This window comes from Herpailurus yagouaroundi, unplaced genomic scaffold (assembly GCF_014898765.1).
Source record: "Herpailurus yagouaroundi ecotype Mexico unplaced genomic scaffold, PumYag 77, whole genome shotgun sequence".
Lineage (NCBI taxonomy): Eukaryota > Metazoa > Chordata > Mammalia > Carnivora > Felidae > Herpailurus > Herpailurus yagouaroundi.
The window spans coordinates 86,280,858-86,352,946 of NW_024412388.1; the positions used below are offsets into that span (position 1 = coordinate 86,280,858).

At 38.2% G+C, this 72,089-nt stretch overlaps 3 protein-coding genes and 1 pseudogene across 4 annotated transcripts in view; 3 read left to right on the plus strand and 1 right to left on the minus strand.

The window, feature by feature from the left end:
- Positions 1-1,502: 1,502 nt before the first annotated feature.
- DBT (dihydrolipoamide branched chain transacylase E2) lies at positions 1,503-54,290 on the minus strand. Its single transcript, XM_040471095.1, has 11 exons — positions 54,167-54,290; positions 48,650-48,773; positions 44,561-44,636; positions 28,831-29,012; positions 19,211-19,332; positions 13,978-14,194; positions 13,174-13,340; positions 9,175-9,252; positions 7,748-7,939; positions 7,525-7,596; positions 1,503-3,205 (listed from the first exon to the last, which is right to left on the minus strand). The coding sequence occupies exons 1-11, from the start codon at positions 54,215-54,217 to the stop codon at positions 3,038-3,040; spliced, it is 1,449 nt and encodes a 482-aa protein (XP_040327029.1). The 5' UTR covers positions 54,218-54,290; the 3' UTR covers positions 1,503-3,037.
- LOC121027557 (39S ribosomal protein L35, mitochondrial-like) lies at positions 31,661-32,228 on the plus strand (annotated as a pseudogene).
- A 5,344-nt stretch (positions 54,291-59,634) lies between the features above and the next one.
- On the plus strand, positions 59,635-62,004 carry LOC121027558 (cytoskeleton-associated protein 2-like). The gene is given in 6 exon segments (XM_040471097.1): positions 59,635-59,823; positions 59,825-60,566; positions 60,569-60,874; positions 60,877-61,121; positions 61,368-61,736; positions 61,739-62,004. Coding segments are annotated over 6 exon segments (2,088 nt in total). The 5' UTR covers positions 59,635-59,649; the 3' UTR covers positions 61,991-62,004.
- Positions 62,005-69,102: 7,098 nt separating this feature from the next.
- Positions 69,103-72,089, plus strand: part of RTCA (RNA 3'-terminal phosphate cyclase) — a 26,780-nt gene continuing 23,793 nt past the window's right edge. Inside the window, exons 1-3 of one of the 2 annotated variants that reach the window (XM_040471098.1) lie at positions 69,103-69,368; positions 69,477-69,577; positions 71,594-71,737. In XM_040471098.1, the coding sequence (XP_040327032.1) occupies positions 69,324-69,368; positions 69,477-69,577; positions 71,594-71,737 (290 nt within the window). In that variant the 5' untranslated portion in view covers positions 69,103-69,323. Of the gene's footprint in view, positions 69,369-69,476; positions 69,578-71,578; positions 71,738-72,089 lie in introns of those variants that run through there. The other variant, XM_040471099.1, reaches the window with a different exon arrangement.

The following is a 72,089-nucleotide window of genomic DNA, read 5'->3' on the forward strand; positions in this document are numbered from 1 at the left end:
TTTTAATCTGCCTAGATGTTCTTCCAGATCTCCTTTCTTATTAGTCCATGTGCATTGGGGCTGACTGACTTCCAGGCTCCAAAGGTGACCGTTAAGATCCAAGCCTGGCCAATCAGGCCATTATACTCCTCTGCCCACATTAATGGGTGTGAACCAAGCCAGACCAATCTAAACTTCCCTTGAGATTTTAACTGGAAACAATGTGAGTTCTGAGGAATGTAAGTCTGGGTACTTGTAGGCATCTTTGTCAACACACTGGGACAGCTTGACCTGAGAATGAGGTCAACATGAGGCAAAAAAGATCCAATAGTTACAGAGTGACGAGACAGAGATACAGAGACAGAGGCAGACAGGGACAGCAAAACAGAGACAGTCTGGAATTTATTAAGTCCCTGGATCCAGCCATACCTGAAACCAATGCCCCTGAGGATTTCAGTTATATGAATCGAGTTCCCTTTGTAACATAACCTAGTAAGAATTAGGCTTTTGCTACTAATAGTGGAGAAAGTCCTGACAGTTAAGCTTTAAAAGTAAAGGTTCAGGCTGAAGAGGAGAGAAATTTGAACAATGGAATGCAACAAGTAGTCCCTGCATTTTTATCTCCCTCAAATCTTTGACCTTTTTGATAATGGTACTTTTGACATGTCCCAGGTGACAAGAGTAGAAAAGAAAACAAAAGAAATGAAACCGCTTTCTCAATTGCTGAGAAAGCTCAGAGAAGACCTGGAGAAAGATAATGTAAAATCTGGGCTTTGTCAGGCAATTCCCTTGATAGTGTCTCAACCCAATACTACTGCCTATTGGTCACTGGATTAAGTCAGACAAGTTGGTCAGAGTTGTGTTAAGACAGAAGGGGATTCACATGGGTTGAGCGTCAGTTTGCACATTAGTGGCTATGTGACATTAAAAAATTGTTATATATCTTATGGTCTTCTGTAACCAGAAATGGATAAAATATCTTCTGTGGCAGAGACAGCAATTATCCCCTAATATCCATTATCTCCTTCACCCATAGTAACAAAATATTTAGCTAAGCACATGCCTTCTCATTTCCCAGTCTCCTTTGCAGCTAGGTGTGGCCGGCCATATGACTAGGTTATAGTTATAATCATGGGATGCAAGGAGCACTGTCCACTGTAGATTTGGGGAATCTTCCTTAAGAGACAACTGATCATATGGTTAGTCATTTAAAAGTCTGCAAATGCCATTAATAGGGAATTGGTTAAATTATGGTACATCCTCCCATAACCCTCCCAGACAGGATTAGCAACATTTATTAGACACCCTGATAGCACCCTGTTTTTCTCCCCAGTTAGACATGTAATGATATTTTACTTTTTAGAATTATTTAATACCTGCCTCCTCTATTTGACTGTAAACTAATGAAGGCAGGGACCATGAGGACAGGCATTCTATGCCCAGTGCTTAGCACCATGCTGAGTATACAGTAGATGTTTAATATCAAATGTCTAACAAACACACACAGAATATTATGCAGCCACTTAAAAGTATGATAATGTAGAATTGTTTATTGACATGTCAAGTTACTTGTGATATAATGTTAAATTAAAAAATCAAATTATAAAATAGTAGATAAAGCATGATCTCATTTTTATAAAAAGAATAGCTATGTATACAGATACCTTGATCAAAATGTTAATAGTGGTATGATCATGGATTATTTTATTTTCGACTCTTTGTACTACCTAAATTTAAAAAATAATAACATTCATTTGATCCATTATTTTCTAATCTACAGGTCATTTTCATTTTGAAAAAAATCAAGCAGATTTAAAACAACTTTTTTTCTCACAAAATTTCACTTGAACATATAGTAATCAATTAGAAAACATTAGAAGCAAACTGGATTTCTGAATGCAAATCAAAACATTGGATTATATTCACCTTGATGCTATTTCTGATTAAAGTGGGCCTCTTACAAAATGATCATTATGATACTTTCATTTCTGTATGAGATTCATTATTTTAATGTCCATAATTACTCATTAGACTCTTCTCTCTCTTGTTATGCACATTCCATCTTAGGATATGGAGAATGGAATACATCTTAATTTCTTATTCTATTCTATGTTTTAGCTGAAGACAAGAAAGATAAAAAATAGTTAAAAGGCAATGGACTTCTAAATGTAAGACAATGTCAGCGGCTGCTACATTTAAATCACTTCTCTTACATGAGGCAAGTTTGCAGAGGTGGTTTTTTTCCTAACAACACACCAAAAAGTTACCAATTCTAAAAGAATATTCATTTTAAGCAAACACTTTTGATAGCCTTACTGGTTATAAAACTATAACTGGGATTTTTTTTTTTTTTTTTTTTTTTTTTAAATAAGCTCTATGCCCAAGGTGGGGCTTGAACTCATGACCTCAAGATCAGGAGTCACATGCTTTTCCGACTGAGCCAGCCAAGCACCCCTATAATTGGGCATTTTTAAGATTAGCTTATAATTTTCTCTTTTAGAAGATACTAGTTTATATAAACAAGACATTTACAGATAATCTCTACAAAGCAACATAACCGTGGATATCTTAAAAGTTTAAGTATAATTGCACTTTTTTATACAACAGTTAGCATTATTGTGGGGAAATGAAAGATACTTTTGTGTGTAAATTCCATTTCCCAACTAAGTGTAATTGAAAAGTTTCATTAAGGGGCAATCTAAAATTAAAAGAGGAAAAGAAAAAAAAATAGGGTAAATACCAGATATTGCAATCTGTCTTTTAGTAACGTTAATTTCGTTGTTCTTCCTAGTTTCAGTCCATGGACACAAAGACCTCAGCACCATAGTAAGAAGTCACACTATGACCTACAAAATGTGACAGCCCCGGGAGAACTATTATACCGTTATTCATTTTCTGTAAAATGTCTAACAGAACAGAGATAAATATTGTGCCTGGGAACCTGAATCACACAATACAAATCATTTATAATACAAATTGTGACGAAGAACGTGTGCTGTGCAGCAAGGCTCTACATGTTCTTTGGACGCTGAAAAAGTTCAATGACGCCTTATACTCTTCACTTCAGATCTAGGAGCATAAAAGCTGGGTTCTCTAAGTAGGATTTCCACAAATTAGAGAAGCGTGACATTGTAGCACCATCGATAATTCTGTGATCAGCTGACCAGCTCACGTTCATTATCTGTGCCTTAAACACTTCTCCTTTCTCGTTAAATCGGGGAAGGACCTAGAAATAAGGCAAAGAACAGAGTCAAACTTCACTTGCTCCAAGTACAAGCTTTAGCAACAGCAATGGTGAAAGATTAGGAAACCCCCCTTCCTGTGACAGAAAAGAAAGGGGCATCCCAACGACTTGAAAATTTTTCCCATCTCTGTACCTGCCTCAAGCTTTTCAGTTTCTCCAAGGCACTTCCTGTCTCCTGTATAATTTCCTTATATACAGTAAATCTCTTCTCAGATTTCAATTTGTTTTTAACAGTTATTTATTGAGCAGCTACTATGTGCCAGGTACTCTTCTTGACTCTGGGGCTAAACTAGTGAACAAAACAAATAACAATCCTTGCCTTCCTGGAGCTAACATTGTATGGAGAAAGAGAGAAAACTAAGATAAATAAGCAAAATATATAGCATGTTAGAGAAAAGTACAAAGGAAAAAATAAAGCCATGTGGAAAGGGGAGAGAGTGTAGGCAGTGGCTAGATGTAGGCAGCATTTTTTGTTTGACAGGGTGGGCAGGGAAAGCCTCACCATCGTTTCCTTACTGAAGGCAGCGAGGAAACAAGCCAGATGTATCTTCAAAGAGAGACAGAGGGGAAACATGACTTTGGAGTGTTTGAGGAACAGCAAAGTAGGCAGGGTGGCTGCAGTGGAGGGGCAGGGGTGAGAGGTGGGAGATGAGGTCATGGATGGAGCAGAAAGAAAGTGGGGCACACTGTCAAGGGCAATGCTTTTCAATCTGTTTTTGGTAAATGACTTATTGTTATTAAAAAATTTTTTTTAATACAGGGGCGCCTGGGTGGCTCAGTTAGTTGGGTGTCTAACTTTGGCTCAGGTCATGATTTTGTGGTTCATGGGTTCTAGCCCTGCATCGGGCTCTGTGCTGACAGCTCAGAGCCTGGAGCCTGCTTCGGATTCTGTGTCTCCCTCTTTCTCTGCCCTTCCCCGACTCATACTCTCTGTCTCTCTCTCAAAAATAAATAAATAAAATAAAATAAAATAAAATAAAATAAAATTTCTAATCCATTGCAAGCTATTTTTAAAAAATATATTAAAAGTAAATTACTAAAAGAAAAATTTAAAAGATATATAAAACGCAAGCCCTAACTTCTTGTATTAGATTCAATGCACCAAAAATCACCTGTCAAACTGCTGTGAAAGCATCTAAGCCCTACTCTCCCTTTCTGTACTGGTGTCCTCACAGTCTGGATACAACATTCATGGCCTCACATGGGTACCTGATCACACTGCGTAGCACCAGTGGAAGGCCATATAGGCCACTGCAGCTACTTTGGCTCTGACCTAAGTGAGGTGAGAAGTTATTGGAGGTTTCTGGGCAGAATGGTCATTTACTGAAAGGGGAAAACTTCAGGAGGAGTAAGTTTGAGGGTGGGAGGTGGTGAGGAAAGGAACAGGAAATTCAAGATGCCTAATTAGATATCCAACCAGGATATATGAATTTCCAGATCAAAGGAGAGATATAAACTTGAGTGTCATCAGTATATAAATGGCGCTTAAAGCCATAAGATGGGATCAGATAAAGAAAACGGCCAGAAGGGGGCCCAGGAATACCCCACAGCTTAAAGAGAGAATCAAAATCTTCCTTGGGAGATAAGGAAGTTTCAGCAAAGGAGCCTCAGAGGGAATCAGCAGTAGACAGAAGGAAAGCCACAATAGCAAGGTATTCTGCAAAGTCACAGTGAAAGAGGTTTTCCAAGGAAGTGGGATGGCTCAATTGACTCAGGTGCAGCCAATAGGTTAGGGAAGACAAGGACAGAGAACTGAGTTATGTGGGGGTTTTCGTAACTTAGACTTTTTGGCAACAAGACGTTCAAAATTTATAGTGAAAACAGAAAATGACAAAGGAGAGATGACACTATGAAAGAAAGGGATTGGAGACACACTATTTGTTCCCACCCAACAAATATTAGAAGACTTATACTCCAAGAACTATTCTTCATAGCTTTATGAAATCATGGGTAACAATGATTTGGTAAAAACACACCTATTGAACAGATATCTGCACACCAATGTTCATAGCCGCACTATTCACAATAGCCAAAAAAAGAAAACAACTCAAATACTCATTAGAGATGAACAGATAAACAAAAAGTGATGTACACAAGCAGAGTTTGTTGGGCCAAGGAAAAACTTCAGGAGATGGATGGTGGTGATGGTTGTAAACACATGAATGTACCTAATGCCACTGAACTGTACACATCAAAATGGTAAACTTATGTTTTGTAGATTTTACCATAATTATACACACACACACACACACACACACACACACACACACACACAATCCAGAAGAAAATACATCTTATCTTTAAGGAAAAAGAAAAACAAAACTTTCTCAGATAGGTATGATGGCTTGGAAACTGTAGGAAGTCAGAATTCTGTGAGATTCAAATGCTGGGTGGAGAATGGGTGACAGGGAAATTATATTCAGAGACACTCCTGATTTGTAAAGAACAGAGTCTCACTATGTGTTTCTGGATCTCTCTCCCTATCTCCTCTCTATGCTAGAAGGGAGAGTAGATGCTAGGAAAAAGGAGTAACGTAGTAGCTGAGGTATTATCTGTAAGAAAGCAAATCAAAGGCTGAATGAGGGACACCCGGGAGGCTCAGTAGGTTAAGCGTTCGACTCTTGATTTTGGCTCAGGTCAGGATCTCACAGTTTGTAGGATCCAGCCCCATGTCAGGCTCTGTGCTGGCAGGATGGAGCCTGCTTCGGATTCTCTCTCTCGCTCTCTCTCTCTCTCTCTCTTTCTTTGCCCCTCCTCTGCTCATGTGCTCTCTTGTTCTTTCTCTCAAAATAAATAAGTGAATGTTAAAAAAAAGTTTTAAAATATTGGAAGTGCAATTACAGAGGCTTTATATTCTGTTTTTGGAAGAGAATGCTTAACACTGAAAAATTATTGATCTGATGAGGGCAAGGTTCATATTTATGTTGCTTGGAACTCTAGTTACATGTTGTCTTTGCTTCAAAGCCTTCAATTCAGATAAGTAACATTTTGTTGTATTAAAAGACTCTATGGAGGGGTGCTTGGGTGGCTCAGTTGGTTACATGTCCAAATCTTGGTTTCAGCTCAGGTTCATCATCTCACAGTTCATGAGATCGAGCCCCACATTGGGCTCCGCACTGACAGTGCAGAATCTGCTTGGGATTCTCTCTCTACCCTTATCTCTCTCTCTCTCTCTCTCTCTTTCTCTCTCACACACACACACACACACACTCTCTCTCTCTCTCTCTCTCTCTCAAAATAAACAAACATTAAAAAAAAAAGGCTGAATGAAAGTATCTGTGGAGGCTTGGATGCCAACACAAAAGTAATAAACTCATGAAAGACAAGTCCCAGAGATACTCAGTATGGAAGCATCATAAACATAAAGAAAAAAGATTCTTCTGAAAGCATGAAGACCAAAATCATAGTCAATGTGGTGATGACATTTAATAATGGTGGTACTGATATGGAATCCAGGGGCTTACTTCTTTTAACTCTAGTGGTTCTCAACACTGAGTTAATAGGGATGCCCAAGCCCTATCTGCTACACCCCACAATTGTGATTCAGTTGGTATAGGGTGAGCTTGGGCATTTTTTCCCCAAGGTCCCCACACAGCCAAGGTTAAGAATCATTGCAACCCTTATTCTAGGTCAGTGTCTCCTAAAACATGGCCACAGGTCACTCAAGTTGGAACCACCTGGGTTCTTATTTAAAATGTTAAGTTCTGGAAGCTCGGTCCCCAAGGCTAAGAATACTGCAATTTTTTTTTTTTTTTGAAGTTTATTTATTTTGGGAGAGAGAGAGAGAGAGAGAGAGAGAGGGAGAGAGAATCCTGAGCCAAAACCAAGAGCCAAGACGCTTAACCGAGTCACCCAGGTGCCCCAAGAATACTGCATTTTTAACTAGTACTCTCAACGATTCTTGAACAGAGCGAAGTTTGAGAAAAATTCTCTAAATGGTGTCTCACTGTGCTATAAATAATAATTTGTACTGGCCTACTATTATCTTTGGTATTCGGAAATAAAAATTTTTGATAGAAGTAGATTGGCTAGATTTGTGGTTATCCATAATGACTCACATCAGTGCCTGGCATAAACCACAATGGTTGATCCATACAGAACAATCCAGATCACCACCATGTTATACACAGAGGCAGACACTAGAATTGCAGGCCTACCTCTTAGGAAGAAATAACTGGCCTACTGAGCCAAATGTTATACTCAAATCTACAAAGCAAGGGAAAAACCGCTGAAATGTCACTCTGTTGTGTTTACTCTCCCAATTTGCTAAGACTCTTTTGCCAGTTAGTTGATAAACATACCTTGATGGATCCGAGAGCCCCAATTGCTACTTCGGGTGGCAGTATCACTGGTTTGGCATAGGTCCCACCAATCTGAAAAAAAAAAAAAGAAAAGTAAAAAGGAAAAGTAGAAAAAGTAAGCTTTTGGGGAATAAATGGCAAATGCAATATTGTATTTTTCATTGAATATGTGATCAGAAACCTTAAGTTATGGTTTATAAATTTGAACATTCCTATTACTCACTGATCCGATGTTGGAAAGGGTAAATGTTCCTCCTGTAAGGTCAGTGGTACTGAGCTGACCTGCAGAGCCCAATTTCTGAAGGCGGTTCAACTCAGTGGCGATCTCAAATATAGAGCAGATCTGAACGTTTTTCACATTAGGGACAATCAACCCCTGCTCAGTATCCATTGCTATCCCAATGTTGTGAGAAGCCTAAAAAAAAATTATAGAGTAAGCCTTTTCATAAGTTAACAGAAAAGAAAAGAACAACCTTCACTATCTTATAAAAACAACTGCCAAAAACTGTTTCTACCAGATTGGTGATGATTTAAATAATTTTTAAAGGATTTTAAAAGGATTTTTTTGCAAAAGATACATTTTTATTGGTAATAATATAGGGCAACAGGCTATTTCTATACATTACTAGTGGATATATAAGCTGGGGGGTATATAAGATTTTCTCGGGAATATTTATCAATATGTACCAACATTTATAAAACTTTGTGTTTAGGAGATAAATATAGAAGTATATAGAGATACACAGGGATATTGAGTTCAGACTAAGTCTGAGAAACTGCAAACAATCAAAATGTTTATCAATAATAAGCCACTGGTTAAACAAATAACAAAATTATGTTTATTGACATGTAATGATGTCCATTATATATTAAATGAGAAAGCAATAAGTTTAAAACCTTTAAGTTAAAAACACAATATGTATAAATACGTATGATTTTTTTTAAGTATGTGAAAATAAAATCCTGGAAGGATGCACGTCTCCACACAAACAGTAAGTTATTTTAGGGTCATAGGATTGAAGGTAAAGATGGTTACCTTCTTGTCTGAATATTTTTTGCAACAAGTATATACTTAATCAGGAAATTGTATTAAACATATGTATGAATCATATTGTATGGGAACATTTTAAATCCGACCAGCTAAAATATCTAAGCTCACTTTCTAATAAGAAGTATAAATAAAGATCAGCATCCCAAAAAGTGTTCTCAGTTTCAATAAATCTTCAGTCCAAACAGAAGAGTTCACTCAAGTGGAATCCATACTTTCATTACTTTTCCTATTTCTGGTTAAATTATTCTGGTTTTAAAAACTGCAGGAACTCCATTTTGAGAGAGGTTATTCCTTTGAGGGGAGGATATGCACAATGGTTAACATAATCCATTGCTTGACAGCCATTCATTTCTATTATTTTAAGCGATCAACCAAAGGGGCTTAAAAATGGTACTCCATATATCTGAACAGTATCATTATTAACAAATAAAATCATTAACAACAGTAATAAATTATACTTCGGTTTAATATTTTATCTCCTACCTTTAATTCTAGTCTAAAAAAACCCCGCTGTTTGAGGTACAAAAGATTTTCTAACCTACAAGTTCATCTGCACTATTTTCTGTATTTGCAAGAACTTGCCAGAACACATAGCCAACCTTGTATGTTATGTTCTGGCAGTTTTCATCCACAGAAGCATTAAGGATAGGAAACTGTAGTAGTCCCAGGGAAGCAGCCTGTTTAACAGAAAGAGAATGCAACATTAGTACTTTTAACTCAGGAAACTGGAAGCAGTAAGAGGTGTGAGGGAGAGAGGGAGCTTCATTTAATGATGCTTAATTACGCTGAGCTTAATTTCAAGTCTATATGTACCTAGGTATATTACTCCCCATGTTACCTCCAAGCAGGCGCGCAACTAGGTCACCCTAATCACTTAAGAATAAAAGATAACATTGTCAAGCAGCTGTAAACATCAAGATTTTCAAAATGACTATACAGATCAACCAAAATACCATAGAAAATATCTAAATTCTATGTGGTTTCCTCACTTGCACATAGAATCTTACATGAGAAGTAAACTTGTAGTTCAAAACACTGAATTAAAACACAAGAAGGTAGTAAGCTGTTTCCCTGTGGAGAAAGAACAAGTGATAAGCATTTCCAAGGGCACCAACCATGCTCGTGTTCCAATAGGTGTCTTTGGCCTAGTGAAGGGCAGAGCTGGTGTGAACATTTACTTTAGAGTTCACCTTCCCAAACTCTCCCTCCTCTGCCTTCTTCTCCCTTAACCTTTTTTCCTTTTTTTCCTCTTCTTACTTTGTAACGTTCCTCTTCTGTCCATATTCAAGTTTTCCTAACTGTCCGCTAAATGTTTTCTGTATCTGTTTCTCTGCCCATCCAGGATCTAATCAAAGTTCACACATTGCATTTGGTTGGCATGCCGTGTATTCAATTTTAAAAATAGGAAAATAAAAAATGCTTAAAACTGTCCTTAAAATCCAGCCCTCTTTATCTAGTCCAATTAAGAGTCCTTTATATGTACTGTGTTAAGTGTTACTTTTGCCTGTAGGTCAGTAGTCATGTCAGGAAAAAAAAAAAAATCATTTCCTTGGGGCGCCTGGGTGGCTCAGTCGGTTGAGTGTCCGACTTCGGCTCAGGTCATGATCTCATGGCTCGTGAGTTCAAGCCCCGCATTGGGCTCTGTGCTGACCGCTCAGAGCCTGGAGCCTGCTTCGGATTCTGTGTCTCCCTCTCTCTCTGCCCCTCCCCCACTCATGCTCTGTCTCTATCAAAAATAAGTAAACATTCAAAAAAAAATTTTTTTAAATCATTTCCTTGAACTAGAGAGTTAAAGCAGGTTTTACTAAGCATTTGATTTGACAACTGTAACTTTAATCTGCTCTATATAAAAATCCATAACTAAGGTTAAAGTGTTACACATAAAAACACTATTTTGAATGTAATCCAAATTTTGTAAAAGAAAAACCAAAGTGTGTGTTCACAGATACGAGGTCATTTTTTCCTTCTACAATAGATTGTAGTATTTTCCAAATGTTCTCTAATTTACATAGGCAGAAAAAAATGTTGTTTGAAAACAAATAAAGCACACTAAATTTTATTTTCAAAATAAAGATATTTCATTCAGATTGGAACAATGAAGAAAAATAATAAAAGAAGTTCAATATATTAAAAAGTTGGTCTCTGCTTGCTTCAAAACAGACATCACCAGTGTCACTCACATTATTTTTAACTCTCTATTTTCCAGCTCTTTCCCTCGGCCTACAAATCTGTTCCAGTTTTTCTAGGAGGGGAGAGGGCAGATGGAATCTTTCTTCACCCCAAACAAGCACTATAATTGCCCTCTGTGCCTATGCTCTATCTGCTTTTTACCAGATATTTTTAGTGTTTTCCTCAATTTCTGTTCATTTACCAACTAACTGGAATCAAGCTTCTACCTCAACAATACTTTATTCAATCAGTTCTGGGTAAGGCTACTCATGACCTCTTCATTACTACTCCAATAGCCTGTTCCCATCCTAACTTTTTTTTTTTAAGGGCTTTATATTTATTTATTTTTTAAGTAATCTCCACAATTAACATGGGGCTTGAATTCATGACCCCAATATTAAGAGTCACATGCTCTACTGACTGAGGCAGCCAGGTGTTGCCCATCCCAACTTCCTTCTTGTCTCTTGGTATGAGAAGCTGAAGAAATGGCCTCGATGGTTCAAGCCCCTCTTGTATCCATGCCCTCTGGTACTGCTCTGAGATCAGTCATGTGACTTGCTTTGGCCAATGAAATAAGAACAAACTTGATGCAGCAAAGCTTAGAAACGTGCTTGACGTTTCTGCTTCCTCTCTTCATCCCTGACAGTACTATGAGACCACGTGCAGGCTAGCATGCTGAGGGGAAAAGAAACATGTGAGGGGAGAAATGAGTTATTTCTGCCAAGGCCATCCCACACCAGCCCACCCCTAGCCAACCTACTAGCTGTCTGTAGACAAAGAAATAAATCTACCAAGATCAGCAGACTGGTTCTGTGGACTCATGAGAAGTAATAAATGGATGTTATTTCAAAGTACTAAATTTGGGGGTGATCTGTTGATACACTGACTTCTAGGAGACTCTTTCCTGGTTGTCATAGCACTGACTCCACTCACTTTCTTCCACCGTCTCTGCCAACTCAACTTGTATCTACCCCTTAAATGCTGATGTAAAATCTGTAGCCTTCTTTTCTTCTCATTTGCACAAAATTTGGGTGATTTCATCCATCTGATTCAATTACTGTGTCTCTAAAAATGACTCTATAGCTAAAATATAACCCAGATGTCTCATTTATAGACGTCTATTACATTGCATGTTTATAGAGCATTCGCTTAGTTGTTTAGGGTAGTTGCTAAAACAATGGAGATTAACAGTTTCTGCCCCAAGAAGCTCAGCATCCAGTGAAGAGAAAACAGAGCAAACATGTGCAATACACTGAGATACACTGCAATGAGAAACAAGAGTATTTAACTCAAACTGTGACAGCTACAAAAGGCTTCTGGAGGAGGGTATTCCTGAACAAAATTTGGCATTTAGGATGTGCAGGCATTTGATCAAGGAGGAGGGGGCATTTCACGTGAAGTCTTAAGTCCAGCAGCCATGCAGGCTTAATCTGATTAGAACAGGAGTGACTGAGAGATAAGGCTGGAGAGGTAGGCAGTAGAGACTGCAATAATATTTGTATGCCAAACGAAGGAGTTTAGAAACTAACCTGAAAACAATGAAGGAGGCCACTGAAAAGAACTGGGGAATACTACAGTAATTTCATTTATGGAAGGTCAGTCTTGGTACAGTATGGAGAAAGGGCTAGAGGGAAGCCAGCCACACTAGAATTAGAGATACCAGTATGCATTTTTGAGTAAAACAGACCAGAACCCAAAACTTGGCTTCTCCACTTATAAGTTCCATATATCCTTGACAGGCTTCTCAATTTCTCTGAACCCTAATTTCCTTAACTAGAAAGTGAATATGGCCATATTTACACGTCAGGGGTATTCTGAGAATTAGGAGAGATAATGTATATAGCATGCTTAGTACATAGTCTGCCACATGGTACCTGCTTCATAAATGGTTGTTAATGTGAGCTAGACGTTGAGCTGCTTAAGGTCAGCTGACTGTCTTGGTTTTGTTTTGTTGTTGCTGTTTGTTTTGTTTTTGTTTTTGTTTTTTTGTTGTTTTGTTTTGCTTTGTTTTTGACTGTCTTGTTTTATAATGGTCCTAAGGCCTAGAAACAATTTCCAGGACGTTCAATATAAGTTTGTTGAGTAAATGAAAACGAACACATGTCAGTGATATGCAAGAATGATACCAAGTCTCATTTTTGTCCAAATCAGGATTTTGCTGGAGTGATCTTTTCAGAATTAAAGGCTTTACTTAACTGGCAAGACAATCCTTTAGCTAGCTCAAAGAGATGAGTTGATAAATTATGACATAAATTTCAATTTTATAAATTCCTATGAAACAAAGAAATAGTGCACTTGTACATTTTTCTAACCATATGATATGGTGAAAAGTAATATTTTTATCTAAATCCATGGTTAACACATTGTATATCTGCAAAACAAAATTTTAATGGCCTATTCAAGCCCTGTTTGAAATGAATGAATCTCACCTTTAAGAAAAAGGGCAAAAAGGACAGTTTAATTCCACGGGCAAAAGCAATGGGTTTTAATTCTTCTCGTAACTTAACCAGTTCAGTAAGGTCAACCTCATCACAATACCCAAAGTGAGGTATCTTCAGGGCTATAGACATGGTCTTGACCATTGCTTTATGAAAGCCTGGAAAACATTAAATACATATATTTTTTTGAATTCTTAAATCCTTTAAACCTTTTTACTAAAACTGAAGGTTCTCTAATGTCTTTTACTTTTCCAACTAAACTTTTCCTCTTGAGGCTACCATCTTTATTACGTGATTTGAAAGACACTAATTCCAATGCTGAAGCACTGATTACAGCATAGCACCCAAGGTCAAGTGTAATAACATTAGGAAGTAACTGCCTTCAATGCTGTGGTATATAGAAAAATATAAAAAGATGCAAGCCATGTATTTACCTAATGGATTTCTTGCAAAGCCACGCTTCTGGAAGTTAATTATCCTAAGAGTTTATAAATAACAAATCAGAGCTAGTTATTTGGAAGGTAACTAAAACTTATAACATCTTAAGTCTTCAAAAAGAGCAATTATCAGTATACATGTGTATAGTCCAAGAAACCTGCTAACCTATTACTCTTCAGAAATTAACAGAAATACACTGAATCTTTTCTGGAAAAACTATGTTATTTCACCGCTAAAAAAGGGGGAATTTGAACTTTCCCCTCAGTAAGAATTGAAAACACCATACTATACAGAACGATCTAGTGAAGTAAATGTCCCCAGATAACTTGTCCTAGTGCCTTACATTACTGTTATTACCTTTTATGGGTTCTGTTTTGTCTTTGCCTGTGAATACTGGAGGCTTTGATATTGGTACGGGAATAGTTCTGTCTTTTGGTTTGGGTGGAGGTGGCACGATTTCAGCTTTTGGTGAAGGAGGTAATATAGCTCCAGTCTGCTTTTCCAAATAGTTGAGAATATCTTCTTTAAGTATTCTGCCATCTTTTCCTGAGCCAACAACTTCACTCAGCTTAATCTAAAAAAATGACACATTTTAATGCTAAAAATAATACTATCTAAAAATAAATATGTCCATCATTTAAATCTCTAAATGGAATTTAACCAATTGAAAAAAAAAAAAGGCTTTCTGCCCAATAAATTAGTATAAGGAAAGAACATTTTTATAATCTTCATAGAATGCTAACAAACAATAGCTGCCCTTCATATGTAATCATTTGTTACTTTTTAAAATTCATTTGTTACTTTTTTTTAAGTTTATTTTTTAAGAGAGAGAAAGAGAACATGCTGTCTCACGTGAGCAGGGATGGGGCAGCGAGAGAGGGAGACAAAGGAACCAAAGCAGGCTCCTCACCGCAGCAGAGAGCCTGATTTGGGGCTTGAACTCAGGAACTGCGAGATCATGACCTGAGCCGAAGTTGGACACTTAACTGACTGAGCCAACCAGGCGCCCCACATTTGTTACTTTTGTATATACTGTTCATTTGCCAATGTTGTAACAATGCAGTATCTGCATTGCAGATAATCTGCACTGCACTGCATATAATCCATAGCTATGAAAACTTACATTTTTAAAGTCAACTATTTTTAAACTTCTTGCAGTTCTTACTAGATTTTTTTCTTTTTTGGAGACTATATAAGAAGAACTCAAAGTTTAAAGAGTTAAACACTGTAACAAATGTCAACCCATGTTTCTGACCTTAGAGAGCAAGATGGACTCACTCATGTCAAGCAGTGACTTAAGCAGCCAAAGGTATTGCAGCTAACAGCAGGCCGCATCACCCAAACCAGCGTAGTACTAAGGACTGATACCAGTAAGGTCGTGAGAATCTGGAAGAACCAGGAACTGATTCGAATCACCAGAGGCCTGTCAAAGCCAAAGACTAAACTCCTTTAAAAAGGGAAGACTTCTGTAGCAAACAGACTCTCCAGATGCTGAGCCTTCCACATGTGACTGCATTAAAAAGGCAGTTACCACCAAAAGTTCACCTGACTGATCTCTGAACAGAAGACATCTGATCCTCTACTTCCTGAACATAATAAGCAGCATGTGCCAAGAGGTGACCCAGGCCACAGCGAGTCCTCACCTCAACTCTCAAATGCATACCACTGACTTCGAGTTTGGTTTGTTAACCTCTTAACCCTTATTGTATCTTGTTTGTTGTGTTGTATTGTGACATGTATGAAGCCCAGTTAAATGCTTTATGATTGAATAAAGCTGACATTGTGGAAAGACACTCATGTACATGCCTTTATGGCATGTTTAAAGCAACCTGGCTATCAGTACTACTAATAGTTAAAATAATCATCATACAAAAGCTCTTAGTTTTTTCTGATAGTTGTTTAAGAAAGATAAGTACAAAACATTGAAATTAGGGGTACCTGGGTGGCTCAGTTGGTTAAGCATCCGACTTCCGCTCAGTCATGATCTCCAGGTTTGTGAGTTTGAGCCCTGCATAGGGCTCTGTACTGATAGCTCAGAGCCTGGAGTTGGCTTCCGATTCTGGGTCTTCCTCTCTTTCTGCCCCTCCCTCACTCATGTTCTGTCTCTGTCTGTCTGTCTCTCTCTCTCTCTCTCTCCCAAAAATAAACATTGAAAAAATTGAAATTAATTTTATTGAGGCATATTTGGAATGTTGAGTTTCTCAGCCCAAGTTAAATGGCACATATGTTTTATTATTGCTTCCTATAGAATAGTAAATGACATCATTCCACTTTCCACTAGACACTCATTGTGAGATGGTGATTTATGACAGTATATTTTTGGTCTTCCTCCCCAGATCTGGCACGGAGCTCCTAAAATCCTTGAAATGACCAGTGATAAAAAAGTGTCTTTTATTATGTTAATGCACCTTTGTAAAGCCCTTAGGGAACCTAAAGATGGAGGCTGGTTGCCAGGGGAACCAACTGTGTGATTAGACATTTGTAACTTTTCAGTACCCCTACCCCAGGGCAGGAGGTTGAATCAGTTGCTAACAGGCAATGATTTAATCAGTAGGGGTTATGTAATGAAGCTTCTAAAACACCCCAAAATGCTTGGAGGCATTTAGAGAGCCTCCAAGTTGAACACTGGAGATTTGGGGAGATGGGCACACCTGGAGAGGGCATGGAACCTGTCCACCTCTTTCCACATATACCTCTATGTCCCTCCATCTGGCTGTTCCTGAGTTGTATTCTTTTATAATAAATCAGTAATCTGGTGAGTAAATGAGTTTCCTACGTTGTACGAGCTGCTCTAGGAAATTAATCAAACCCAAACAGGGGATTGTGTGGACCTCTCATCTGTAGCCAGTAGGCCAAAAGTATAGCTAATAACCTGGGCTTGCGATTGGCATGCTAAATTGGAGGGTAGGTCAATGGAACCTTGTCTCTGTAGGTAGTGGGTCAGAAGCATTGGTGATAACCTGGCTAGAGAGCATAGGAAGTGTTGTGGGGGAAGGGTGGGCAGTCTTGTAGGATGGAATCATTAATCTGTCAATTCTGGCACTGTCTGTGGGCAGACAGTGTCAGAACTGAGCTGAACTGTAGGATACCCAGTTTTGTCCAGAGAATTGCTTGTTGTTGTTGTGGGGACCACGCCCACTCCCGATCTACACATTGGAACTGTATCCAGGAACCAAAAAGGTTCATGATTTTTTTTTTTTATTAAAAAAATTTTTTTTAATGTTTTTATTTATTATTTTTGAGACAGAGAGAGACACAGCATGAGCAGGGGAGGGACAGAGAGAGAGAGGGACACTAAATCCAAAGCAGGCTCCAGGCTCTGAGCTGTCAGCACAGAGCCCAACGCGGGGCTCAAACTCATGGAGTGTGAGATCATGAACTGAGCCGACGTCAGACGCTTAACCGACTGAGCCACCCAGGCGCCCCCATGATTCTTTCTGAAAACACTGTGATCTGGCTTTATTTAATCCCCTTTGTGTTTGGTTACAGAGATAAAATATTCTTGTTAAATTTAATTCTATTTAAATAGACACATAAGCTTAGATGATGGCCTCATACTTAGTGTGTATTAATTAATTTCTCAGGGTTAAGTCCTGCTTCATTCGTATTAGTGCTTCTCTAAGGATGACTTCAGAAGAGTAAGACTTTATAGTGTCAAACATTTAGTTTATAACAAAGAATTTTGAGAATTTAAGCAAATAATTTTAGGTAATTTCAAACAACTGTAAATGCCATTGGTTTTTAATTTGATTCACAATTTATAATTTAATAATTAAAAAAATTTTTTTTTCAACGTTTATTTATTTTTGGGACAGAGAGAGACAGAGCATGAACGGGCGAGGGGCAGAGAGAGAGGGAGACACAGAATCGGAAACAGGCTCCAGGCTCTGAGCCATCAGCCCAGAGCCCGACGCGGGGCTCGAACTCACGGACCGCGAGATCGTGACCTGGCTGAAGTCGGACGCTTAACCGACTGCGCCACCCAGGCGCCCCTATAATTTAATAATTTAAATTATAATTCATAATTTAAATTCAATTAATAAATACATAAACTGTGAAAAAAGAAAAGGTGATTTATAACAAATCCAGTGATTTCCAGTAATTATACAAATCTCTAGTTATTATATGCATCTTTAAGAAATGGCATAGGAAAACAAAATCATGCATTGTTATAGGTAGTTTTTCTATATAATTAAGAAAAAACATTAGTAAAAGAGTTTATAACTTTCAAAGCAATACACAAGATTTCATCTGATGCCCATAATAGTGTAGTGTTTCATACTATTATTTCTATTTTCTATTATGCTAAATAGTCTTCATATTTGAACACATTGAATCACTGCATAAATTTTCATTAAGTGTTTATAACATAATTTACCCAAGCATATTCCTCATTTTGAACCATATGTGCCTTCTCACTTTGGGCTATATAAAACACTTGGAAGAATATATCCTAGATTGTTTCCTTGGGACAGTTTCCCAATGTTAGGATAATTGTCTAAAGGGATATGAACATTTTAATGACTCATTACATATTTCTAAAATGTAAGCTTCTTTTTTTTTTCCCACTGTGACTTAACTACTTCTCTCAAAAACAGACAAAAATCCTGCATTGTGGGGTACAGTGGAAAGAACCCAAGTTTGAAAAAAGACAAATTCCCAGTTCAGCTACTTACTTGATTTTAGGCAATTTAATCAACTTCTCTGCCTTTTGTCATCTGCAAAATGGGGATAATCAAAACCACCCTGCAGGATGGCTGTGAGGATTAGAGAGAACATGTACATGGTGTCTGACTCATAAATGCTCAAATAACAAAGGCAATAATTGTTGAGGCAGTATGTAATGATCAAGGGCACTGGTTCTGCAGTCACAGAATCTCACTTAGGATCCTGGCCCCACCACGGTGTTAGTTGTGTGATCTTGGACCTGTTACTTGACTCTCTCCAAGTCTCTAAATAGCCCCCATAATTTACAGCATTGTTGTAAAGATCAATGAGATAACATGTACACACTTATTGCAGTACCTGGGGGCCACCTAGCCCTAAAGGGAAAGCACCAATGACTGGATGATAAGAAGGAATACAAAAGGCTGGTCTGCTAGCCTCAACTCAGTACAGTTCTTTGGTGTTCTCCAACTCCTTTAAATCAGATCCTTGAGACCACATCGTTGCCTGGCCCATTTCCCTTTTCTTCCCTTCTCTATCTTGCTTCCCTCATTCCCAGAAAAGGTATTCTCTCCCTCAGTCACTCCATTACATGCACCCAAAACCCTGTCTCAAGCTGGCTTCTAGGGTGCCTGATCTAAAACGCTAGTATTTATAAGTGTTCAAAAAATGGTAGCCCTGACTATTAGGCTCTAAGGAAGAATAATAAAATCCCATTGCCCAATTAATATAAGTAAGAAGTTTGCAATTTCTTCTCATTTCTTATTGGTGCTTTTATGCAACAATCACTTCTCAGTAACACACATTTTCATTTTCCTTTAATCTCAAGTTGAGTCATCTCCTCATGGGAGAGCTGGCTACTTTTTCATAGACACAAATGTGTATCTTCTGTGTAATCTCGCACTTAAATACGAAGGAAACTTACATTGTTTTCCATTGCTAGGCGGCGAACTGCAGGGGTGGCCAGTGTCTTCTGGCCCTTTATCTCTTGGTGTGTGTGTTCATCATGGGACACAGCAGGAGTTTCAACAACATCTTCTTCTGAATCTGGTAATGAGGTAAAATGGTACTCTTTAGTTGAAAATGTTAAAAAAATAAAAATAAGCTTAGTGGCTTATAATACACAAATGAATTCAACTTAAAATTTATAGTCAGAAGCATACTAGTCAGGCTACTTCAAAATGGGAAAACACAACTACATATTGGGAAACAATTGGGGGAGAGCAGAGGGGCATACTGGCACCTGGTAGTTTAATGATTATTACCTGGTGTTTACTTCATTTCTGTAAAAATCATGCAGCAGCTACAAGTTAAAAAATGAAAGCTTCTTCAATAAGTTTTAAACATTTTGTATTTTAAACACTTTCCTAATAAATTTCTCATATTTACAAATAGCATAAAATAAGAGTCAAATGTAAGACAAATTACATGAAAGAATCATGTAAAATCTGTGACAATCTTAAAATGCTTTCCCCAAATAATAAAGTATTTATAATTTTTCTCTGCTTTGAATACAGCTTAAGGAATGCTGTGGAAGATTTTATTTTCATGGCTAATGCTAATTTGGTTGGACCATTCTCTAAATCTAGAATATCTATAGAAGAAAAAGTACCCCAGACTATTAGCATGTATTTTCCAGGCTATTAGCATGTATTTTTGCAACCCAAAATAAAAAAGCGTTTGAGAGCATTTCACTGGCAGAGTCTGATGCTTGGAAATCAATGCTGCATAGCAGAAGTCTCTGTGGGAATGAGTGCATTAGACACTAAGCCTCTGAAAGCAGGCAGCTGAATTTGCTTTGACATTCGATTCAAAGCCAGTAACAATTCTCCACTGCTCCACCTATGGAAACAGTCTCTTCATTCTTCCTCACTGGTCTATGAATTGGCCCAGTGGAGCTCTCACATTTTCCCAGAAGGAGACAAAGGGAAAACAAAACAACTTGTGTTGCGCACGAAGGGTAGCAGAATATGCCACCCCAAATATGCCACTTTGGTATAGTGATTATTTTGAGCTGCAAGCACTTGAAAAACAGCAAATGCAGGCAGAGACATTCTCTGAACTCTCATACACCTAAAGGTGGATCTTCCAGAAGCAACTCCACTGTCATAAATCCCCTCCCTAGGAGTTTCATCCACCAGGGAAGATTGATTCTTATAAAAGAGGAGAGTAGAAGTCAGCAAACTTTGTCCCAAACTGTCATACCTCCCATCTATTCTCTAAGGACCCATTCAACTTCCATGAAAACTACTTACTCTCCCCTAAGAGGACTTTTCCCATTTCCCCTTTCCCTATAGAAATGCTATTTAAGCCTGAACTCTAAAGCTACCTCTTTGAGTCACTCATCTTTCCCTGGGTGTCTCCCATGTATAGATGAGTATGTACACATGTTAATAAACTTCTCTTTCTCTCTTGTTAATCTGTCTTTTATTACAAGAGTCTCAGCTAAGAACTCAGAAGGTTAGTAGGTGAATTATTTTTCCTCTCCCACAAGCACCTATTATAGGTAAAATACTGCACTACATATACAATATCATAACTTAATCTTTACTCCAACTGTATAAGATAGGTGTTAGTATCCCATTTTATAGATTTAAAAAAATTGATACTTCAAAGATGAAGGATTGGCCCAAGTTCACACAGCTAATAAAACTGAAGAGCTGGGATTCATTCCTAGGGTTGACTCACCCTGTGCTGTTTCCATTAGTTCATGGCACTAGTGAATTTTCTTTGTAGTCAAAGAAGCTAGAATACAACTCCTATTGTTCAAGGCATAATTTTGTTGTAATTTGAGAAACCTGTAGTATTGTCCACATCTGTTAAAGTTACTGGAGAAACTAGTAAGAAAGAAGGAGCATTAGGAACTAAGGTGCAAAGGGAAACCAAGGGAATTCAAATGTAGGAATTCCAAATCTAACCTGATTTAATGTGTATTTTTGCTGAAAATATGAGAAATATATAAAAGCCCAAATATATACAAAAGCTACAGGTTTCCAAAAGATCACTGAATTTATTGCCACTCACCTTTCTGGAAAACATTCTGATATATGACAAAGTAGGACTGCCTTTTAGAATAATTTGAGTACAAATATGAGTAATAAAACACTGGTGAGAAGTCATTCATATTATATATTATTTGAAGCAGTCCTATAATTGTTGGAAGAAAGCTCTCTTCAGCACTAAATTACCACCTATGTAGTACTTTAGATCATTTTCTAAGTGTGTATACAAACATTTTCTCCTGTGATGATCACAACACTGTTACAGGAATGCAGGGCAGATTTCTTACTTTTATCAATGTACAAACAGATTCTAAGGAGGATGGAGTTAAGGCTAACCTAAAATGTCATAACTCTCCCCAAGGGATGTGATTTTCATGGTTCTAACACTATACTCTGATATGTGGGATTTTATTCTTTTAGTAGTGGATTTAGGAATACAGAGTTTTAAAAGACTTAATTACATTTTTTAAAGAGCAACAAAAGAACTCTGGTAAATAAGCACTTTTTGTCATGAAAACTGTCAATTTAGTGTTGCTGATATTCCTCATGTGAAGCAAATTTATAATAGAACTATTATTTCAGATTAACTAAATAAAACATTTGAATTAGTAAAAATATTAAAACTGAAGGGTGCCTGGGTGGCTCAGTTGGTTAAGTGTCTAACTTTGGCTCAGGTCATGATCTCACGATTGTGAGTTCGAACCCCGCATCGGGTTCTGTGCTGACAGCTCAGAGCCTGGAGCCTGCTTCGGATTCTGTGTCTCCCTCTCTCTCTGCCCGTCTCCCACTCATGCTCTTGCTCTCAAAAATAAATAAACATTTTTTTTTAATTTAAGAAAATATTAAAACTGAAATTGCCACATTCTTAGGTATTTTAAGAAATATTTCTAAAAATGACAGTAAGTAGTCAATTCACATAATTGGGGAAATTTTTCTGGAGAAAACGTTTTGAAGCACTAGAGCACTCAGGGTGTTTGAAACAATGTGTTTTCATAAAATGTTTTAAGCTTTGGTCTCTGCAAAACTGCTTAGGAAGACCTTTTTTTGTAGAACAACTGTCAACTTTAGTTTAGTTCCTATATAAATCATCATGAATTGAGAATTGATGACACTCCAATCAATGATATCTCACTGCATTTTCTTTCTCACTTCAAATTACTGAAATAGCTAATACAATCAACTCAGTCTATAACTGGCTGAATAAAACTAAGTCCTACCTACCATTCGTTGTGCACTTAGTATGCTCGGGCATTATACCATGCAACTTATGCCACTGGGTGTAATTTAATTAAATGACATGTAATTTAATTAAATGACATCTTTAACTCAGAACATTGTATTAATTCTGGCAAACATTTTAATATTATAAACTCTGTGGGACACCTTAACTGATATTGTTATAGCAGAACTTCACAAACATGAGTATCAACAGTGTTAGGAATTCATTCCCAATGTTCGAGATGCAGAATGGAGCTGATACCCAGAGGCTCTGAATAGAATTTTCAGTGGAACAAAGTGGTTAGCAACATGGGCTTTAGAATTAAACAAAGCTGGGGTCAAATTGTAGTTCTATCAGTTACTGGCTATGTCACCAGAGGCAAGATATTAAATCTCTGTGTGTCTCAGTGTTGCACATGTCAAATGCAGATAAAAATCTACATAATTTAATCTATATGATTATATGAAATAATGTGTATATAGCATTAGCAAAGAGAAAGCATTCAATCAATGATAGGTGGTGATGTTAAAGGATAAATGCAGGGGCACCTGGGTGGCGCAGTCGGTTAAGCGTCCGACTTCAGCCAGGTCACGATCTCGCGGTCCGTGAGTTCGAGCCCCGCGTCAGGCTCTGGGCTGATAGCTCAGAGCCTGGAGCCTGTTTCCGATTCTGTGTCTCCCTCTCTCTCTGCCCCTCCCCCATTCATGCTCTGTCTCTCTCTGTCCCAAAAATAAATAAACGTTGAAAAAAAAAAAGGATAAATGCAATATAATCAAGAATAATATTAGTTTTATAAAGAATTCTGCTACAGTTTATGTTCCTTCCTCTCTTTCCTTAATATTTCCCCATGGTGGCAAGACTCCACAATTAGGATTACTTAGGTATAGTGACCTCTCAGTTATCTGGTGGTCAAACATTCTGGCAATTTAATCCTGCACATAGCTTCAGGATCAGAATACCTAAAACAGCTGCCATGTGGCCTCAGCATTAAAACCATGCCCTTGCCTCAGAAAATAGGAATTTAGACTCTCAACCAGATCCTACTTTCTCTTCGTAGTAAACACTTCTTAACAAACTTAGTTACCCGTGTTCCTGGAAATTTAGGAAGGAGAGTGTTGGCCTGGCACAATGATAATGCTAAGAAGTAGGTTGAAAAATAAAAAACCAGAAGCAGAATTATGTTGTTTCCAGAATAATAAATGTTCATTAACATGTTTTTGCATAATGAAAAAAGATTTTAGGCTATACTCAATACCCTCACTTTAAGAAGGAGTAAAATATATAAAGTTTAAAAGAAAATCAGGGTGCCCGGGTAGCTCAGTCAGTTAAGCACCTCTTTTTAAAATTGTTTTTTAATGTTTATTTATTTTTGAGATAGAGAGAGAGAGAGAGAGACAGAGCATGAATAGGAGAGGAGCAGAGAGATAGGGAGACAGAATCAGAAGCAGGCTCCAAGCTGTCAGCACAGAGCCTGACGCAGGGCTCGAACTCACAAGCTGCGAGATCATGACATGAGCCAAAGTCGGATGCTTAACCCACTGAGCCACCCAGGTGCCCCAGCACCTGGCTCTTGATTTCAGCTCAGGGTCATGATCTCATGGTTTGTGAGACTGAGCCACGTGGTGGGCTCCATGCTGACAGCAGACAGCCCAATGCATAGCTTGAACCCACGAACTGCGAGATCATGACCTCAGCTGAAGTGGGATGCTTAAAGGACTGAGACACCCAGGCGCCCCCAGTAAGCTCTTTTCAAGTAGAGGTCTGTCTACGGTCAAAGCACTCATAGATGGGACTTGGACATCACAAGTAGAGTTTCCCTCATCAAAATTACCTTGATGCTCCAGCCTTGGAAAGGAGACAACACCACCATGTTACAAAAGGTGGTGCCAGAGAATATCATTTAAACAAGCATTAGAAGACAGGATTAATCTCCAATACTACTATTAAGATGTCTAGTTTTGGGGCGCCTGGGTGGCTCAGTTGGTTAAACATTGACTTCGGCCTAGGTCATGATCTCGCCATTCCTGAGTTTGAGCCCCGCATTGGGCTCTGTGCTGACAGCTCAGAGCCTGGAGCCTGCTTTGGATTCTGTATCTCCCTCTCTCTCTGCCCCTCCCCTGATCATGCTCTGTCTCTTTCTCTCAAAAATAAACATTAAAAAAAATAAAAAAAAAAGATGTCTAGTTTTGATCATATACTCTTAATGGTTCTATGTTATAATTATTTTCCACCTGTAAAATGGAAATAATATATTTTATACTTCTAAAAGACTTTTTGTTTGGTAATTTTCTATTTATAGTATAACTGGTTTTACTAGCACTAAAACAAAAAAACAATATAAATTCAATATTATTACAAATTCTTAAGAAAAGGTTCACAGAATATTTAGAAACTGTTCCATTTCTAAAATTAAAGAGAGGGATATATAAATGTTTCGTAAATTGAATCTACTGTTCCATAGGCTTGCTTATATATAGGTTATGCTTTACAGTTTATTCTTATAGTAAAAAAATACAATAAAACATAAATGTAAAAGCAAAATGAAACTACAGTGCGAGATAACTGTTCAGAATACACTCTGGCAAACAAACCAGAATAGCTAGCAAATGATCAGTTCTCTATGAGAAATACTATCAGATACTTTTCACTCTGAACATAACCAACACAGTCTCATTTTTTTACAGACATACAATAAACTGCACAAACATAAAATATAAAATTTGATAAACTGTGAAGTATGTATATACACATAAGCCATCACCACAATCAAGATAAGGAACATGTCCACCAGCTCCAAAAGATTCCTTATACCAAGGAAAACACTAATCAGTTTTCTGTCATTATAGATTAGTTTGCATTTTCTAAAATTTTACGCACATAGATTCTACAGCATGTTTTCTTTTTGGTTTGGCTTCTTTTGCTCAGCATAATTTCTTTGAGAATCATTCATGCTGTACAGATTAATTTTTGTGAAACAATTCTCTAGAAAAAAAAACCCGTATTCTGAAAAAGTTCTATAATTTTGTAATTTGCTATATATCAAGATTTATAAGTTGAATGTCATTTGAAACGCCAAAATAAACTCTAAAAATAAAACCGAACAATAAAAAAACCCATAAATCTCAGGGTGCTGAGATAGCTCGGTCAGTTGAGTGTGTGCCTCTTGATTTCGGCTCAGGTCGTGCTCGTGGGATTGAGCCTCGCGTCAGGCTCTGTGCTCAGTGTGGATCCTGCTTAAGATTCTCTCTCTCTTTCCCTGTGCCCCTCCCCTCAGCTCATGTGTGCACTCGCTGTCTCTAAAAATTAAAAAAAAATTTTTTTTAATTTAAAAAATCCACAAATCTCAATTGTTTACTTGTTCATATAAATAATTCTTTTTTTTTTTTTTGGATGGTCTAGATTGGTATCTAAATCTGGTTTAAAGCGCCTGTCAGGGTGTTCTAATTTAATGACATCCATAATAGTGTTCAGCACTTTGCTTGCCTCAGTTTGTGCCAAGACTGCTGCTCCCTAGTGGTCTAGTGGTTAGGATTCAGTGCTTTCAGTTTGTGCCTCTTTCCTTTCTAGGTCCTAACTAAATTAAAAAAAAAAAAAAAAAAAAAAAAAGTCATTGATCCACCATAATAATTTTGTGTTTCAGGTAATTTTAAAAGGTGAATTCTTTTTTGGTTTTAATATTCTTAAATCATGCCTTTCAATAGAAGTTTGGCAATCAAGATAAAAGGAAACACCCCTACTACCTACTTTATGGTCTCTTGTCCATGCCACATTAAAAGGAACAAGAGCCCTGAAGAAATAGATTAATTCCAGATCTGGGGCAGGGAATGTATAAGGTGACTTTCAGATCATCTTCCTGTGTCAAAAGCAAGGAAGCTTTTGAAAATTAATGGGGTCATGTTAAAAGAACACCCAGGAGCGACCTTGAAAGGGTCACTCCTACTAACAATTTGAGCATTAAAAAGAATGATTATAATAGATTAAACACAGCAAATCAACTGAATAGACACAAAGAGAAAGTTGGAAATTTAATATCACTATTTGAAGGGGCTATCAAAGCAACTCCTTGGCAAGGGAAAAGGATGAACCATTTATTCTGTTTTTCCAGCAGGAACTGTATTTCAGGGTAACTAATAGGCCCAGCTGATGAGGGTGAAGTGCCCCTTTACAGAATAATGCCAGCTAATAATGTAAAGATACTGACAGAATAAAAAAAAAAAAAATCATCATTCCACAACCACTAAAGCAGTTGTTGATTTAGGCCAGGATTCTCAAATGATTATAGTGCCAAAGTGACACCACCTGGGTAACTTTCAGGCTGCAAAGGATAAAATGTAACTGTACAATGACGGGGCAAGGGAATCATTATCCCAATTCACTGTTTACACTGAGCGTCACTACAGCAGGTAATCTAAATGTTATGGTGCCCTGATGTGAAGCAATATGAAGTACACAGTATCACCCATGATATATTCTAGCCAAATATTTAACTTGAACCTAGCCTTTGAAACTTGCTTTCTGTTTACAGGAACTTACCATGGTAAGAACAAGTCAAACACCGTCATGGAAAAGCAACAAGACACAAAGTGTGACGTTCGGCAAAACAAATGGCACAGTCCCTTCCACGAGTCAGTGTCGTGAAGCAACACGTGGGACAGTGTAAGTCATGTGAAGAGAGACCGTGGGCAATGTAGACTCCTATATTGGACCCTAGTTTGAACAAACCAACTGAAATTTCCAGGACATTCTGGGGGTGACTGGGGAGATTTAAATACAGTCTGATCATCAGATAAAATGAAATCATTGTCATGAAAACACGTACGTAATTAAGCAAACATTCGAATACAGCAAACACAACATATTACTCTGGTAAAAAATGACTTCAGTGCGTATGTGTGAGCTTAGAAAAATGTCTGGAGTGATATACATTCATGTGTTAAGAGTGATGATTTCTGAGTAGCAGGAATATGTTTTTATTTTCTTATTTTCGATTTTCTGCATTTTATAGCTTGCTACATGCACACATATCCTTTTATAGTAGAAATTAAATAAATAATAGGAAGACTTCAATAAGTCATCTTCCACCTTCTGGAGGCAACATGTCATAGTGGAAAATAATCTGGACAAAGACAGGCCATGGAGTTCAAAATTTGGCTCAGTCACTGACCATTGGGCAAATTGCCGAGCCTCTATAGGTTGTGTTTAGTTTCTTCATCCATTAACCTGGAATACTTCACAAGTAAGGATAAATAAAATAACAGTGAAACTTTTCATAAACTGTCAAGTATGACTGTGGAATTAGTGATTGTTGTTACTGTTAGTATTAAGTATATAGTCTGCGGAACTACAAGTCAACCAGCCACTGTAATTCAGAATTCTTCTGGACTTTCGAATGATACTACTAAAATTCTATTAGTATTCTATTCTATTTCAGCACTTCTCAGACAGATTGCTGGCTTAGGACTACATCACAAAACTTAAGCCACCTCCAGCCCCATCCCCGCATCCCCCATAGCAGAGCTGTTTCCTAGATGACATAACTTTAACGTATCACAACAATGCCATAAGGAACTTCCGAGGTAGACAGCCATCTAGCTGTCTGCCAATACCAGGAGAGCCCACTGTTTTAGCTTTCCTCTGCAATATTTTCACAAGGAATTCGCTTTTGTCAGGACATCTACTGCTTATAAGTTCCATGGTTGTTGCTTTTTCTAAATGCTAGTTTCTTCACTTTTCACTATGATTTTCCTTCCTTTCTCTTCCACTTCCCTTCCAGAAGTTTGGTCTTCATAACCATTACTAATGAAAGTATTTTTTTTAATATTTCTTTTTTGTTTTTTTTAGTAATCTCTATCCCCAAAGAGGGGCTCGAACTCACAACCCCAACATCAAGAGTTGCATGCTCCACTGACAGAGCCAGCCAGGTGCCCCAAGAAAGTGTTTTTGTTTTTGAATCAGTGGAAAATACAACAATCCTATTATGTTAGATTTAATCTTTTGCATACTCCAGTTTTTGTTATTAGTGACTAGTGTTCAGGGCCTGAATCTTTAATTCCTGAGAAAGCCCATCAGTTCTTTGAATACTAAGGTTTCCAGAAGGCAGGCCCCCAGATAAATTCAGTGTTAATGTGTACATTTCTAACATGGTAACTGGTCAAAAGATAATCATTCATCGCAGAAGATCTTTTCTATTTTCCTGATTACAGCTTCAAACCACCAAATTAAACCCTGTAAGTTATTAAAAGTAAACATCTCTTTTAATTGGTACCAATGACAAAAGGACAACAGTAATCAATTTGGCAAAACAGATGAACACATTTACAATACCTTTTAAAGCTTCCGTTTCTATGTCTACTAATGGCTTTCCCACATAGGCAATATCGTCTAGATTATAATACAGTTTTTTAATGACTCCATCATAACGACTAGTGATAGTAACAGAAGCTTTATCACTTTGAACTTCACAGATGCTATCAAACTGAGACACTGTATCTCCTTCTTTTACATACCTAAAAGAAAAAGACACAAAACACTTTTACATGACCAATTATAAGTATATAATACTAATCATCCTAACAATGTTACATGCTACACTGAATTAGATTGGTATCCATCTAGCACAGCAATTAGTCCCAGATGTGCACCAAAGAATGTTTCAGAAAAGACTATAAAGGCTTCCAGAGTCTCTTTAATGTATCCTCAAGAAATACTAAAACTTTAAAAACCATCTATAGATCTATAATCCAAAAATTTAATTACTTTTCAGGGGTTATGCCTCACCCAATTCTTGGAAGCAGTTCTAAAAATGTTTTAAAAATGTTATTTCCTTTCATTATTTTATATTAGCCTTACCAAACTTTAAGAGATGCCTATTATTTCTATAACTGAGTCCAAAAATTGATATCCCTAACGCATATTCTTTGTAATTTCATGAATTTTGGATTGAGTTCTCTCAATCTTTGTTTCTACAATTATTTTAATATGTCCTTGTATAGGAGTCTCTTTTCCTCCTTAATCACCTTAGGTATGCTTTATGAGGCTCTTCTAGATACTCTTATTCAGCAAACAGAATAGGAGGAATGGCACCAAATCTGAACTTCAACATATAACTTTGATTCTAATACCATTCTTGATGTGTCTAGCACATTTCTGTCTCAGTACCATCAACTCTTCATTAAGATAATTGCTCAGTCATTCTTATTCCTTGTCTTCCTGTCTTAAGCAGTTCTTAGTCCATAATAAAACATCACCCTTGACATAGAAACTAGGTTTAAAAGCACATATAGAAAACTTACACTTCTAGAATGGTGGGCTAAGGACCTCCAGGATTCTGCCATTCTATAAATGTAACAAGTATACTTGGAGAAGTTGTTAAAAATTGCCTTTTTCAGAATTCTAGAAATTACAATAAGGCCTGTGACAACCAAGAAAGACTTATTCAGGAAAACTGGCTGAACCTCATTAAAAACAGCTAGTTTTATTATTTTAACTGGTTCTATTCTCATTCTCCTTTCCCCAGCTCAGCATTAGTTGTGAAAATCAACAGCCTTACAGCCAGGGATGCCTGGGTGGCTCAGTCGTTTGAGCATCTGACTTCGGCTTAGGTCATGATCTCGCGGTTTGTGAGTTTGAGCCCCATGACAGGATCTGTGCTGACAGCTCAGAGCCTAGAGCTGCCTCAGATTCTGTGTCTCCCTCTCTCTCTGCCCCTTGCCTTCTCGTGCTCTCTCTAAAAAATAAATAAACATTAAAAAAAAAGAAAAAAAAATCAGCAGCCTTACAGCCATAGCAAGGGCAGACCCAAGTCTGGAGTTCCACAAAAAGCGATACTCCCAAAGAACACTTACTATTTGACTCATTGGGCAGCTTTCTGAAAAAATGCCACTCACAGAGCTTGTTCTTGTTTGATCTGACTCAGCTTTCTCAGGGTGTTTGCTGAGAAACAGTCCACAGCAATTGTTTAAAATTTTGACTGGCTGAGGCAGTGAAAAAGTTGAGGCAAACAAGAGGTTCTAAAAGGAAGATCTGGGTAATGAGATGTCCATACATCTTACCACAGATTTGCCACATTATTTTATGTAAAATATCCAGTTTTCAACATAAAATTACAAGACATGTAAAGGAATGGAAAAGTATGGCACGTGCACAGGAGGGAAAAAGTGGTCAACAGAAACCATCCCTGAAGATGCCAAGATGTTAATTAACGATAATTAATATTATGGGGTACCCGGGTGGCTCAATCAGTTAACTGTCCAAATCTTGATTTTGGCTCAGGTCATGATCTCACAGTTTGTAGGACCAAGCTCCGCATTGGGCTGTGCACTGACAGCATGGAGCCTCTCCCATTCACGCACATTCTCTCCCTCCCTCTCTCTCTCAAAATGGATAAACTTTAAAAAATAATAATAATGTTACTAATTAACTTTAATAAAAGTTAAATTAAATCGACAATTAAATATTCAAAGAACTAAAGGAAACCATATCTAAACAATTAGAAGGACACAGGAGAAAATGGTGTCTCTCACCAAATAAAGAATATCAATAAAGAGATAGAATCTTTGAAGATATAATGACTAAAAACTTCCTAAACTTGATGAAAACACTAACGTACACATGCAAGAATCTCAACAAACTCCAAATAGGACAAATTTAAAAGAGCCACACCTAGACACATCATAATCAAACTGCTGAAAGACAAAGAGAAAATCTTAAAATCAGCAAGAGAAAACCACATTCATCAAGTACAGGAACTCTTATAAGATTAACAGATGGCTTCTAGTCAGAACCATGGAGACCAAAAGGTAGTTGAATGATACATTCAATGTGCTAAAAGAAAAAAAAAGACAGTCAAGCATCTTATATCTATGAAACTATCTTTCAAAAATGAAGGAGAAATGAATACACTCCCAAATAAATGAATTTGTTCCTAGCACACTTGCCCTACAAGAAATGCTAAAAGCAGTCCTTCAGGCTGAAATAAAAGGACAATAGCAACTCAAATTCACATAAAGAAATAAAGAATATCAATAAAGGTAATTACATAGGTAAATATGCAAGCTGTGATATTTTGTTTGTGCCCCGTTTTAATTCTATCTGATTTACAAGACAAGTGTATAAAGCAATACTTTAAAAACTATTGGTGTTCGGGGATGGCAAGATGGCGGCCTCTGCCTTTGCCCATGCCTTCAGAGCTGCATCAGGGGTCTTACGGCCCCTGAATATTTTGGTGTCTTCAGCCTGTCAAAACGGTGTCAAGAATGCCTGAGTTCTGCACTGTCCACCTGGCATTTTAGTTCTCTGCAGACACCAGTTGTTTCCTCTGCTCCCAGACTTGCCACGTCTGTCAGAAACCTGACATGTGGACATACTGCAGCAATCCTCAATAGAGCGGCCCCCTTGCTTCCAAATGTCCTCAAGCTACCAGTCAGAACCGTAACATACTTCAGTTCACGGAAAGGGAAGAGAAAGACTGTGAAAGGTGTCATCTACAGGTTTCTTCGACTTCATTCTGGCCTGTGGCTAAGGAGGAAGGCTGGTTATAAGAAAAAATTATGGAAAATGACAACTGCAAGAAAAAGGTGCTTGAGGGAATTCGTGTTCTGCAATAAAACCCAGAGTAAGCTCTTAGATAAAATGACAACATCTTTTTGGAAGAGGCGAAACTGGTATGCTGATGATCCTTATTAGAAGTATCATGATTGGACAAACCTGAAAGTCTAGATTAGAAGTTTTATGGGGCGCCTGGGTGGCGCAGTCGGTTAAGCGTCCGACTTCAGCCAGGTCACGATCTCGCGGTCCGTGAGTTCGAGCCCCGCGTCGGGCTCTGGGCTGATGGCTCAGAGCCTGGAGCCTGTTTCCGATTCTGTGTCTCCCTCTCTCTGACCCTCCCCTGTTCATGCTCTGTCTCTCTCTGTCCCAAAAATAAATAAACGTTGAAAAAAAAAATTAAAAAAAAAAAAAAAAAAAGAAGTTTTATGACTTCCCAGTTACTGAATATGTATCTTTGTGTATATGATGTCTTTGCAAAAATGAATAAGTGTAAAACTTGATGTAAATTGTGCCAATTGGTATGGAAACATACAGTTCCAACATTAAACTTATTAAAGTTTTAAAACTTAAAAAAAGTAAAAATAAAAAAAAAGCTATTGGTGTTCTATGTAGAAAACCCCAAAGAGTCGATCAAAAAAATTGCTAGAACTAATACATGAATTCAGCAAAGTTGCAGGATATAAAATCAATGTGTAGAAATCTGTTGCATTTCTATACACCAATAATAAAGCAACAGGAAAAGAAATCAAGGAATCAATCCCATTTATAATTGCGTCAAAAATATTAAGATACCTAGAAATAAACCTAACTAAAGAGGTAAAAGATCTGTACTCTGAAAACTATAGAAGATTTATAAAAGATACTGAAGAGGACACAAAGAAATGGAAAAGCATTCCACGCTCATGGATTGGAAGAACACTGTTAACATGTCTATACTACCCAAAGCAATCTACACATTTAATCCTTATCAAAATACCACCATACTCTTTGCAGAGCTAGATCAAACAATCCTCAAATGTGTAGGGAACCACAAAAAGATCCCAGATAGCCAAAGCAATCCTGAAAAAGAAAAAAAAAAACTTGGAAGCATCACAATTCCAGATTTCAAGCTATATTACAAAGCTGTAGTCATTGAGGCAGTATGGTACTGGCACAAAAACAGACACATAAATCAATGGAACAGAACAGAAAACCCAAAAATGGACCTACAACTATATGGTCAACTCATCTTCGACAAAGGAGGAAAGAATATCCAATGGAAAAAAGACAGTCTCTTCAACAAATGGTATTGGGAAAACTGGACAGCAACATGCAGAAGAATGAAACTGGACCACTTTCTTACACCATACATAAAAATAAATTCAAAATGGATGAAAGACCTAAATATGAAACAAAAAACCATCAAACTCCTAGAGGAGAACACAGATAGCAACCTCTTTGAGCTCGGCTGTTCCATGTTCTTACTAGACATGTCACCAAAGGCCAGAGAAACAAAAGCAAACGTGAACTACTGGGACTTCATCAAGATAAAAAGTTGCACAGTGAAAGAAACAAACAACAAAACTAAAAGGCAGCCTACACAACGGGGAAGATATTGGCAAATGACATATTTGATAAAGGGTTAGTAACTAAAATCTATAAAGAATTTATCAAACTCAACACATAAAAAACAAACCAGTTAAGAAACCAGCAGAATACGTGAATAGACACTTTTCCAAAGAAGACATCCAGAGGGCTAACAGACACATGAAAAGATTTTCAACATCACTCATAATTAGGGAAATAGAAATCAAAACCACGATAAGATACCACCTCACATCTGTCAGATGGCTAAAATTAACAACACAAGATACAACAGGTGTTGAAGATGCAGAGAAAGGGGAAGCCTCTTGCACTGTTAGTGGGAATGCAAACGGGTGCCGCCACTCTGCAGAACACTATGGATATTCCTCAAAAAACTAAAAATAGAACTATCCTATGATCCAGCAATTGCACTATTAGGTATTTACCCAAAGGATACAAAGATACAGATTTGAAGGGGTACATGCACCCTAAATTTATAGCAGCATTATCAGCAATAGCCAAACTATGGAGAGAGCCCAAATATATACAACTGAATATTAGTCATCAAAAAAGTGAAATCTTGCCATTTGCAATGTCATGGATGGAGCTAGAATGTATTATGCTAAGAGAAATAAGTCAATCAGAGAAAGACAAATATCCTATGATTTCACTCATATTTGTAATTTAAGAAACAGAACAGAAGAACATTTGGGAAGGCAGGGGGGGTGGAGGGAGAAAAGAAAGGGAGACTCTTACTGATAGAGAACAAACTAAGGGTTGATGGAGGGAGGTGGGTGGGAGATGTGCTAGATGGGTGATGTGTACCAAGAAGGGCACTTGTTGTAATGAGCACTGGGTGTTGTACATAAGTGATGAATCACTGAATTCTACTCCTGAAATCAATATTGCACTGTATGTTAACTAAAATATAAATTAAAAAAATTATTGATGGGCTTATAATGTTTAAATACATAATACATATGACAATAATAGCAAAAGGGAGGGGAGAAGGAAAAATCTATATTGGAGCAATGTTTTTAATGCACTATTTAAACTAAGTTGGTATTAACCCAAATTACATTGTTTAAAAAAATTTTTTTTAATGTTTATTCATTTTTGAGAGACAGAGACAGAGGAGGAGCACAGAGAGAGGAAGACACAGAATCTGAAGCAGGCTCCAGGCTCTGAGCTGTCAGCACAGAGCCCGACACGGGACTCGAACCCATAAATGGTAAGATCATGACCTGAGCCGAAGTCAGACACTTAACCAACTGCACCACCCAGGCACCCCTACATTGTTTTTTATTAAGCCACAGGGCAACCACTAGGAAAGTAACTAAAAATTATATATAGTAAAAGAAACAAGGAAATTAAAATGGTACAGTAGAAATATCGATTTATCACAAATGAAGGCAGTAATGGAGAAATACATAAAGAAAAAGCACATAAAACATATAGAAAACAAACAGCAAATGGCAGATGTGAATCTTACCTTATCCATAATTACATTATATGTAAGTGGCTTAAACATGCCAATAAAAGGCATAAATTGGAAAAATGGATTTCAAAAAATGATTTCACCATATGCCATCTACAGGAGACACAAATAGGTTGAAAGTAAAAGGACACACAAAAAAATGTCATGCAGGAGGGGAAGATGGTGGTGGAGCAGGAACACCCTAGGCTCACCTTGTCCCACAAATACAATTAGATAACTATTAAATCATCCTAAATACCCCAGAAATCAATCTGAAGACTGACAGAACAAACTCCATAACTTACAGGTAGAGAAGAGGCCACGTCGATGAAGGTAGGATGTGTAGAATCATGGGTTGGGAGAGAAATAGATCAGCCATTGCAGGAAGGAGGGAGCCACAGTGGCAGAGAAGGATGAGAGACAGATTAGCACACAGGGGAGTGCATGGATAAAACTGATTCCCATAGCAATTGGTTTGGAAAGCGAGATGGGCTGAATTTTGGTAGTTCCTGCAACCAGAGGGGCGTAAAGCCTAGAGCTTTAAAGGTCAGCAGGCTTGGCTCAGACAGAGTCTGAAGGCATTGGGGCTGCTGTTAGAGAGAAGGCAGGGCAAGCAGCCTGCAGAAATACAGCATGGAAACAGTGATCTCAAGAGCACCTGGGTCACAAGGTGGGGAGGTTATTTGGTCATCTCAGAGTATGTTCCAGAGAGGCAGCATTCACATATAGAACCCTCCAGAAACAAAGGAATTGACGGTGCCATCCCCACCTCCACCCAGCAAAAGCACAAGACCACCTGCAGGAGGCAGAGCAGTGCTGACACTCATAACTTAGCTTACTTACAGCAAGTCCCACATCTCCTACTCCACGCTCCAATGGAACAACCCTTCTTTGTCATGCTTGCCTCAGTCCCAGCACAGTGGGACCCACCCCCCCAGAAAACTGGCCCAAACCCCTACCACCACTGTGTGTCCCAATTTGGGAGTTTTGCAAAGCCTCAGTTCCAGCAGTGGTGGCAACAGGTGTCATTTCATAAGCAGACCAGAGCACACCTAATTAAAACATACCACAGTCAGGCCAGGGACCAAAGTCTGCCCACAACAGTCAAACAGAGTCTCGGCAGACAATTAGCCTGAAGGATAAAGTGGCCAGAAAAGAACAGCAGAGAACATTCCATACACATTGAAGAAACCCCAGAGGCACTAGGCCCTGTGGAAGAGGGGACACTACATGGCAGGTCACTACAGGACCTCTTCTTCATAAGGCCATTACCCTCAAGAACAGGAGATGTAGCTGACTTTCCTAACACAAAGAAACAGGCACAGAGACTTAAACAACATGTGAAGACAGAGAAATCTGACCCAAAGGAAAGAGCCGGAAAAAAGCCATGGCTAGAGATCTAAGCAAAAGAGATACAAGTAACATGCCTGATGGAGTGTTTCAAGCAATAATCATAAAAATATTCATTGGATTTGAGAAAAGAAATAAAAAGAACCAGTCAGAGCTAAAGAGCAAGATTAGATATACATTTAGTGCAATGTACAGCAGGCTGGAAGAAGCGGAAAAATGAATTAATGATCTAGAAGACACAGTAATGGAAAGTAATCAAGCTGAACAAAGAGTGAAAAAAGAATTATACAAAATGACGACAGACTTAGGGAAATCAATGACTCCATCAAACATAATAACATTCATATTATAGGAGTGCCAGAAGAAGAGAGAAAAGGGGGCAAAAAATTTATTTGGAGAAATAATATCTGAAAAATTCTCTAATCTGGGGATGGAAACAGATATCCAGATCCAGAAGGCACAGAGAACCGCCATCAAAATAGACGAAAGCAGATCCATACCAAGACATATTGTAATCAAACTGGCAACAATATAGTGATAAAGAAAATTTAAAAGCAGCAAGACAAAAGATAGTAACATATAAGGGAAAATACATAAGGTTATTAAGGGATTTTCCAGCAGAAAGTTCCAAGCCAGAAGAGACTGGCATGGTATATTCAAAGTACAGAATGGGAAAAATCTGCAGCCAAGAACACTCTATCCAACAAGCCTATCATTCAGAATAGAAGGAGAGATAAGGAGTTTTTCAAACAAACAAAAACTAAACAAGTTCATGACCACTAAAGCAGCCCTGCAAGAAAAATTAAAGGGTCTCTTTGAATGGAAAGGAGAGACTGAGAGTGACAGTATAAAGGCAGGAAACACAAAAGCAGTAAAAATGAATATTTCTATTAAAAAAATCAGTTAAGGAATTCACAAAATAAAAGGCTGTAAAATATGACACCATATATTTAAAACATGCAGAGGAGAGAAGGATGTGTTCGAATGACCATTAAATTAATATAGACTGCCATACACAGAAAATGTTATATACAAACCTAACGGTAATAACAAATCAAAAACCACTAATAAATATGCAAACGATAAAGAGAAAGAAATCCAAATATATCACTAAAGAAAACCAGCAAACAATGAAAGAAAGACAAGAAAGGTTCAGGGAAAATTTTCAGAAACAACCACAAAACATAATAAAATGATGAAAAACGCATATCTATCAATAATTACTTTGAATGTTAAGTGGGCTAAATATGCTAATCAAAAGACACAGGGTGAAAGAATGGATAAAAAAACAAGACTCATCTATATCCTCCTGCCTACAAGAGATTCATTTTAGACCTAAAGACACCTGCAGGTTGAAAGTGGGGATGCGGAAACATCTATCATGCAAATGCATGTCAAGAGAAGGCTGGAGTAGCAATACTTATATCAGACAAAATAGACTTTAAAACAAAGGCTGTAACAAGAGACAAAGAAGGAAATCACATAATAAGAAAGGGAACAATTTAACAAGAAGATAGAACAACTGTAAATATTTATGCACCCAACATGAAAGCACCCAAATACATAAAACAGTTAATAACAAACATAAACTAATCAATAATAATAAAATAATAGTAGGGGACTTTAACATCCCGCTTATATCAATGGACAGATCATCTATACAGAAAATCAATAGGGAAATAATGGCTTTCATTGACACTTTGGACTGCTGTATTTAACAGATATATTCAGAACATTCCATCCTAAAACAGCAGAATACACATTCTTTTCAAGTACACAGAGAACATTCTCCAGAATAGATAACATATTAGTCCACAAAACAAGCCTTGACAAATTCAAGACTGAAGTCATACTATGCATCATTTCTGATCACAATGCTATGAAACTAGAAGTCAACCACAAGAAAAAGTATGGAATGACCACAAATACATGGAGATTAAATAACATGAATGGGTCAAACAGGAAATAAAGGAAGAAATTTACAAAGTACATGGAAATAAATGAAAAGGAAAACACAAGGTCCAAGCCTTTGGGATGTAGCAAAAGCAGTTCCAAGAGGGAAGTTTATAGCAATACAGATCCACATCAAGAAGCAAGAAAAATCTCAAATAAATGATCTAATCTTAGACCGATAGGAGCTAGAAAAAAGAACAACAAACAAAACCTAAAACCAGCAGAGGGAAGGAAATGATATATATTAGAGAAAAAAAAAAATGGTATAGAAACAAACAAATAAAAAAAAATCCACTAGAACAGATCAATGAAACCAGGACCTGATTCTTTAGAAAAACCAACAAAATGAAATGATAAACCTCCAGTCAGACTTTTCAAGAAAAAAAAAGAGAAAGGACTCAAATAAATGAGAGAGGAGAGATAACAAACACCACCACAAAAATACAAACAATTATAAGAGAACATTATAAAAAAAAAATCTGCCAACAAATTGGGGCAACCTGGAAGAAATGGATAAATTCCTAGAAACATATAAACTACCAAAACTGAAATAGGAAGAAATAGAAAACTTCGACAACCAGCAAAGAAATTGGATCAGTAGTGAAAAACAAAAGTCCAGGACCACATGGCTTCACAGGCAAATTCTGCCAAACACTTAAAGAAGAGTCAATACCTATTCTTCTCAAACTATTCCAAAAAATAGAAAAGGAAGGAAAACTTCTAAACTCCTTCTATGAGGCCAGCATTACCCTGATACCAAAACCAGGTAAAGACTCCACTAAAAAAGAGAAGTACAGGCCAATATCCCTGATGAACATATATGCAAAAATGCTCAACAAAATACTAGCAAACCAAATCTAACAATACTTTTTTAAAAAAAATCACTCACACAATCAAGAGGGATTTATTCTTGGGTTGCCAGGGTGGTTCAATATTTACAAATCAATCAACATGATACATCACATCAATAAGAGAAAAGATAAGAACCATATGATCATTTCAATAGACATAGAAAAAGCATCTGACAAAGTACAATATCCATTCATGATAAAAACCCTCAACAAAGCAGATCTAGAGGGAACATACCTCAACATAATAAAGGCCATATATGGAAAAACCCACAGCTAACATAATCCTTAATGAGGAAACACTGAGAGCTTTTCCCTAAGGACAGGAATAAGATAAGGATGTTCACTCTCACCACTTTTATTTAACATAGTACTGGAAGTCCTAGCCAGAGCAATCAGACAAAAAAAAAAAAAAAAAAAGAGAGAGAGAGAGAGAAATAAAGGGTCTCCCAGTTGGTAAGGAAGAAGTAAAACTTACACTATTTGCAAATGACATGATAGTATATATAGAAAATCCAAGACTCTACCAAAAAACTGCCAGAATTAAAGAACGAATTCAGTAAAGTTATAGGATACAAAATCAATGTACAGAAATCTGTTCCATTGCTATACATCACTAATGAAGCAGCAAAAAGAGAAATTAGGAAAACAATCTCATTTATAATTGCACCAAAAATAATAAGATATTTAGGAATAAACCTAACCAAAGAGGTGAAAGACCTGTACTCTGAAAACTATAAAACACTGATGAAAGAAACTGAAGATGGTACAAAGAAATGGGAAGACATTCCATGCTCATGGATTAGAAGAATATTATTAAAATGTCTATACAACTCAAAGCAACCTATATATTTAATGCAATCCCTATCAAAATACCAACATCATTTTTCACAGGAGTAGAACAAATAATCCTAAAATTTGTATGGAACCACAAAAGACCCTGAATAGCCAAAACAATCTTGAAAAAGAAAAGCAAAGCTGTAGGGATCAAAATTCCAGACTTCAAGTTATGTTACAAAGCTGCAGTAACCAAAACAATATGGCAACCGGCACAAAAATAGACACATAGATCAATAGAACAGATCAGATAATCCAGAAATTAATTCACAATTATGTGGTCAATTAATCTTTCACAAAGCAGGAAAGAATATCCAATGGGAAAAAGACAGTTGCTTCAACAAATGGTATTAGGAGCACTGGACAGGTATATGCAAAAGAAGGAAACTGGACCACTTTCTTACACTATACAGAAAAACAAACTCAAAATGGATTAAAGACCAAAATGTGAGGCCTGAAACCATAAAAATCCTAGAAGAGAACACAGGCAGTTATTTCTTTAACATAGGCCATAGCAACTTCTTTCTAGATATGTCTCCTGAGGCAAGGGAAACAAAAGTAAACTATCGGTACTACATCCAAATAAAAAGCTTTCTGCATAGTGAAGGAAAAAACCAACAAAACTAAAAGACAACATACTGAATGGGAGAGGATATTTGTAAATGACATATGCAATAAAGGGTTAGTATCCAAAATGTATAAAGAACTTATAAAACTCAAAACCTAAAAAACAAATAATTCAATTAAAAAATGGGCAGAAGACATGAACAGACATTTCTCAAAGACATCCAGATGGCCAACAGACACATGATAAGATGCTCATCAACACCTACCATCAGGGATACGCAAATCAAAACTACAATGCAATATCACCTCACACCTATCAGGATGGCTAAAATCAACAACCAGGTGCTGGTGAGGATTGGAGAAAAAAGAACCTTTGTGCACTGTTGGTGGGAATGCAAACTGGTGCAGCCAATGAGGAAAACAGTATGGAGTCTCCTCAAAAAGTTAAAAATAGGAATCCCTACTATCCAGCAATCACACTACTGGGTATTTACCCAAAGGATACAAAAACACTAATTCAAAGGGATACATACACCCCTATGTTTATAGCAGCACTATTTATAACAGTCAAGATATGGAAGCAGCCCAAGTGTCCATTGATGATTGAATAAAGATGCTGTGGTATATACATATAATGGAATATTATTCAGCCATAAAAAAGAATGAAATCTTGCCTTTTACAACAACATGGATGTAGCTAGAAAGTATAATGCTAAGTGAAATAACTCAGTCAGAGAAAGACAAATTCCATATGATTTCGCTCATATGTGGAATTTAAGAAACAAAACAAATAAGAAAGGGGGGGGAAAAAGACAGAGGCACAAGCCAAGAGACGCTTAATTACAGAGAACAGTACGATAGTTACCAGAGATGGGGGTGGGTGGAGGGATCAGTTAAACAGGTGACAGGGATTAAGGAGTGCATTCGTCCTGATGAGCACCAGGTGAGAGATGTAATTTTGAATCACTATTTTGCACACCTGAAACTAAAACTAACATGACACTGCATGTTAACTGGAATTAGAATAAAAATTAAAAAAAAAAGAAAAAAGAAACAGCATATACCCAACACATATCACCATACTTACACCATATACACTTACCACACATGTATTACACACACACCACCAGACACCAAACTCACATTACACATGCCCTACCCATATACCACTCATACTACACAAACAACCACACAACACACACAAAAGACACAAACACATGGATCTCACATATATTTGCTCCTACAAGTTCTAAGAAAACATAAGGTTTTAGTGCCACTTATATAAACACACCCTTCTATTAAATCATGCTTCCTATATATTCAAATTTCTATTCTCTGTGTGTGGCACAGAATTCTGCTTTTTAGCATTTTACAAACTGCATTAAAATATAGATTTTTTCCCTTGAGTTGAGATTTATAGATTAAAAAAAAAATTTTTTTTTAATGTTTATTTTGAGGAAGAGAGAGACAGAGTGCAAGCAGGGGAGCAGCAGAGAGAGAGGGAGACACAGAATCTGGAGCAGGCTCCAGGCTCTGAGGTGTCAGCATAGAGCTTGACACGGGGGGGGCATAGAGCCATGAACCATGAGATCATGACCTGAGCCGAAGTTGGATGCTTAACTGACTGAGCCACCCAGGTGCCCCGAGGTTTATAGATATTAAGCTAGAGAAAAAGCACACAGAATTCAAGACAGCTGTTAATATTTCTTAAAGAGCTTGTAGAGGTGCCTGGGTGGCTCAGTTGGTTAAGCATCCAACTTCGGCCCAGGTCATGATCTCATGGTTCATGAGTTAGAGCCCTGCATTGGGCTCTGAGCTCACAGTGCAAAGCCAGCCTAGGATTCTCTCTCTCCCCATCTCTCTCTCTGCCCCTTCCCCACTTGTGCGCGTGCTCTCTCTCTCTCTCTCAAAATAAAGGAATAAACTTAAAAAAAAAAAGGAATAGTCTGAAAAACTTTAGTCAAATATGTGTTTTTAATTTAATGAACTATTAATTTTCATTAGGAGTGAAATTATCTCCGTTTCCAAAACCCTAAAACCTTATTTCAAGTAAATAACTCTAGAGATTTAATAAGAGGTAGAAATTAAGAAATGTGAAAAAATATCTACAATCTACAAAGACTAGTCTTGGTCTTAGAACATATCAGTAACTTAAATGTACATAACACTTCGCAGATTTTAAAGGCATTTTCTATACATTGCATTATTTGATTCTTTCAAGAACCCTTGCCAGATGGCAGAGTTAAGTACCATTACTCCCATTTTACACATTAAGAATCAATGGCTCAGCAAAGACAAAGTAAGTCCCAGGCAAGATGGCTAATAAGTTTCAGAGTTGGGCTCTTCTGATTCGAGGTCCTTTGGCATTTCCTAAATCTCACAGTGCCACTAGAGACATAACTGTAAGGCACAATTATGCTCTTCTCCTTTTGTAATTTACAAAGCAATAATAGGGAGAGCTACAGAGAAAGAATGTTCAGGTGGCTGAATCAGATTCTTAAGAGATCTTCAATAGTATAAGACTATGGGGAGAGACTATTCATCTTAACTGCTACTTCTAGATACCTTTAAAAATCCGTTCCCTACCAAGAAGTGTTTCTTTTTTTCTAAAAAGTGAAAGAAGGTAAAGAGGTAGAAAGAGGACTAAGGCAGTAGAGGATTTTTACTTCTGTTTCAAGCCTTTTTCTGAAAAATCTTTAGCCTTTTCAAAAATTATTAAAAAAAAATTTTTTTTAATGTTTATTTTTTGAGAAAGAGTGTGAGTGCAGAGGGGCAGAGAGAGAGGGAGACACAGTATCTAAAGCAGGCTCCAGGCTCCAAGCTGTCAGCACAGAGCCCAATGTGGGGCTTGAACTCACAAACTGCGAGATCATGACCTGATCTGAAGGTGAATGCTTAACGGATTAAGCCACCCAAGTGCCCCCCAAAACTACTTTTTGATTAATACTTTTTGGTATTAAATTTGAATCTATTCTAAAAATTTAAGCAAACTGTCAGAGAATGGTGAATCAAATGTACTTTGCATTCTTACTGAGGTCATTTCCAGTACAGTAAGGAGAGCTTAGCTTATATTATGATTTTAAAATAGTCTGCAAATTAATAATAAGTTCATACACAAACGCCATTCAAAACACCTGGTCATATCAAGTTAATATCTGTTATAGGTTAATTTCTCTTTTTTAGCTGATGGGACGCCTGGGTTGCTCAGTTAAGTGTCTGACTTTGGCTCAGGTTATGATCTCACTGTCCCTGGGTTCAAGCCCCGCATCAGGCTCTGTGATGACATCTCAGAGCCTGGAGCTTGCTCTGGATTCTGTGTCTCCCTCTCTCTCTGTCCCTCCCCTGCTCACACTCTGTCTCTCTCTCTCAAAATAAATAAACATTAAAAAAAAATTTTTTTTTTTTAATTCTCTTTTTTAGCTTAAGTGATGAGTGGGCAGTGAAAAAGTTTTTTAAAAGAAGAAAAAATAGGGGCATCTGGGTGGCTCAGTCAGTTAAGCGTCCAACTTTGGCCCAGGTCATGATCTCACCGTTCGTGAGTTTGAGCCCCACATCAGGCTCTGTGCTGACAGCTTGGAGCCTGGAGCCTGCTTCGGATTCTGTGTCTCCCTCTCTCTCTGCCCCTCCCCAGCTCATGCTCGCACTCTGTCTCTGTCAAAAATAAATAAACTTCAAAAAAAAAAAAAAGAAAGAAAAAATAAAGAAAAAATAATTCTTAATAAATTACATCAAATAAAATACCCTGATGTATGATGAATTGTGTTAACAACATATTAGCAATACAAACTACCTTACTGCTTTAAAAAAGAAAAAAAAATCGTTAAGAAAGAAGTTTCTCAACTTAAACAACTCCCACTTATTTTGGCACACATTATTTTTACATTGACTGAAAATTTTTTTCAGAATAACTTACCATTCTTTAATAGTTACTTCTCTAATCCCTTCTCCAATGTCTGAGAGTTTGAATTGAACAACTTGTCCCTGCAGAGCTTCAAAGAAAAATGAAAAATGATCTCATTAAATATGTAATATACTTCTAATAAATGCTTTTATAGCTAAAATTAGAAAATATTCTCAAGCAGAAGCAGAAACCATTGCATTTCACAGATAAAAGTGTTTCATAATTTTTAAAAGCGTAATTGTCATTCATAACCATCAAAGATTTAAATAAATTATTCAGTATCACAGACCTACTGATATTGTCACAGCACTTACATTTTCCAACTTCCAAAATAATGTTCCTTTACAAGGGTATAGAAGGCCCAACTAGCTGGATAGCCTTGTTTTCTGTTATTAAACTGTAATAATCACTAGTGTCCCACTCTTAGATCTCTTCTGACTTCATATAACTATTCTCATTTTTAGTGGCTAACGATCAGGCGTACACATCTAGAAAACCTGATGAAAAATTTCTCTGTCCACCATGTTCTGCCAACTTATCGTTAAATTTCAGTCCTCTTTCCATTTTTCACCCCTTTTTGAATTTCTACCCCCCACTTGTGTAACAATTAGATACAAATGATACTTTATGGTAATTATTCCCAAGAGAAAGTATTTCTGGTCAACAACCTATGTTCCTCTCACTTTTCCACGGTAACACGTGACTCTGAATGGATTCCAGAGTGCTCCTCTAGGGGGCACCTGGGGGGCTCAGTCAGTTAAGCCTCTGGCTCTGGCTCTGGCTCAGGTCATGATCTCATAGGTCATGAGTTGGAGCCCTGTGTCAAGCTCTGTGCTGACAGCTCAGAGCCTGGAGCCTGCTTCAGATTCTGTCTCTGTCGCTCTTTGCCCCTCCCCATTCGCACTCTGTCTCTCTCTCTCTCAAATATAAGTAAACATTAAAAAATCTTTTTTAAAAAGTGCTCCTCTATCTTCAGATTGCTGTTAATTAAAATTGCTTATAAAACACACAACAAGCTGATTAAGGTAGTAAAACTTTCTTCAATAAATATGAGGAGTCAGTTAATGGTTAAGAAATACAAATACATTTCTGATATAGAGGTATTAGGTACCTCTTGTTTCCTCTCTATCTAGTAAGTTGGGTCCTCTCACAGCCTGCTGCTCGTAGTATAAACTGGAACCTCTCTGAAAAAATAGTTTGGTGTTAAGTATCAAAAGCTTAAAGAAAAAAAAAAAAAGAGGGGGCGCCTGGATGGCTCAGTTGGTTAAGTGTCCAACTTGGGCTCAGGTCATGATCTCACGGTTCACAAGTTCAAGCCCTGCATTGGTCTCTGTGCTCACAGCTCAGAGCTTGGAGCCTGCTTCAGATTCTGTGTCTCCCTCCCTCTCTGCCCCTCCTCCCCCACCCACCCCCCATCTCTCAAAAATAAATAAACATCAAAAAAAGGAAAGTCCTTCTCTTTGACTCAATAAGCAATTCTGCTTTTAAGACTTTTTCCCCCATGAGGAAACAATTAAGATAGGTACAAAAAGATTTATGATCAATAATAGCTTTCATAGAGTTAAAATGAAGACTTGGAATATCAATCTAAGTCACCAAAAAATGACAAGTAAATATACTATGGTACTTCTATACAAAACAATATTATGCAAGGAACAACATGAGCAAGAAGAACATGGAAATATAGTGCACAGTATGGTTAGGGAATAACACACAGCTCCTTATAGCTGAAGATAGTATATGTGGCAAGAAGTCAGTCCAGATTTAAAAGACTTTCTTCGTGGTGCCTGGATGGCTCATTTAGTTAAGCATCTGACTCGTTATTTCAGCTCAGGTCATGATCTCACGGTTTGTGAGATCTCTCTTTCTCCTCTGCCCCTCCCCTGCTCACACATGCACTGTCTCTCTCAAAATAAATAAATAAACTTAAAGAAAAAAAAAAAGACTTTCTTTGCCATGCCAAGGTGAGGTGTCTGGAATTTATCCTAAAGGTAATCAGGAGTCAGTTGTAAGTAAAATATGGTCATAAATTTTTTGCAGCTGCTCCCATAAGACATAAAGTCTGATTCACCACAACTTAAATCTATGCTGGCCTGTCACTTGCTTGGACAATAGAATATAGCAGAAATGAAGTTGTACAAATTCTGGAGCCTAGACCTCAAAGGACCTCGCAGCATGTTCTACCTTCTCCCTCTTGGAATACTGCCTTGAGATCCCTGAGTAAGGAAGCCTTCTAGTCTACTGGAGGATGAAAGGCTATATGGAGAAGAAATGACAGGCCCCACCTGAAAACCAGCACCACTGTCAGACATGTATGTGAGACCATCTTAGACCTTCCAGCCCAGATGATTCTCCAGCTGAAGACAGCCATATTAGTGAGTTCAGTGAAACCAGCAGAGGAAGCACCCAGGTAACCCTGAGAATACTGAGAAATCATAACTCACTGTTGCTTTAAGCCACGAAGTTGTAGACAGGGTTATTATTCAGGCATAATAAATCAATAGGGCATACCATCTGCAATTTCAGATCTGTAACCTGAGATCTGTAATTCTGGAAACAAATCTCTCTGGCAGGAATGTGGTGGATGGGGTTGGGGAAGGAGTGACAGACAAAGCAGTTAGGAGGCTACTACAGGTAAGAAACTGAAGTATGGAACTTAATATATTTATATATTTTCAAAGCTGTCTAAAAAAGAGAAGACAAATTTAAAAATCATGTAAGATGTAAAATTAATAGATTTAGGTAACCAATTTGATATGAAACAGGAATCAGGAAGACTTCAGGTTTCTAGCTTGAATATTCATTTAGTGAGGGGATATAGGAAAAGAATATATATCCAGAGCACCAAAACAGTGCCTTGGCAGATAGTAGGTGATCAATAAGTATCTGTGTTAAATGGATTTATTCTCACAACAATACAATGACTTATATACTATGATTAATCCCATATTACAAATGATGAAATAGAAAGAAATTAAGTAACTTGCTTAAAGTTACACAGCTAGTAGGAGTTTCCACTTGAATGGCTTCTATCTTCTCTGAGAAGACAAAAGATCAACTTTTAAAATAAAAATCTGAGCCTGGATGGCTCAGTTGGTTGAGCGTCTGACTCTTGATTTCGGCTTAGGTCATGACCTCAGGGTTGTGAGATCAAGCCCCTTGTTGGGCTCCATACTGGGTGTGAAGCCTGCTTAAGATTCTCTCTCTGTCTCTGTCTCTGTCTCTGTCTCTCTCTCTTTCTCTCTCTCTCTCTCTCTCCCCCTTCCCCCTGCCTACGCCTCTCCCACACACATGTGTGTGCATGCACATGCTCTCTCTCAAAATAATAAAAATAAAAATAAAATAAATAAATATTTTTAAAAAGCAGTGAAGATAGGGTTTATATATCTTTGGATGTTGTGAAAGATGATCTGTAAAAGGCATGGAAAGACTGACTGATCTCAGGGGCTGGATCTGCCTGGAATTTCCCCAGTTTTCACTGCTAGCACAGACTAAGGCACCAAGTATCTGTCAAAAGCTTAATGATATAACAAAAGTCTAGGGTTATCAAAGTTCTAAACAGAACATCAGGAAAAAAAAGTTTTAATGTACTTGCCAAATCTAATACCTAAAGCCTCAAATTCTTTACAGAGGGTAGAAAAAGGGGACAAAGGTAATTAAATGGTAAAAGTCAGGGATCTTTCTACTCAGAAGCACCTTGGGCTGGTTTTATCACACAATCTTAACACAACAGACTGAGGTAAGTGTTCCATCCAACCAACAATATAGTGACAATACAAGGATACAATCTGTTAAGTCAACAATTTACCTGGCTATTGCACTTAGCTGAGTCAGATGACAAAGAACAGGTGGCCCAAGACAATCCATTCCCCACATTTGAAGACACAAGCATTAAGGGAAAGATGTGAAAGGGGTGAGGGGGCACAAAAAAAAAAAAAAGAAAAGAAGAAAAGGACAGATTCGGGGAGAGCAAGGAAGCTCAGGCTAGACAGAAAAGGTTAACTTTTTTTTTACTTTGATAAGTCTTCAATTACTTTTTAAAAAGTTCTGGGTAAGATACAAAACCTTATTTCATATGGGCTATTTTGAGATCATACTTACCAGCAGTTGTTTTCAGCAACTGATGTGGATGACTATACTTGAATGAAGGATAACCAAAGAAACACACATATTTTGGCTTCAAAACATGAACATTACTACAGGTTTGAAAGTAGCGAACACAAATCTAAAGATGAGAAAACAAAAAAGTAAAAGCTTTTATGAATGTTCTCGATGGCTTTTCTCTGTAAGTATATATTCAGTTTCAAGTTTATTCTAAAGGTAGAACAGTCATTATCAAAATACAAACAATATGAAAGTATCTAGGCCAAAATCTGAACTGGCTAAAACCTGGTGTCAGGGACAGTCAAGTTTATTAAGATAGGTTATTTTTTAAGTACTGTATGTCTGTTTGGGAAATCAAAGGAATTTAAACCCCAGAACCCAAAGAACATTTTGTTTTTCTTTTATTTAGTAAAATTATATCCCTGGAGTCAGATTTATTTATGTGCTTATGATCCTTGCCTAAAATTTCTTATAAAAGTAAAGAAATTTTAACATATTCTGTACAAACACATTGTAAGTACAGTTGAGTCAGTAAAGACTTCCTAAAATAAAACTTAAAGAATTCAAAACTGACTTTTAGTATCTAAAGACACTGAAAAACATATGTAGTGATGTATGGAAAGGTTTTCTTACTGGAATTTATGGATGACTCTTTAGATGCAACTATTTTATAGAATATCCTAGAATAATACATGACAATATATAATAGAAATAAGTGTGCCTGAATCTATTTGACTTGATATCTTAAAACCTAGGTGTTTGAAATGTAGACTATTTTATTTTGAAAGTTAATATTTCAATGTTATTAATACCTGGTTAACTATATCACACTTTTAAATGTAATGTATAGAAATTTTTAACCTCCTTAATGTATCTGAGAATATTGTCATGTATTTTAAATTTTTTTTATTAATGTAGGAGAGAGTTACTTTTACTTAAAAAAATTACTTTATTATCATGTACTTTATATTTTAGTGATTAGCCCTTAAAATTTTTAAATTTGTAATACATATACGTTATGTATTGTAGCCATATTATAATATGTACTTATAAATAAGAATTTTGTTCTTTTTCTGACAGCAAATAATATAAAAACAAATATTTGGTTTACTAACAGGAATAATATATTTAAATTATTATGTGATATTTCACCTTAATTTCCAAGATGCTACTCATTTCTGAAGGGAAAGAAAAACTAAAGATCCCCTTCCTAAAACACAAATAATCTTAAATCATGCATCTTAGTTTTACTTTAAGAGCTAATCCAAAAGCAACTAATCTTTATAATATCTATATTTTATTCTTATTAAAATTAACGTTGAATTAACATTCAAACCTAACTGAAATTGATAGCTTAAAACATAGCAGATAGTGAAAGAATGCTCTTTTCCAAACCCCCATTTTCTATGTCCATACTTTCTACTTCAACTCCCATAACCATGGCTCTTGGTCAACAACAAAATCAAAATTAAATAAATTTAATTTTGGGCGAGTAAATGGATGTTTTGAATTATACAGGTTCACCTTGATTTTAAAAAAATAGTTCTTTTAAAAATAACCTTTGGGGCGCCTGGGTGGCGCAGTCGGTTAAGCGTCCGGCTTCAGCCAGGTCACGATCTCGCGGTCCGTGAGTTTGAGCCCCGCGTCGGGCTCTGGGCTGATGGCTGGGAGCCTGGAGCCTGTTTCCGATTCTATGTCTCCCTCTCTCTGCCCCTCCCCTGTTCATGCTCTGTCTCTCTCTGTCCCAAAAATAAATAAACGTTGAAAAAATAAAAATAACCTTTGAAAGAAAATTGGACTATTAGAAGGTCCTACCTTCAACAACACAAGTTTTATTGAAGAACTACTAATCAGGCAAAGGAGGGACAAACTACCAAACGTTTACTGAATGCCTACTATGTGCTGGGTACTTTACAGGTCTTTAAATGCATCACCTTCCTTTTATCTCATAGTTATCTTCTGGAATAGGCACATTAGCCCTCTTTAACACATGAGAAATGAATGATCAGAGAGGTAAAGTGATTTGTCCAAGGTCCTATAGCAAACAAATGGCAAAATTCAGCTCTGAAACCAAGTAAATTTGATTCCAAAGCCGAGGCTCTTTCTATCACACACTGTAACACACTGTTATACGTGGGAGAAATAATCTCTGCTTTGAACTTCTAACTTAGCTGAAACAACACACACACACACACACACACACACACACACACACACACTTGCATGGGCATGTATGCTCTTGTTTTTTGTAGTAAGTATTGGCAGCAGGTGTTAGAAGAGTTTAAGAATAGAGTCTTTTGTGTTTTGTTTTGATTTTTCAAGTTGGTTTGACCTAGGAAGGCTTCTTGGAGGAAGAGTTGAAGTGGACCTTGCATCATAAGTATTAATAAATAAAGAGCAGAAATGCACTTTAAGGCAGAGGAAACAGCATAAAGAAAGGAACTGACGCAGGAACTTGTCTCCCGGGGCAGAGTGGCTTGACCAAATTTATAAAAGGGAGCAGCGTAAGTGGCTCAAGGACCAAATTACTGATGACTGTAAATGTCAGGATAAGGAGTTTGAACTCATACACTATAGGTTATTGAAGAAAAAGAACTAAGAAATTAATCTAGTTGCAGCTTATTGATTAGATTATAACAGGTAAAGCCAAGTAAGAGAGGAAAAAGAAAGTAGAATAGTATTTGAGGCATGAAAGAACAGGCTCCTGAAGTGATTTACAGTGGAAAAAGAGAAAGCAACGTAAGTGCAACAGGCATTATGCGATAAGTAGCAACTACATGGATTAAGAGAAGGCTAAAAAACATTAGTGAAGCTGCTGAATGGAAAGATAAAAAAGCAATAGGAGGGAGAAAGAGAAAAAATAGTTTTTCAAGCTGAAAAAGACATTTTTCCTGGAAACAAAATATAAAAAAAAATAGGAGATGAAACAAAGGTTTAGCAGATTCAAGTAAGGAAATAAATAATAGTTGTTTATTGAGCAGTTGTTGAGCACTCCCAAAAACAGGGATTGTGCTGGGCGTGGGAATTCAAAGCTAAGTAGGCTACAGAATATAGTCCCTGAATTCAAGTTGCTACATTACAGGAAGACAGATAAAATAGAAAAATTCAGGGTTAATTCAGTATAGGTTAATCAAGAGTCAAATGCATGATGCATAGGTAGATTAGAGAACAAAATAGATGTTAATTCCTTCTCTTATGGAAAGTACAGTCCACACCTTCAAAGATAAAGACAAGGACATAGGTGATTATGACATAGTGTTATAATAGGAGAAATAGAGTATTAAAGGAACACAAAGGAGGGAGAAAGTAAAGATCTAAGGGATGAGTAGGAGTAATCCAGGTGATGAGGTGTGTTAGCAGATGAGGCCATAGGGAAGGAAGGCAAGAGTCTTTAAAGCAGAGGAAACACACGTGCAAAGATCTGGAGTCTGGAGTCGAGAGAGAGCAGTGTGCTCAATTAACTTAAGTTCAATATAGTTCCAGTGTAGTTTAGTATGGGGTAAGGGTGAGGGAAGTGTCAGAGTGGGGGTTGGGATGGGTAAGTTTCAGCAAAAATTAAGCCAGAGAGATTTGGAAAGGTCCAGATCATAAATTGCCTCACAGTCTTTTAAATTTTGGACATTTTGCTTAGGGCAGTTTCAAGTGAGGAAATGACATTCTCAAATCTGTGTCTTACTTTTTAAGATCATCCTGGCTACACTATGGAGAATGGGTTGGAGAGCCACCAGATTGGAGGCAGAAAGTCCAATTAGTCCTTATCCTGGACGGACCAGGATAGCAGCAGTTGGGGGCAAGGCGGAGAATTACAACTAAATTTGGGAGATTTACAGGCTAGAATCAAAAGAGAAACAGGTCTGAGAGTTTAGTTCTGGAACCTAGAATCCGATGTGCCATTGAGGCATTACGGCAGAACTGTGATGCGGCTAAATGCTAGCTCCTTCAAGACTCCGGGTGTTAGCAGTGTGGCCATGTAACATAGTCCTGATCAATGAGTCTGAATGGTACCACCCCTTCCTCCTTCCTGCCCTGAGTACGAAGTTGTAGAAGCTCTCTTGTAACCATGAAAAAGGGCAAACTTGCTGAAATGACAACCTTGATAAATATGAGCCACTTAACCAATACCAGCTTCCATCTAACTTCGGGATGCATAGATACTTAACTTCCCATTTATTGTCTAGGTTTTTATTACTTGCAGCCGAAAAATACTTAATATGTAGGCAATTGGAGATTTTCAGGACGGTAGAATATATATGGATCTGGAGTAGAGCTGGCTTGAAGACTGGGGAACTTTAGGAATCATCAGCACATACATGGCAACTAAATTCAAATAAGTGGCTGAAATAGTCCAGGAAGTGCCAAAAGTGCTGAGGGCCAAAGTCAGAGCCTTTAGAAACACCAATACATATTTAAAAGTTTGGGCAGGAAAACAGGAGATTGGGATGAAGTGGAAAACATATAGAAGAAAAATATTGGGAAGCTGGTGTTACAGAAGCCAAACAAGGAGAACTCTCAAAAGAGAGGCCAATACCTAGCAAGGTACAAATTTCAAGTTACACGGTATCCTCTGAGAACTCCTTTCAGACCCCCATCCCCTCTCCTATGTGTTCCTGTAACTCTATAATGTCCCATCATAGCACTTCTCAAGCTGTTATAATTGCTTGTTTGTGTCTCTCTCTCTCTTTCCTCTGTCTTCCACCACAAGGCTGTAATTAATCTGGGACCACAGGGGTCCTATTCATATTTGCATCCCTAGTGGCTGCACAGTACCTGGTACACAGCAGGCTCTTGACAAATTTTGTAAAATCGGGGTTTGATCACTGTAAGACCTTAGGGAAGAGGAGTCCCAGAAAGAAAAACCCTACGCAGATAGGATAAAACACTATGATTACTAGGATGTTAGGTGTTTGGTGCTAAAGGGTTGTTGAAAGGGAGGAACTTCAGGGAAGACGGTGGTGGGTCGTAACTCTGGTGATAAAAAGGTTGGAAAGATACGTGGCGCAGACACAACAGAGAAATACAGGTCCACAAAATAAAGCTTAAGCCTCTGCTCCTCGGAGGCAAGGGCCCATGGTGTTATGCTTTGCTTCATGGGTCTCTTCCTCTAGACTATAAATTCTCTAAGGCAGGGGTCGTGTTGTCAGTGTTTGGCAGAGTGGGTGTCCAATAAATGCTTAATGATATATATCTGCATATCCCCAGCGCCTATCACAATGCCCAGCACCTAGACAGTGCTCAATAAAAGGCTAACGGGCGAAAGGCTACATGAGCCTGGGTGTAGACAAAGCTGGAACGCGACCGAGTGGCGAAAGAAGCATGGCCAGGTAAGGCTGGGAGTGGGTCTCCAGACCGGTCTGCTCACCACCTTCTCTGCCCTTCATTTAGCATACATCCTTTTACCTCTCCGTCACGCGTGCCCTTTCCGCGTGGCACTCGGAGGACAAAGTAACATACCTCCCCGGGAATACTCCCGACACATTATCCCTTCCTGAACTCAACTCAAACCAAACCGCTTACCAGCCGCCCAGCATTCCGGCTCCAGGTTCCCAGCACTCGCACTGCGGCCATCTTACCCGGAAATGACAAGTGCACCGCGGTTGTTAGACTTGTCTCGGAGGTTGTTAGACATGTCGACCTATCCGGAGCCGGGAAACGCACCTCCCCCTGAGCGGCCAATGGCGAGGGAAGGAACGAGCCTCCCACCGGACAGCCAACCAGGGGGCGGGGCGGGGCCTGAGATAAACACTAGGGGGTGGAGAGTCCCGCGTGGAGGTAAAAGAGCATGCAGGAGGGGAAAGAAGTGGGGAGGAGTCAGCTCAAAGTTAATTTCAGGGACAAAGTTGGACAAGGCATTGCTGTGCTTACCAACGATCATCTTTTGAGTCCATAAAGTGGAAATAGAATGTTAAGGGAACACAAAGGAAGGGCACTTGTCTGGAGGAGTTATGGTGGAGGGATGAATTAGAAAATATCTGCTTTGAGCTTGTATTATAACCGCCTTGATTACAGAAAATGGGACATTTCTATACTCGGTGGCAAGGCTCTGTGCCACTAATTGAGTCACAAATCTATGCTGGAATACTATCTAGTGATTGATACTTCTTACTCCCACTGAGTGTTCTTGATTAATGAAATTGCTTTTTCAATATCCCTCCCCCCACCCCCAGAAGTTAAAGTTTACCCTACTGTCTAAAATAAAGATACCAACACTATCTTTTCTCCTTAGAGAATGTTGTCAGATGCAGCTGCCCGGCGTACGCAATATATCACAGACCTACAACCTTTATCTACTTGCCTCTTGGAGAAATGTTAAGTTGAGGTCAAGTTGATAGGGGGTAGATCAGAGTATTGACGGTCAATCTTTATCAGAGCAATTAAGACTCCAATTTCTAGAAATGTTCAGGATGACATTTGTCTGGTTCTTGCTTTTTACATGGGAATTAAAATCTGTACAGATGTCTAAAGAACTAAAGAGAAAAAAATGGGAACAAAGACAACATTGTAAGTCCTCAACATTGAAGGTTAGTTCACAGTTATTTCACAAATTTACTGTCTAATATTACCCAAACTCACACTTTTTTTTTGCTTTATTTGCTTTTCAGTATATTTCACATACACACTATTGTAAGCAATAATCCAAATCATTACTTTTATAACAAATCTGGGACGGTTAAAAGAACTTCAATTTTTTAACTGCCCTATCAACAAAACATTTTATAAGGATTATTAATATATTTGATAATCCCACATGCATGTGTGTTTTTTAACTTTTTTATTTTAGACAGAGCACATGTGAGTGGAAGAGGGGGAGTGGGGCTGAGGGAGAGAGGGAAAGGGGGGCAGAGAATCTCAAGCAGGCCATACTCAGTGCTGAACCCCACGTGGGCCTTGACCCCATGACCCTGGGATCATGTCCTGAGCCCAAGTAGTCAGATGCTCAACCAATTGAGCCACCCAGGCACCCCACACATGTGTGTGCATTTTATAAAGTTGAAGTAGCTGTGCCTTTGAAGTGAATTATTTTTCTTCCCAGAGCCCCTATACTACCTTCTTCGTCTAAATTTTCCCTTGAATTCTGCCTTCTCCTAAGAAAATATTTGGTTATTCTTTTCTTTTACCCTCTTTTTCCCTCAGTGGATTACTATTTCCACATTCAGTAATTGTGTGTGTCCTTATCTTTTAGCATTAACAGTTATGCCACCTACTCACTAGTTAATCCTTTCACTTGATCTCAAAAGAATCAAAGAACCATTTTCCCTTTTTTTTGTAAATAAATAAAATGACTGATTATGACCCATTCATTCCATTGCTAGGTATCTACCCAAGAGAAATGAAAACATATCCACACAAAGACTAGTACAAGAATAATGGAAATAGCATTCTTTTTAATAGCCAAAAACTAGAAACAGCCTAAATATCTTTCAACAAGGGAATAGATGAACAAAACGTGGTATATCCACCTCATAAAATATTATTTATCCTTAAAAATTACTGAAACACTGGTACATGTTACAACATAGATGGACCTCAAAAATACTATGGGAAGTTAAAAAAGCGCGAAACCCAAAAGTTCATATATTGCATGATTCTGTTTGTATGAAATGTCCCCCCCCCCAAAAAAAACCACCCCAATCTACAGAGATAGCAAATTAGTGGTTGCCTGGGGCTAGGAATGGGAATGGGAAATGACTGCACAGGAGCAAGAAAAAATTTTCGTAGTGATAGAAATTTCCTATTATCAGACTGTGGCGATGGTCACATAACTGTAAAGTGTACTAAAAATCACTGAATTGTATAGTTAAAACAAGTGAATTTTATGGTATACCTCAATGAAGCTGTTAAATTTTGTGTTCTATTGTATACTTATAAAAGAATAATGTAACACATAGATAAGTCATACATAATAACAAAAACATTGGACCCATTATACAATTTAAGAAATAAAACATTTCCTATGCTGGTGAAGGTCACACTGTCTGCTCCTCCTCTAAACCCTTCTTTCACCCAAGGTAAACATCATCCTGCATTGTGTGTTCAGCATTCCTTTGTTTCCATATGTTTTATACAGATCTCTAACAATATCTTGTTCACCTCTTCCTATTCTTGAGTCTTATAGAAATGATATCAAATTGTATCCTTCTGCAACCAGCTTTTATGACCATACCACAACTTATTTATCCATTCTTTATGTGATGAACATTTGTGCTGTTTCTAGTTCTTTGCCACTGCTATTACCACCAGTGCTGCTACGCGAATTCTTTTCTCTTGGACATGTGCAAGAGTTTTTTTAGGGCAGTGTTTCTCAGATTGTAATTAACATTCATATCAACTGGGAATCTTGTTAAAATGCAAATTCCAATTCAATAAATCTGGATGGGGCCTGAAATTCTGCATTTCTAGCAAGCTCTAGATGGTACAATTGCTACTGGTTAGCCAACTACACTTTGATTAGTAAGACAAAGATATATACTTGAACATAGAATTGTGTGGGGCGCCTAGGTGGCTCAGTGGGTTAATCATCTGACTTCAGCTCAGATCATGATCTCACAGTTCGTGGATTGGAGCCCTGTATCGGGCTCTGTGCTGACAGCTCAGAGCCTAGAGCTTGCTTCAGATTCTGTGTCTCCCTCTCTCTCTGCCCCTCCCCTACTCACGCTCACTTCTTTCTCTCTCTCTCTCTCTCTCTCTCTTTCTCAAAAAATAAACATAAAAAAATAGAATTGTGGAGACTTTGATTACACTTATCTTTGATTACACTTACTCAAGATAATGAAATATTGTTTTCCAAAATGATGGTGCAAAATACACAGTAGCTGTTTAAGGGAATACCCATAATTTCTGATTTGATATTGTTACACTTAAACAGAATCAATATTTTTCCCAACTTAGTAGTTGTAAACAGGTATCATGGTCTTAGTTTGAAGTTCCCTAATTGTTAATAAGGTTGGACACATTTTCATATGTTTATCAATCATCCTTGAAGTGCCTGCTCATGTTTTTAGCTTATTTTTTCACTATTGTGTACATATATTTTTCTTATTGATTTGTGTAGGATTTATTTATATATTTTAAATTATAATGATCTTTCATTTATATGTGTTTTTGGTGTCTTCTTCCTTGTCTTTGCTCTTTTGAAACTGTGTTTGGTGTACAGAGTGTTTCCCTTTTTTTTTAAGTTTATTTATTTATTTTGAGAGACAGAGAGAATGTGCACGCAGGCAGGCACATGCACACACACACGAGTGGGGAGGGGGGGGAGAGAGAGAGAGAGAGAGAGAGAGAGAGAGAGAGAGAGAGAATCCCAAGCAGGCTCTGTGCTGTCACACAAATATGGGGCTCGAACCCACAAAATGTGAAATCATGACCAGAGCCAAAGCCAAGAGTTGGACACTTAACCAACTGAGTCACCCAGGCACCTCTGGAATTCTTCCTTTTCATCATTGATTGCATCAGTCTTTTTCTGTATGGTTAGTGCTTTTTCTGTCTTGAGAAATACTTCTCAATCCAAACGTCCTAAGGTAGTCTGCTCTATTTCCTTCACATTTAAATCTTTTGTTTTGTTTTGTAATTTTAAAATTGAGATGTTATTCACATACCATGAAATTCACCTCTTTTAAGTGATTTTTAGTATATTCACAAAGTTGTGCAACCATTACCAGTATCTAATTCCAGAACATTTTCACCACCACCAAAAGAATTAATAATATCTTCCCATTCTGGAAATCCCATCCCTCCACCCCCTCTAAACCCCTGACAACTAATAACGGGTCCATAAATTTGCCTATTCTGACATTTCATTTCATATAAATGGAATCATACAATATGTATTATTTTGTGACTGGATTCTTTCACTTAGCATAAAGTTCTCAAGGTTCATCTGTTATTCCTTTTAATGGCTCAGTGACATTTCATTGTATGGATATAACACATTTTTGTTTATCCACTCATCAGTTGATGGACATTTGGGTTATTTCCATTTTAGAGCTATTATTCATTAAGATTCATTATTATTCATAATAATCATAATGAACATTCTTGCACAAATTTTTTTCTTCTTGTACAAGCTTTTGTGTGGACGTGTTTTCATTTTCTTTCACTTATCATTTTATTTTATTTCAAATTCCACCTAAGAGTGGAATTGCTAGGTAGCATGATAACCCTATGTTTAACTTTATGAGGAAATGCCAGACTGTTTTCCAAAATGGTTGCACCATTTCATATACCCACTAGCAGTGTATGAAGGTTCTGGTTTCATGCCCTCACAGACACTTATTATTATTGGTCTTTTTATTATAGCCATACTAGTGGGTGTGAACTTATACTTCATTTTGGTTTTGATTTGCATTTCCCAATGAAAAATGATGTTAAGCATCTTTTCATGCACTTATTGGCCATTTGTATATCTTCTTTGGAGGAATGTCTATTCAAATTCTTTGTCCATTTTAAATTGATTGTCTTTTTATTTTTGAGTTGTAAGGTTCTTTATAAATTCTAGATACTAGACTTTTATCAGATATATGATTTATAAATATATTCTCCCATTCTGCAATTTATCTTTTCACTTTCTTTTTTTTTTAATGTTTATTTTTGAGACACACACACACACACACACACACACACACACATAAAGTGGGAGAAGCCCACGATCTGTGAAATCATGACCTGAGCCGGAGTCAGACACTTAACCCGACTGAGCCACCCAGGCGCCCCTCTGTCTTTTTACTTTCTTGATGGTATCCTTTGAAGCACAAAAGTTTTTAATTTTAATTAAATTGAAGTCCAATTTATCTATTTTTTTCTTTAACTGTTGGTATTTTTGGTGTCATATCTTGGAAACCTTTAACTAATCCAAAGTCAAAGAAGATTTACATCTATGTTTTCTTTAAGAGTTTTATAGTTTTAGGGACACTTGATTGGCTCAGTCAGAAGAGCATATGACTTTTGATCTTGGGGTGATGAGTTTGAGCCCCATGTTGGGTGTAGAGATTATTTAAATAAAAATGAAACTTGAGTGTGGGACTGTCAGGGCTGAGACTTGTCCTCCGCCCGCAGCAGCCATGAGCACCCCAGCAGTGCCCCGGGAGCTACAACTGCCCCCGAGCCAGAGGGCCCAGCCCGAGTTCAGAGAACAAAGAAGACAGAAACTCAAGGAACATATGTTAAAAAGAAAAACCTTTTTTTGCATACAAGGAGGAAAATCACATATCCAGTGGAGACCAGAAAGTGATGAACTCTGAGGGCCAGGTCCATGAAGAGACAAAAGTTCTGAAATTTAAAACAAAAATGGCTGGTAAAGAAAAGGTCAGTAGACCTCCCGGGAACAAAAATAATATAACAATGGAAAAAAATTGTATTCCTTTAAGGCCTTCTAATGAACTAACCAATTCAACTATAGCAATTGATACACCTAATTCTGAGGATAATAATCAAACTGGGCAGTTGGTACCAATTAAAGATGACCCTCCAAGTCAACACATGACATTAAGCCAAGTGTTTCATCTTAAAAACAACAATAAAAAGAAACAAATAATGACAGAAAAACCAAAGCAAGATGCTAACATGTCCAAGAAGCTTGTGCTTGGATCTTACCGTGGCCAAATTGTTCAGTCTAAGATTAATTCATTTAGAAACCCTCTACAAGTCAGAGATGAGAGTTCTGCAGCAATAAAGAAACTTTCGACTACAGTCCCTAAAGCTACAGAGCCTCTGCGCACAAACAGCAGCAGTGTGACAGTGAAAAGCGATAGAGCCTCTAAAGTGACGACTACCACTAAACTTGTGAGCACTACAATTCAGAACAGACAGTTTCTGCGACCTCCTATTAGAAGTCACCGCGACAATGCTCAGGACGCTGTGAGACCAGGCATCGGTAGAAGCTTGGCCAACGTTACGATTCAGAAAGGGCCTCGAGAGAAAGAGTACAATTAAACACAGTTTCATCTAGTGCCAAAACCGGTTCTCAGGATATAGAAAGAAAGAAGACACTCACAAGAAGTGTGAAGTCTGAAATCGTAGCCAGGTCTGTTTCGTCTTCTAACACCAAACTGATAGAAAAGTCGAAAAACGTTGACCCTCGCAGGCATACAATAGCAAAAACAACTATTGTTAGAGCAGCTCAGCCCAAAGAAACAGCAGAAGAGAGAAAAGCTCGTCTGAGTAAGTGGAAAGCTGGCAAAAGGAAAGTCCTGAAAAGGCCTCCTAGCTCAGGAGTTACCCAGCCTGAACCTGAAGTGAAAACCCAGTTGGGTCCTTTTGGACTACCATGGTAGAAGAAGATGAACAAAGATTATTTACCGAAAAAGTGAACAAGACATTTTCTGAATGCCTAAACCTGATTAGTGAGGGATGCCCAAAAGAAGAAATATTGGTCATACTGAATGACCTGATTAAAAATATTCCAGATGCCAAAAAGCTTGTTAAATATTGGATATGCCTTGCACATATTGAACCACTCACAAGTCCTATTGAAAACATTATCACAATCTTGGGGCGCCTGGGTGGCGCAGTCGGTTAAGCGTCCGACTTCAGCCAGGTCACGATCTCGCGGTCCGGGAGTTCGAGCCCCGCGTCAGGCTCTGGGCTGATGGCTCAGAGCCTGGAGCCTGTTTCCGATTCTGTGTCTCCCTCTCTCTCTGCCCCTCCCCCGTTCATGCTCTGTCTCTCTCTGTCCCAGAAATAAATAAACGTTGAAAAAAAAATTAAAAAAAAAAAAGAAAACATTATCACAATCTATGAGAAAGACATTCTGGCGGGCGCTCAGCCTATTGAAGAGATGCGACATACCATTGCAGATATTCTGACAATGAGGAGTCAAGAAAAAGTTAAATATGGAGAAAATATTGAGGAGGCTTGTGCAACCAAGGAATACATCCATGAAGTCAGCACTGAAGGTAGCGGGGTTAATCTAGAGTCAGGAAAACCAGAAATGGAAAAGAAAACTAGAAACGTGGTATTTCAAGATGATGAAAAAAAGCAAGATGACAAAACAAAAGATTCAACCAATGATGTTAAAACCCCCAGTACAGAAACCAGGGGGAGTTGCTTAATTAAATATAATGTGTCTACTACATCATACCTACAAAGTGTAAAAAAAAAAAGATACAGTTTGACAATACAGATTCTACATTTAAAGAGCTAAAGTTTCTAACACCAGTGAGACGTTCTCGACGTATTCAAGAGAAGACTTCTAAATTGCCAGATATGTTAAAAGACCATTATCTTTATGTGTCTTTATTGGAACAATTAACAGAGTTGGGAGGTGAAACTGATGCTTTCGTATGCCGTCCCAATTCAGCACTATGCCTGATGTTCTCAGAGCCTGGAACAGCAGAAAAGAAATAAAGTGATGATGAGAAATGGGGGGAAAAAATGAAACTTAAAAAAAAAGAGTTTTATACTTTTAGTTCTTACAGTTAAGCCTTTGATCCATTTTAAGTTAATTTTCATATATGGTGTGAGATAGTCTTTAAACCATCTTGAAATAGCTTTCGTGTATGGTGTGAGATAGAAATCCAATTTCATTTTTTCCTTATGGTTAATCCATTGTTCCAGCACCATAAACTGAAGAATTCCTCCTTTTCCACAGATCTGCCATCTCATCTGTTTAGAAATCTAGTTCTGGGCACTAAATAGTGCCAGATAGTCTATTTGTCTATCACTGCGCTAATCTCACATTATCTTAATTACTTTATAGGAATTCTGGATTTTGAGAGGACAAGTGTCTTCAACCTCATTCTTTTTAAAGTTATTCTTGCCCTTTTGTTCTTTCATATAAATTTGAGAATCTGCAATTCAATCTCCTTAAAAAAGTCCTGTGGGCATTTGGTTGAAATTGCATTGAAACTATATTTTCGGGGCGCCTGGGTGGCTCAGGTCATGATCTCACAGTTTTGTCAGTTCGAACCCCACATCTGTCTCTGTGCTGGCAGCTCGGAGCCTGCTTGGGATTCTCTCTGTCTCCCTCTTTCTCTGCTTTTCCCCTGCTCATATTGTCTCTGTCTCTCTCAAAATAAATAAATAAATAAACTAAAAAAAAAAAAAAACCCTGTATTTTCAATACTATATCTAAAGATTCTTTGAGGTTTTCCATGTAGGTAGTCATATCACCTATGAATAATGATGGTGTGTTTGCCTGTCCAATTTTCTGTCTTTTATCTTTTCCTTGTAGAATCTGGCCAGACTTTCACCATCTGTTGAAAAGAAGCCATAATCGTGGGCATTCTTATCTTGTTACTGATTTTAAAAGGAAGATGCCTAATGTTTTTACTTTTTAGAAATCATACATATTCTCAATTGTCTCATTTATATCATAAATTCTTTATTTTTTTTACAGTTTGTTTGAATCAAGTTCCAGATATTACCATCAAAAATTTTTTCACGCAATTTGCTTGTTGAAGAAAATGGGTTTATTTCTTGAGCCAGTTTTAGTAAGTTCTATTTTTCAAAGAATTTGTCTATATCATTTAAGTTTCAAATTAATTGGCAAAAAGTTGTTCAGGGTATTCTCCTGCTTTAAAAAAAGGTCTGTTGGGGCACCTGGGTGGCTCAGTCGGTTAAGCGTCCAACTTCAGCATGGGTCATGATCTCAAGGTTCATGAGTTTGAGCCCTGCATCCGGCTCTGTGCTGACAGCTCAGAGCCTGGAACCTGCTTCAGATTCTGTGTATCCCTCTCTCTCTGCCCCTCCCCCACTCACACTCTGTCTCTCAAAAATAAACATTAAAATTTTTTTTTCTTAAAAAAGGTCTCTTGTATCTATAATTAGGTGCTCTCTTTTTAGTTTAGTTTAGTTTTGTTTTGTTTTTGGAGTAAGCTCCACACCCAATGTGGGGCTTGAACTCACAACCCTGAGATCAAGAGTCAGATGCTCTACCAACTGAACCACACAGGTGCCCCCTTTTCTTTTAAAATATTGTGTATTTGTACTTTCTTTTTTGAGCAGTCTTATTAGAAGTTTGTCAATTTTATCAGTTCTTTTATTTATTTTATTCTATTTTTAAACATTTATTTATTTTTGAGAGACAGAGCATGAGCAAGGGAGGAGAAGAGAGAGAGACACACACAGAATTTGAAGCAGGCTCCAAGCTCTGAGCTGTCTGCATAGAGCCCCACACGGGACTTGAACGCACAAACTGTGAGATCATGACCTGAGCTGAAATCGATGCTTAACTGACTGAGCCACCCAGGCGCCCCTAAGTTCTTTTAAAGAATGACGTTTATTTTGTAATGTTTTGCTTTGTGCTTTTATCTTTATTAACTCCTTTCTACTTTCTTAGTACTTATTTTCTTTTTCTTTATTCTTTTATTTTTTTTCTTTTCAAATATTTACTTAAATTCTAGTTAGTTAACATACAGTGCAATATTGGTTTCAGGAGTAGAATTCAGTGATTCATCACTTACATAGAACACCCAGTGCTCATTATAACAAGTGACATCCTTAATCACCCATCTAGCTTCCTTAATCCCCCAACAATGTCCCTCCATCAACCTTCAGTTTGTTCTCGATCTTTAAGAATCTTTTTTCCTTTTTTCCTCCCTTTCCATATGTTCATCTGTTTTGGTTCTTAAATTTACACATATGAGGGAAACCATATGGTATGTGTCTTTCTCTGACTGACTTATTTTGCTTAGCATAATATACTCTAGCTCCATCCACGTTGTTGCAAATGGCAAGATTTCATTCTTTTTTATGGTTGAGTAATATCCTGTTGTATATATATATATATATATATGTATGTATATATATATATACACCACATCTTCTTTATCCATTCATCAGTTGATGAACATTGGGGCTTTTTCCATAGTTTGGCTATTGTTTATAATGGTGCTGTAAACATTGGGGTGCATGTACCCCTTTGAATCTATATTTTGGTATCCTTTGGGTAAATACCTACTAGTGCAATTACTGGACTGCAGGGTAGTTCTTTTTTTTTTTTTTTTTTTTTTAATTTTTTTTTTCAACGTTTATTTATTTTTGGGACAGAGAGAGACAGAGCATGAACGGGGGAGGGGCAGAGAGAGAGGGAGACACAGAATCGGAAACAGGCTCCAGGCCCTGAGCCATCAGCCCAGAGCCCGATGCGGGGCTCGAACTCACGGACCGCGAGATCGTGACCTGGCTGAAGTCGGACGCTTAACCGACTGCGCCACCCAGGCGCCCCAGTTCTTTTTTTTTTTTAATTTTTTTAATATTTATTTTTGAGAGAGACACAGAGTGCGAGTGGGCAGAGACAGAGTGGGAGGGGCAGAGACAGAGTGGGAGGGGCAGAGACAGAGGGAAACACAGAATCCAAAACAGGCTCCAGGCTCTGAGCTGTCAGCACAAAGCCTGATGCGGGGCTGGAACTCACAAACCGCAAGATCAAGACCTGAGCTGAAGTTGGACGCTTAACCAACTGAGCCACCCAGGCGCCCCAGGGTAGTTCTATTTTTAATTTTTGAGGAAACTCCATACTGTTTTCCAAAGTGGCTGCACCAGTTTGCATTCCTACCAGCAATGTAAGAGGGTTCTCTTTTCTCCACATCCTTGCCAACACCTGTTGTTTCACGTGTTGTTAACTGTAGCCATTTTGACAGGTGTGAGGTGGTACCTCATCATCATTTTGATTTGTATTTCCCTGATAATGAGGGATGTTAAGCATCTCTTCATATATCTGTTAGCCATATACCCGGAGGTCTTCTTTGGAAAACTGTCTATTCATGTCTTCTGCCCATTCTTAACTGGGTTATTGGGTTTTTGGACTTACTTTCTAATTCTTTTTTTCGACTTAAGTCAACTTTCAGCCTCTCTTGTATTCTAATAGTAATATTTAATGAAAAAAATTCTTTTGAAGTACTGGTTTCATTGCATTCCTTAGATTTTAATATGTAGATCTTTCATTTTGGGTCACTCTTAACTACTTTAACATTTTTCTATTAACATTTCTTCTTTTATCCATGATTTAATTACAAGTGTTTGTAAATTTGTAAACATGTGTTTTTTGCTTGTTTTGCTTGTCTTCTTTGGAATGACTTTCTAATGAAATTCCATTTTGGTTTGGGAATGTCACCTGTATGGTAGAAAATCTTTGGACATTGTTTAGATTTGCTTTGCGACTTAGTCATTTTTTATGTTTCAGGAGTTCTGTAAGAAAATATGTAATCTATAATAATTGATTGAAGAATATATATTGAAATATATATGTATCTAATACATAACTGCCATTAAATCAAGCTTATTAGTTGTTTTGTTCAAATCATCCTTATCTTTTCTAAATTTTCATCTGCTTGATCTAGGGCACACAAAGTTTTGAATATTTATATTTTCCTAGTGAATTCAACCTTTTATTTTGTAGTGATTTTTTTTGTCAATGATAATGCTTAAAGTCTAATTTATCATCAATATAGCTATATCAGCACTCTTTTAGTTGGTATTTATCTGGTGCATCTTTTCCATCTTTTTTTTTTCAACTTTTAATGATCCTTAATATTTTAAGTGTATCTCTTGTAAATGGGAATATTTTTTATTAAAATTATAATCTCTGGCTTTCAACCAGAAAATTACTTTATAGTTTCACTTCTATTAATTGTATATATGAAATTATTTCTACTTTATTGCCTTAGTGCTTTCTTTATTTCCTGCTTTTTTATGCTGATCTAAGCGTTTTTTTTTTCTTTTTTAAAAATTGAAGTGTATCTTTCCTTAGTTCATTCTTCCTTTCAGCTGATTTAGAAGTTATACACAATGTTACTTTATTGATTACTCTTGAAATTTTAGCTTGCATACTTATCTTGAAGTCTTAAATCAATTTATGTTTTAACTCTATGCCCAAAGGAGACCTTAGAATTCTGTGCCTCCATCCACCTCTTGACTTACACCCTTTTGTTGTCTGGTGTGATTTTTAAAAAAATTTTTTTAAATGTTTTATTTATTTTTGAGAGAGAGTGATAGTGAAAGAGAGAGAGAGAGAGAGAGAGAGAGAGAGAGGGAGAGAGAGAGAGGGTCAGAGGGTCACAGCATGAGCAGGGGAGGAGCAGAGAGAGGGAGACACAGAATCCGAAGCAGGCTCCAGGCTCTGAGCAGTCAGTATAGAGCCCATCGTGAGGCTTGAACCCACAAACTGTGAGATCATGACCTGAGCTGAAGTTGAACACTTAACTGACTGAGCTGAAGTTGAACACTTAACTGACTGAGCCACCCAGGCACCCCTGTCTGGTGTTATTTCATGTAATGTTTTTTTTTTAGAAAATTGACATGTTTACAATTTTTTTGTTTGTCTTTCCTTCTTATATGTCAGACTTTCTCTTTGAGGTAATTTTTCTTTCTGAACAATAATTTTGCTGGGGACTCAATTCTATGTTGATGGTTATTTTCTGTCAGCATTCTGAAGGTATGACTGGGTTTTTTTTATTATTTTTTTAATTTTTATGTAAGCTCTATGCCCAACATGAGGCTTAAATTCACAACCCTGAGATCAAGAGTCACACGCTCTACCCAACTGAGCCAGCCAGGCACCCCAATCCATTGTCTTTTTTATTTCCATTGTTCTGTTGAGGAATTTGTTTTCAGCTTAAATGTCTTTTCTCCGTAGATAATTGCAAATACCCAGGATCTAACCCAACTCTACCACTTATTTGTTACGTCTGTCACTTTGGCATGTCACTTTGATTCCCTAGGTCTCAATTTCTAATTGTGGTGAACATGAACACAGAAAATGTATATGAAAGCATTACCTAAATGCTTATTATTATTTACTCTTGCCTGGCTAGTTTTACCATCTTGTTTACTTCCTCCTACCACTGGAAGTAGCTGGAATCAGAGAAATGGATCACAGTTAGGATTTCATAGCAAAGTTAGAAATGAAGAAAGAAGGCCAAGGATTCTGAGAAGGTTAAGCTCCTGCAATAGGATCTAAGATGTCAAATAGGAGTAGAGCTTTTCTATCCCATTCCCACCGCTACTGCCTTCCTTTAAATTCTTATTATCTCTTGCCTAGATTATTACACCCTTGTCATTTTTCTCGTCAGGTTCTTAGCCCTATTTTACCCTCCATATATTGCCAAAGCCAACAATCTAAAATGCAGGTATTAGTACTTCCCTGATTAATATTTTGTGGCAAGTCCCTCATATTGCAATGTCCCAGATTAGGTTAAATACATGGAATATGTGTCCCCAGAATGTCTCTGTCACAAAAGTAGTAGACACAAATTGTTAGGGTTAGTAGACAAGGGTGTTTACATCAGATCACTAGGTTCATACCCAGTCTTCTAGTTAACAACTGTGAGGACTTGTAGCAAATTGTTTAATAAATGCACCGGAAAACAGAGGTAAAAATAGTAGTACTTCAACAGGTTGTGAATGCATGCAGTGGCACCCAAATAAATGCTCAATAAATGTTGTCTGTGGGGCGCCTGGGTGGCTCAGTCAGTTAAACCTCTGACTTTCGAGTCTGACTCAGGTCATGACCTCACGGTGGTGAGATCCAGCCCCAACATCAGGCGCTGCTCTTCCAGCATGAAGCCTACCTGGGATTCTTTCTCTCTCCGCCTCTCCCACTCTTACTCTCAAAATAAAACATTAAAAAAAAGTTGTCTGTTATGCTCTATCATATTCTAATTTCTGTCCTCCCCACTTAGCTGTAAGATTGATAATATGTTAAATATCATTTATATTATTATTGAGGATGACATTGTAATTATTACTTCTCAGTGTCTCAAATACACCTCCAATAAGTTCATGGTTGAAAGTGCCTTACTCTTTGCTTACCTAGAGGCTTGCATAGTATATGATACTGTTATTGCTGGAATTGAGCCACAGGCAGGATCAAGAAGCGGACTATTGTTTCTGCCATGGCCTAAGGTGAATGGTGTTAGTTGCACTGTTCTCGGGAGTCATGAACTTGCCCTTACTCTTGGACAAGGCACCATAACTGGCTTTTTAGGTCATTATATTACTGATTCTGATTCTTCCCTTTTCCACCCACCCCCGAATTAATCGTGTTTCACAAGAGAAAACGAATACTATTATTACTAGTACTACTACTACTGCTACACCCACGTACCCACACCAGCCCCCTTGTGAGTAATCACAGGCTCATGGGTATCGAAGAACAGGCTGCAGAGAGGCAAACGCGACCAGAGAGAAGGACCCTGCAATGCAGACCTTTCTTACATCTTCAGCTCTAAATGTCTCCAGCTCTGGATACAGCAGCATCCTGGAGAAAACAGACATAAGCACAGATGTTTGCAAAGGCTGAGAGACAACTGGAGAATCCAGTTTGAGTTGAAACGTAGGCTTTCTTCAATCTCCATGTTTTGCTGTATTCGGGGCTCCAGTCCTCAACCCGCACATTTCCTACCAAGCCCCAGGGTGCCTCCGGGGCCGCCAGGCCTTCTCGGGAGAGCGTGGGATTTGACTGAATGGGTTTGGCACCGCCTCTTTTAACCACCGCGTGGCGCGCACGCGCACTGCCGCTGGGCAGGGAGATCCCGGGTTCTGGACACTGAGTGCCGGGGTTCGTTTCCGCTGCCTCCGGTTTTCCGAGAGCGGGCGCTGCTTTAGCGCTTCCGCTAGACCCCCGCGGCCCCCGGCGGGGACGGGGGTTTCAGAGCTGCGGTGCCGGAGCGAGCGTCTCTTCTTCCTCCTACTCGGGCGGAGGCTTTGTCGCTGCGGGCCGGGCCCCAGGACGCTCCCAATGGCCGGGCAGCGGGTGGAGGTGGATGGCGGGATCATGGAAGGGGTGAGTACGGGGCCCGAGGCAAGGCCGGTGACCCTGCAACCCAGGCTGGGAAGGAGAGCGTTCTTGTCTGATGTTCTCGCTCTCCTCTCCCACCCGCACCCCTGGCAGGGCGGCCAGATCCTGAGGGTGTCTACAGCCCTGAGCTGTCTTTTGGGCCTCCCCTTGCGGGTGCAGAAAATTCGAGCCGGCCGCAGTACGCCAGGCCTCAGGTAAATCGGGGGCGCTGGGGGGCGGAGCCGCGGGACTGGGAGATGCGGCTGGGCGGGCGCAGGGCTAGGGGACTGGCGGTGTGGCTGGAGGGGCGGAGGGGCTGAAGGGGGGGAGGGGATGGGGGGCGGGCTGCAGTCCTTGGGGTCTGGGGTTTGATCGGACTTTGGCGCTGGGGAATCGGGAGCCCGGGTGGTGATGCTTGGAAGATCCTCGTCCTAAGGTTGAGGAATGTGTAGCCGGGCCTCAGGGTCCCGGGGGGAGCATGCTCAGGCCTGGACGGTTAGCCATAACCAGGGCTGTGCAATCTGGAAAGCCTCAAGGGGCAAGTTGAGAAAATAGGCCATGTTTTCGCCATATGGCTAGAGTTCTCTCGCTTCCTGATGCGTTATCTTTTAAAATGTTTTCCCGCGTCATCGGGCATTCCGAGTACCTGGAGAACTTGGAGCAGCCAGCCGGCAAGATGGATCAGGGCAGAACAGCCTGCTTGGCCAGAGAAAATCCCACTTTTTAACCTGCTTATTTTAGAATCATAGCTCAGGAAAGGGCCCTGAGATGTTATTCTAGCTTTCCTTAAGACCTCTAAGAAGCTATGAATACAGCCAGAATTATTAGTTGTGGACAGGGAAAAACCTTAACATTTGACCTTGTTTCTTCCGTCTGGGAAGCTAGGCGTGCCACTAGCTAAATTTCAGGTATGTGCTCCTGTTAGAAGGGGACCCAGGTTGACGCCAAACTGATTCCTTTGGGCATTGTAATAGATCAGCAATCTCTTAGAGTGTTCTTTTATCCACATTTCATTTTGAAATTATTAAAAGGCAATTATTGATATATGTGCACATTCATTCCCTTAGTCACAGCAGTCGTTTGCAGCAGTGAATTTATTAGTTTGCTAGAGCTGCCATGACAAAATACCAGACTGGGTGGCCTAAACAACAGAAATTTATTTTTCTCATGGTTCTGGAGCCTGCAGGTCCAAGATCAAGGTGGTGGCAGGGGTGGTTTCCTGGTTTCCGGGAAGATTCTTTTCAGGTTTCTCTCCTTGGCTTGGAGATGGCCTCTCTCTTGCTGCCTCTTTACGTGGGCATCCTATGGGCATGTGTACCTCTGCTGTCTTTGTATGTGGTAATCTCCTCTTTTTATAAACATACCACAGAGAATAGATTAGGGCTTACCCTAACTCTTTTTAATTTTTTTAAGATTTTATTTTTAAGTAATTCCTATACCCATCATGGGGCTCAAACTTACAACCCTGAGATCAAGAGTCACATACTGTACTATCTGAACCAGCCAGGAGCCCCCAGATTGTCTCTCTTTAACATAATCATCTCTTTAAAGGCCCTGACTCCAATTACACTCACATTCTGAGGCAGTAGGGGTTAGGACTTCAATAGAAGAATTTTGGAAGAACATAATTCAGCCTGTAACAGGTACTATAGATTATTGAATGACATGCAAGTGAGATTGGCGGCATTTAGTTTTATCAGTTTTCCTCTTTGCACACTTCTCATTCGCAACAATGTATCAGCATATGTGTTTTAGCTAAAATAAGTGGTCTGGAAGGACCCCTAAAAGATGCCTACTAGCAGGCAGTCTAGCTAGGTACATAAAAACCCAAAAGAAGCTCTGACACTGAAGATATGGCACTTGTTGTGGTTAGACCTTGCTCTTTTCTGGCCATTGCAGTTTTTTTTTTTTTTTTTTTTTTAAATTTTTTTTTTTTTTAACGTTTATTTATTTTTGGGACAGAGAGAGACAGAGCATGAACGGGGGAGGGGCAGAGAGAGAGGGAGACACAGAATCGGAAACAGGCTCCAGGCTCCGAGCCATCAGCCCAGAGCCTGACGCGGGGCTCGAACTCCCGGACCGCGAGATCGTGACCTGGCTGAAGTCGGACGCCTAACCGACTGCGCCACCCAGGCGCCCCATGGCCATTGCAGTTTTATAAATGGGTCATAAAATGTGGGGATATAGGCAGTCTGAATGCACACGTTTTGATGCAGTATTATGACCTGAAGGCCTCAACATTTATCTGGACTGGAAATGATTCGAGATTTGTGTGATGGGCAACTGGAGGGGGCAGAAATCGGCTCAACAGAAATAATGTTTACACCGGAGAAGATTAAAGGTGGAGTCCACACAGCAGATACCAAGACAGCAGGGTATGTGTCACTTATATTCCATTTAAATATGGGCTTTGGAGCTAGACCTGGATTCACATGCAGGTACTACCACTTACTAGACAAGTTGCTTAACCTTTGAGCTTTCGTTTCCCCACATTTAAAAAATATTTTTTTAATGTTTATTTCTGAGACAGAGAGAGCACGAGCAGGGGAGGGGCAGAGAGAGAGGGAGACCCAGAATCCGCAGCAAGCTCCAGGCTCTGAACTGTCCAGCACAGAGCCTGATGTGGGGCTTGAACTCACTAACTGCGAGATCATGACCTGAGCCGAAGTTGGACGCTTAACCAACTGAGCCCCCCAGGCGTCCGTTTTCCCCACATTTTAAATGGAG

What these genes read in the sequence shown, in the direction of transcription:
- DBT (XM_040471095.1), bottom strand. Translation starts at nt 54,217, where the DNA reads ATGGCCGCAGTGCGAGTGCTGGGAACCTGGAGCCGGAATGCTGGGCGG. An exon ending in GCCGGAATGCTGGGCGGCTG is followed by an intron (nt 48,774 to 54,166) that starts GTAAGCGGTTTG and finishes TCTCATCTTTAG; the next exon opens with ATTTGTGTTCGCTACTTTCA. An exon ending in CCCTTTCCAACATCGGATCA is followed by an intron (nt 7,597 to 7,747) that starts GTGAGTAATAGG and finishes TTTTTTTTTCAG; the next exon opens with ATTGGTGGGACCTATGCCAA.